The 72,089-nt window shown below is 33.7% G+C and overlaps 2 protein-coding genes and 2 long non-coding RNA genes across 4 annotated transcripts; 1 reads left to right on the top strand and 3 right to left on the bottom strand.

Moving 5' to 3' along the window:
* Positions 1-4,001: 4,001 nt before the first annotated feature.
* LOC144998642 (transcription factor bHLH139-like) lies at positions 4,002-5,168 on the top strand. Its single transcript, XM_078958375.1, has 4 exons — positions 4,002-4,337; positions 4,430-4,633; positions 4,726-4,857; positions 4,974-5,168. Exons 1-4 carry the CDS (start codon positions 4,002-4,004, stop codon positions 5,073-5,075), a joined length of 774 nt encoding a protein of 257 aa, XP_078814501.1. The 3' UTR covers positions 5,076-5,168.
* A 15,347-nt stretch (positions 5,169-20,515) lies between these two features.
* LOC144998715 (uncharacterized) lies at positions 20,516-22,018 on the bottom strand. Its single transcript, XR_013660410.1, has 3 exons — positions 20,943-22,018; positions 20,715-20,854; positions 20,516-20,620 (listed from the first exon to the last, which is right to left on the bottom strand). It is a non-coding gene; the product is annotated as an uncharacterized LOC144998715 (long non-coding RNA).
* Positions 22,019-22,192: 174 nt separating this feature from the next.
* LOC145044935 (uncharacterized) lies at positions 22,193-23,559 on the bottom strand. Its single transcript, XR_013681721.1, has 3 exons — positions 23,163-23,559; positions 22,772-22,848; positions 22,193-22,554 (listed from the first exon to the last, which is right to left on the bottom strand). It is a non-coding gene; the product is annotated as an uncharacterized LOC145044935 (long non-coding RNA).
* A 28,860-nt stretch (positions 23,560-52,419) lies between these two features.
* On the bottom strand, positions 52,420-54,195 carry LOC145047395 (cyclin-like protein). The gene is made up of 4 exons (XM_078995665.1): positions 54,017-54,195; positions 53,318-53,552; positions 53,168-53,216; positions 52,420-53,069 (listed from the first exon to the last, which is right to left on the bottom strand). Exons 1-4 carry the CDS (start codon positions 54,082-54,084, stop codon positions 52,612-52,614), a joined length of 810 nt encoding a protein of 269 aa, XP_078851791.1. The 5' UTR covers positions 54,085-54,195; the 3' UTR covers positions 52,420-52,611.
* Positions 54,196-72,089: the final 17,894 nt, after the last annotated feature.

Here is a 72,089-nt window from a genome sequence, read left to right on the forward strand (position 1 = left end):
GAGGCCCTGTGACAGGCGAGGCCTAAGTAAAACAGATCTGTATCCGAGCTGGGCTCGAAGCCAGGCGGGGCCGTTTTGGGTCGAGCACTACTATGTCAAATGTTAGAAAATTCATAACTTCCTCATACGAAGTCAGATTTGGGCGTTCATTTTATGGACGCTCTCAGTTTTACATATTCTACGACTTTTGTTTAGATTACTAAGGCTAAAAAGTCATTTATCGTAAATTCACTATTTACTTCTCCTGGTGTTGTGATTCGACGGACCATAATTTCTTCGTTATAACTCGGATTTCAACGTTCTTTATATGTACGGAACCCTTGAAACGTATTTTACAACTTAGTTAAGATTATTTATTCTAAATAATATTTTGTCAAAACGTCGTTTTCGACCCCTATTATCTCTAAATTGACTAGCACGGATCTACGGGCATTACAGCGGTCCTTGGTGGTCCTCGACGGTCATAGGCGGGAAATATTGAAAAAAATAAAAAAATTTCAAATATTACACCAAAATTTAAAATTTTTAAATTCTTAGGCTTTCAAATTTAATAATATGATACTAAAAATTTTAAAATTTCAAAAATTTAAAATTTAAAATTTCCAAATACGTAAGTTTTTAGGAAATATTAATTTTTTAAATAATTTTATTAATAATTTAGGGTCTCAGATTAATCGTCGATTAATCCCCGCTGAGTCTAATTAATCGCTTTTTTTAATGTACTAAAAGTAATGATAAAATGTTTTTTTTAATGTGCTAAGGATGTACAGTGTAATTTCTTTAAACCATAAGAATGCATCTTGTTAAATTTTTAAAAGTTTGACTGAAAGTGAGAATTTGACCAAACCACATGGACCAAACATGTAATTTACTCTATAATAATATAATAAGGGTCAAAACTAAAGTTTTTAATAATAAACAAGAAAAAATTGCAAAAATGGTCCATGCGGTATGCATTTTTTTGGGGTTTTTAGTCCAAACCGTGACTTTTTTGGATTCATGGTCGTTTTGAACTAATTTCCTTGCGTTTTTTGTCCATTTGAATAGTGAAATGAATGTAATGCCCTTATGATATATTTTTCTTTGTTTTTTCTATTTAATTTAATGTTCTATTAATTAAAAATATGGGGCCTTCTCTCTCTCTCTCTCTCTCTCTCTCTCTCTCTCTCTCTCTCTCTCTCGATCAATCGTCTTCTTCCTCAAGATAACCCCCACACACACTAAATGATATCTTCGTCCACCACTGTCGTTCTTTTCTGTTCGACTCCCACCCCCTTAGATTACTTCCCTTTTTTAATATCATTTCAGCACTAAAACCCTCTAAAATACAAGGAATTTACTGGGTTTTTTTGGGACCTGTATGTTCGGTCCAAAGGCCGACCCTTCTGAAGAACACTTGCAGGTTTTAGGGTTCTAAATTATTCGTCTAAATTTCCTAAAGAAAGTTAAGGAAAACAGCAAAGGAGATTCAAACAAGTTTTGTTTTCTTCATGGCCGGTAGTAACGAAATCAACGCAAATGAAGCCAAGGTATTTTTTCTAATCTGTTTTCTCTACCCTCATTCTTTTCTTTGTTATTTTCCTCCCAAAATAGTTAATTTCCATTTCATGTGTTCAAGTGGTAATTTATAGTCATGATTCACCTCATGAGTGTGTGTGTGTGTGTCTTTTAAGAAAGTAAACGAGAATCAAGGGAGTATCCCTGTTTTTACCTAGATGTTCTTATTGGAAAAAAACACATCCGTCTCCCTTCTTATAATTGAAGTGTCAGGTCTGATCGCGGTGAAAAATGAATTGAAAAACTAAGCAATTTGGTTTAAAGAGAGATGAACAAGACTTCTTTAATCAAAGGTATGTGTTCTTATTTGCAGAAAAAAAACAAAAAAACAAAGTGCAAATAGGGGAGTATTACTTGATTGTGATAATAAAGGTTGATTCTTGTATACCTTTAAGGTTTTATCAGATGAAGTTTTTCCACATCCACAAAGGTTCAAGATTTTCAATAATCTATAATACCCACCAGCATATGCAAGCACAGTTTCAGTAAATGAAGAACATCCACTAATGTTGACCAGAAATCTTCGTATAGATTGCTTCTTCCATGACTAATGTGATCTAAAATTTGAAATTGGGTTTATAAACTTCAAATTCTTGCATTAATGGGTAATACCATGTACCAATTTAAGTGTGCGTGTGATTTTCTGAGGAAGAAGATGAAGATGATCGATCAGGTGAAGAAGAAGAAGAAGAAGAAGAGAGAGAGAGAGAGAGAGAGAGAGAGAGAGAGAGAGAGAGAGAGAGAAAAAAGAGAAGAGAGAGGGAGCTTTTTTTATTTTTTATTATTAAAATAAATAAATTAGTATTAGATTTAAAAAGAAATGAAAGAAAAATGAAAAATAAATATCACAAGGGCATTACATTTCACTATTTATATGGACCAAAAATGCAACGAAACTAACTCAAAAGGAGTACCATCCAAAAAAATCGTGGTTTGAACTAAAACCCCAAAAAAATACATACCACAGGGTCCATTTTTGCAATTTTATCAATAAACAATGAAGACAAACTATTAGATACAAAGTGAAAGACAAAAGTTGTAAACTAGAAAGGTTGGTTACGTGTCATTTTCAAAAGTAACTATTTTTACAAAAAAAAAAAAAAAAAAAAAAAAAAAAAAAAGTCTTAGAGTAACAATTTCGACATGCTAGAGAGTATAGAAAGTTGTAACTTCTTTTAAAATATAAATCGTATAGGATCTCCTATTTTAGGTTAGTCTATATCCTGTTCCCTGTAAGATAAGGTTTTAGTGTGTATATATTTGAGTAAGTTACACGAATGGTTTCTATGGTTTCGGGTAATTTGTGTGTTTGCTCCATAACTTATTTTTTTAACTCGGAAAGTATTTACTGCTTGTTTTTGTTATGCGTTTACTCCCTAATGTTCATTTTTGTTACGCATTTGGTCTCTATCTTACCTAAAAATACTATTTTTTAAATATGAAAAATTGATAAGATAGGTAAGGTAAGGTGAAGGGTGGAGTGGGGTTAGAGGTGTGTTTATTTAAATAAACTGAAAAATGAAAGGCAAAATAGTTTTTTAAGATAAGACAGGGACTAAACGTGTAACAAAAACAAACAGTAAGGACCTTCCAAGTTAAAAAAATAAGTTAGAGATCAAACATGCAAAATATCCTAAACCATAGGGACCATTCATGTAATTTACTCTTATATATTTACACAATCAATTCTACCGTTTGTAGGTATAGTGATGTTCACCAGTTCCCCAGAAGTTTGCTTCACATCACTTTTAGTCGTTTTCACATTTTTCTTTTGGCCAAAATAGAAGAGAAGTTCAAATCTTTGATAAAGGTGGAGAGTAAAATGTTAAAAATGCAATGAATAGAATCTTAGTTTGTTGATTTAAGATTTTAATGACTGATAAATATATATATCGCATCTTACATATTCGTTACATGTTGGGAAGTTTTACAACCAAAACTATTTTGTTTGTTCACAACTGCTTTTGCATGTGGTCAACTTCTAATCCAGTTTCTGCAGGGAAAATGAAAACTAAAGTTCAGGGATCTATGCACAAGTTTGAATCTTTCTACTCAATTGAACATTGGACCACAATTTGATCGTTTTTTTAGTAATTATACTCACGCATATTCCCTTCTGAGTGCCCTTTCGCCACCAATGATCATGTTTTCGGATTTAAAACTTCTGAAAGGTTACATTAAGCCCAAACATAGTCTGCACAGCTGTACCAACCCCTGAGACAGGCTTTCAATAATAGTTTAAAAAATTATCGAATCTCATATTTTAAATACCTCTATTCTAATTTATTACAAATAATATAGTTTAACAAACAAACCAATCACTGCCTGTCTCCCTACCTATAAATATCTCTTTTCATACTGCTTTTTTTCCAACCACTGTTCAAAATAGCTCTTAAGATTCAACTTCATCAGCATCTTACACCATCTATCCAGTTTCAGCAAGGATGGAATCTGTGATCTCCCTGTTAGGAGATTGGAACTCCTTCAATGGAGTAAATGTCAATGAGGAGGCATATTTTATGGCAGAGTTGCTTGACAATTTTCCGCTTCCATATGATCCACAAAACGCTTCTTCTCCATTATGGCCACACGTGAGCCTTGATGGGGTTGATGAAACTTGGGTTTATTTGTCAGATGACACAAATAGCAGCCGACACTTTCCTTCACAAAACCATAATTCTTCCGATGGAAGTAGGGATCTATTTCCCACTCTAAGTGGTCCCACTAAAGATAATGAATTGTCTGCAAGTTCTATGAAACGTTCTAGTAGCATGGTTGATGTAAGTTAAACTTGCTGCATGCGTATTTGGGTTTAGTGATTAATCTCGAATGTGAAATGCTAAACTTTTTATAATTGTTTGATCATGTGTAGGTCTATGAGAATAAGGATAAGATTAAGTGTAGGAAGAGCAAGAAGCCTGTTTCTACAAGTAACGAAGATGTAGACATTTCTGGGCAATTTATGAAAATATATAGAGCTGATGAAGATCCAAAAGAGGCTGAAATTCTGAGCTCAAATGGCAAGAGAAAAGCAAGTAGGGGGTCAGCAACTGATCCACAAAGTGTCTATGCACGGGTAAATAATCTAAATTCATAAAATAAATAAATTTACTATTTTTTTAGTGACTTTAAAAGTAATTAACATAATTTCTCTGCGTGTTTTTGCAGAAAAGAAGAGAAAGAATTAACGAACGTTTAAGAATATTACAAAATCTTGTTCCTAATGGTACAAAGGTTGATATAAGCACAATGCTTGAAGAGGCTGTTGAGTACGTGAAGTTTTTGCAGCTTCAAATCAAGGTGATAAACAAAAGTCAATTATACTAAAAAGAATTTTACGTAATATATGTATCATGTATATATTTGAAAACATGGGTTAATTTTTGATATTGTTTACGTATGGGTGATATTTGCAGCTCTTGAGCTCCGATGATATGTGGATGTATGCTCCGATTGCATACAATGGAATGGACATTGGGCTTCATTCAACAACCATCCCATCATCGTCAACAAGATAATGCAAAGTTGGGCTATCCATATTGTCACATTTTTGTTGAATAAAAGGCAATCGATAACAAAATTCAAAGTTTATAAAGAGTACACATTTATGCAAGTATTCCATGGTCTCATGATTTTTATGTTTTCCAAGTTTCAATTGCTTATGCGAAGGACATGCGGTGATTCTTTTGGACAACTAGATAACAAAATTCAAAGATATTATTTAATTAATGGATAGCTGGATGAATTAAGTAATAGATGTGCTCATGATAAGTAATAGATGTGCTCATAATAGCGACATTGAGATGCCTCGTACTCAACTCAACCAAGCCGTTTAAAATTAAACAAACCATTCCTATCGATTTTATGATCAGTTAGGTGTTGTTTTTCTATCTTTTTTTTTTTCTTTTTTTTGGTAAAACCTCTTCTAGGCCTCTTTTGTCCGCGGATAAATACTTTTTGCTTGAAGACTTTTTGTAGTTTACAAGATGGCAGACGTAAAAAACGTATGTGCATCTATTCTTACATGACTTGGACAATCACTTTTAAGGTCCAACAGATAATTCTAACCTTGTAAGTTTCTTCAACTGCACGCCTCCGAATTTATTTTCACGTTCATGCTTCTGCTACTCTCACGGCCATTCCCTTCACCAGGCATCCCCTTCATCAACCTCCACGTCGACGCTGCCTCATCGCCACCAGCTCCTCCTCATGTAACGCTCTTTCCTCTCTCCATTCTCAATATATATATATATATATATATATATATATATATATATATATATATATATATATATATATATATATATATATATATATATATATATATATATATATATATATATATATATATATATATATATATATATATCTGCATCTTTTATCTATCTTCCCTCTCAAATCTATCATCTATTATTGTCTCTCTATTATCACCACTGGAATATGGTCCCTAACATGAGATTGACATACTTAACAATTCAAGGTCTTGTATTTGTGTGTTTGGTTAATTAGTCATGATATTAGACTATAACATTTGATTAGAAATAAAAATTAACCACAAAATTAGGTCATGAAACTTCTGATTCTTGTGTTTGTATGTTTCTATGTTAAATCTTACTTCAATTGATTCTCAAGTTCTTGCGTTTATGTTGATGTTTATGCTTTTTTGCAATGTCTGATTATTGCTTTGGTTAAATTTGATCAGTTTATTCTTGAGCGTATCATACTTTTGTCATATACATCATTATACAAAAAAAAGTTACAGGATTGTAAAAAACAATTATAAACTTTTTTCATAAATTAAATTTGAGCATTATAAAACTACAATTAATGAAAAAAAATTATGTTTAATATAATAATTTTTTAAAACTTTAATTTTTATGTGTAAACTTTAAAAAATAAACAATTTGATTCTTCAACATTACAAATGTTCTATATCTTCGAAAACAAATAGCATCTTAGTGTCTTTGGCTTACTTTTGATTTCAGATCTATATATAATTATAAATGAAACATTTTTCTTTCATCGTATTCATTTGAAACTCTCATTATTTTTCTTTTCATCATATTCATTTGAACTCCCATTATTTTTCAATTTCTTTTTAATAGTGATTATAAATATAAAGTTAAATAAATATCAAATCTGAAGTGGAATTATGTATAAACTAAATTTTAATATTAAAAATATTTTACTTCTACTTATAAGGTTATATTTTTTAACTTTTAACCTATTATATTTAATTTATTAGTTTTAATATATTTTGGATGTAAACAATTATTGTTTTAAAGCTACAACTTTTGAATAATTTATATAAAATACTTAAATTATTAATTTAAATATAACATTATAGGGTCAACTTAAATATAAAACTTAGTTTAACTTAAAATAAAGATAGCAATGATAAAATAAATATTCTATTTTTTAATAAACGGAAAACTATAAAATTATCTTTTAAAATTATCAATTTAAAAAAATATATATTTTTTCTTTTATTTTTATCAATCAATCATTAAAGATATTGAATATATATATATATATATATATATATATATATATATATATATATATATATATATATATATATATATTATTTGGAATATTTATAATCATATATAAATTTTATAAAAATCAATGTTTTTTTGTATAATTTAATTCATACGATTTCAATCATAAATGAATAAAAATAAGCAATTAATTATAAATGAAAGACTATACGAGATTGAATTCAAACATGTATATTAGTACAATAATATTTGTATATGTTTAAATAACTTCAAAATATTATACGTATATATGCATTTGTAATATGAATGAATAAAACACATAACTCACTTCTATATTATAGTTACACCAATAATTTACTTTTATAATCATGATAAAGACGTAGCCCAAATAGGAATTGGATTCATTTCCAACTAGCATCTGAGTACTCCACAACTAGAGAGATGTTATATTGAAAACGCAATAAGGTTGAGAACGTATAAATGATTATTGATCAATTGTTAGTTAATTAAGGGCATATATAATAGGAAAGTTACAATATAATTTAATATGAGTAAGTTATATATAATTAATGGATTTAAATGTAATTTCCAATTTCCAAACCGTAGATAGCAATTATAAAATAAAGATTTTATTTTTTAATTAATAAAAAATTATAAAATTATCTTTTAAAATTATAAATTAAAAAAAACATTTTTTCTTTTATTTTTCTCAATCAATCATTAAAGATATTGAAAAAATATATATTTTATTGGGAATATTTGTAATCATATATATTTTTTTTTATAAAAATCAATATTTTTTTTGTATCATTTGATTCGTACAATTTCATTCATAAATGAATAAAAATAAACAATTAATTATAAATGAAAGACCATACCACGAGTGAATTCAAACATTTATATTAGTAAAATATTCGTAAATGATTAATTCACTTCAAAATCGAAACCTTGTATATATGTATAACTACATTTTCATGCATTTGTAATCATGAATGAATAAAACAATCCAAAGATAAAATATATATTATTTTTGTAATCATCAATGAATAAAGAACATTGTATAGATAAAAGAAATCAACTACATTTGTAATCGTAAATGAAATATATAACTCAATATACAAAAAAAAAATAAAAAATAATAATAAAAGAATTAATCATTAACTTTTTTTGTTGCACATATTTGTGTATCCATATCTCACCATGCATCGAATACACACAAATTGCACGTCATTAGTGGATACAATGTAAAACTAAAAATACCAAGTAAAAAGAATATAAACAACTAATATGGCTTAATCATCAATGAATAACTAATAAAATAGAAAATAAGTAAGTAATATGACAAAATCATCCATGAATAACTAACAAGTAAGATGGTTTAATCATCAATAAATAACTATTAGAACAGAAAACAAACAAGTAATACGGATTTAACAATCAATGAATAATTAACAAGTAATAATCATCAAATACATTTGTTATTATAAATAATAAAGCTAAAAAAAACTACTAAATAAATAAATTAAAAGCAAATTAAATTACTATATGCTTTTGTTTTAAATCACTATATTCTTTTGTGTAAACAATCCGCATCTCTGAAAGGTTATATATAAAAAAACAGAATTATGTTATAAAATATGATCAAATAACAAGATAGATTATAGAGTAAAGAAAGATATGAGAGTAAATAGAACTTTTATTCCAATATTTGTGATGAAATCATCAAACTTTACAATACATAATATTCACTATTTATACTAGACAAAGAAGATGAAAAATAATGTATGATATGAATCCCCATTATAGTGGTACATAACTGCACTCATAAAACTCATAATAATGTTTGCTATAATGTTCACTAATTATGGCAAGTAATGGGGGAATATGGAGAATCCAATAGTCATTCACTAAATAATAATTCATAACACTCCCCCTTGAATGAGGATTGTATCATGCCTCGTTAAAACTTTAATCGGTAAAACCTCATGGGAAAAACCCTTTATTCAGGAAAAAGAGTGCATGATTAATAATAGATATTGGAAACAATTGTCTCGTTAAAAACCTTGCTAAGAAAACCCAGTGGGAAAAACATAGCTAAGGAAAAGAGTACAATATGTTTCCAACTCCCCCTAATTAGCACATCACTTGATTTTCTTGAAGCACCACATAGCAATGTTTCGTACCATCTTTTCAAATTTTGATGTAGGAAGTGCTTTAGTAAACCAATCAGGAAAGTTGTTACAGGATTGAATTTTCTAGATGTTGATGTCACACTCTTTTTGAAGATCATGAGTGAAAAAAAACTTTGGTGATATATGCTTGGTTTTGTCTCCTTTGATAAATCATTCCCTGAATAGAGCTATACAAGTTATTATCTTCATATAGTATGGTTGGAACATCACCGTTAGAGGTTAGACCATAAATCTTGCAAATGTATTGAGTTAAATTTCTTAACCAAATACATTCATGACTTACCTTATCAATTGTTATAATCTCTGCATGGTTAGAAAAAGTAGCAACTAAAGTTTGTTTAACAAAATGACAAGAAATTATATTACCTCCACAAGTGAATAAATAACCTGTTTGGGATCGAGCTTTATGTGGATCAGATAAATATCCAGCATCTCGAAGATATCAAAGAATGTGTTTGACTCTATTCCAGTATCTTCTTGTTGGACAAGAACTATATCTTGCTAATAAGTTTACGACAAAAGATTTATCAGGTCTTGTATTAATAGTAAGATATATTAGTGCACCAATAGCACTAAGATATAGTTCTTCGGGAACAAGAAGATTTTCATGTTTTTTATGATGCTGAAATTGGTCCTTTTTGGCATCTAAGTGCCTTACCACCTTCGGGTTACTCATAGATGTGAGTTATTCATATAAAACCTTTTTAGCACATTTTCTAGATATTAATGTACAAAAACTCCATTTTTGTGTTCTTAATTTGAAGACCCACATAGAATTTCATCTTACCAAGATCATTCATTTCAAAATTTTCTTTCAAACAAGAAGTGACATTTTCCATTTCTCTATGAGTTTCAATTATGTTCAAATCATCTACAATAACATCAATTATGATAAATTTTTATCTGGATCTTTTTATGAATACACATGGGCTTAGTGGATCATTTTTATAGCACTTTTTCAAAAGAAATGTACTAAAACAATTAAAGCACATACTACCAGATTGCTTCTATCTATACAAAGATTTATTTAATTTTACCAAATATACTTCACGAGAATTAGAAGCTTGTGCTTCTAGCACCTTAAACCCTTTTGGAATTTTCATATAAATATCATTTTCATGTGAACCATATAAATAGGCGGTAAATACATCTATTAGACAGATCTCCAGTTTTGCATATGTTGTTAAACTTATAAAATAATTAAATGTAATTGCATCAACTACCGGAGAATATGTTTCTTCATAGTCAATTTCGGGCCTTTAGGTAAAACCTTGTGCAACAAGTATTGTTTTATATCTCACAACTTCATTTTTCTTGTTTCTTTTGCGCACAAATACTCATTCGTGTCCCACTGTTCTTACTCTGTTTGGTGTACGAACTACATGTCCAATAACTTTTCGTTGAGTAAGAGAATTAAGCTCTTTATTTATTTCATCTTTCCATTTCGATCAATATTTTTTATTCTAACATTCCTCAATGGATTTAGGTTCACAATCCTTATTTTCTTCATAATCTCGCGCGCAACATGATATAAAAAAAATATATATCATCGACATTTATCTTATTTCAGTTTCATCTTATTCCTGTCATGACATAATTTATTGAGATCATATCATTTTCATTTTTTTCAGGTACCTTATATTCTTTTGTTATGTCATTGGGCTCTTCTAGAGATTTATTAATCTTTTCAAGAGATTTTGTTTTCTCTTTTTGACCATCAATTATATTTGCTCCCTTTCCTTTTCGAGAGTTTTTATCTTTGGAACCAGTTTGTCTTTCACGCTTCTGGCGTGCCTAAGATTCATTTGTAGTTGTATTTTTTCCTTCTGAGATCTCAATTCTAATTGGAGTATCTATAGCCGGTACTTGAGACCGTGTTACTCTCATAGGGCCAGTAAATGTTTTTGGCAATTGCTTTGCTACATTTTGTAAAGGAATTATCTTTTTTATTTATTTCAAGTTCACATCGACTTGAACGATGATCTAAAACTAAATGATAATTCCTTTCAAGAGATTTTATTTTCCAGCTTCTTTATTTCTTCCCCTAATGTTGGAAAATATGATTCATCAAAATAATAATAATCAAATATAACTATAAATAAATCTCAAGTTGATGATTTTAAATATTTTACTATAAATGGAGATTCATATCCAACATAAATTTTCATTCTTCTTTGAGGTAGAGAAATGGGTACATAAATTACACATCTAAACGTCCTTAGATGGAAATATTTGGTTCCTGGCCGCAAACCATTTGAATAGGGGATAACTAATGATAATTGGCTGGCCTGATGCGTATAAGTGATGTTGCATGTAAAATTGTATGCCCCATGTCAATGTAGGAAGTTTAGAATGCATTAGTAATGGTGTTGCAATTAATTAAAGGTGTTTGATTAACAAGTCAACTAAACCATTTTGTGTATGAACATATGCAACATGATGTTCAATAGTTATCCTAATCGACATGCAATAATCATTAAAAGCTTATGATGTAAATTCTCCAACGTTGTCAAGTCAAATTTTCATAATTGGGTAATCGGGAAAAAATGCCCTTAAGATGATTATTTATGCAAGTAATCTTGAAAAAACCAAATTACAACTAGACAACAAGCACACATGTGACCATCTAGTTGACTCATCAATTAAAACCATAAAATTTCTAAATGGTCCACATGATGGTTGAATTGGTCCACATATATCCCTTTTAAATCTTTCTTAAAACTATAACTTTCATACCCAACTTTGTTCAATGATGTATGGGAAATTAATTTTCCTTAAGAGCATGCAACACAAGAAATTCATTAGCTTGAAAAATCTTCTGGTTTTTCAAGGAATGATCACTTGAAGTTTCGATTATTTTGTGCATCATAATTTATCTAGGATGGCCCAACCGATCATGTCAAACTTTGAAGGTATTATCATACCTTTTTTTATTTTCAATAGCATGTATCTTGTAATATTTGTATAGTACAATCCGGAGGACAATATAGATAATTTCATTAGTTGTTTCAATATGATATCCATTAGACCGAATATCCTTAAAACTTAATAAATTTCTTGGTGATTTTAATGAAAATAATGCATCACCAATTGTAATTATTTTTCATTGTTGTAATATTATATTCTCTCTTCTGGAGCCTTCAATCATTTTTGCATTACATGTTATTATATTAACATTTGCTTCTGTAATTGATAAGTAAGCAAAATACTTTTCACTTTAAAAAATGTTATGTGTTATTGCATTGTCTGTAAGAAATATATCTTCCTTATTTCTTTTGCGAATATCCATATTTCTTTTCAATAAATAAATAAAATACAAGAAACATTCGATTTAGAGAAATAAAGTTATATTTTATTAATTTGGAAAGATTGTGACGACATTATTTCTCATGAAACGAATATGACATAAAAACATAATAAATGTCATAAAACAAAGCTACACATTTATTCTGATCAATCACCATCCATATCACTGTTTGTCGCTTCCGGGTACACAAGAAAATCGACAACATCTAAATGTGTCATTTCTGGTTGATCTTCATGAATATCACTTTGAATAAATTTTGTTTCGATATTTTTCTTTATATTTTAGAGAATCTTGATAAAGATCAACAAAATGCTTTGGTAAGCGGCATGTACAAGACCAATGACCGGTCATTCCACATTAGTAACAAACATTTTCAACTCTTTTTTTTTTTTTTTGTCTTGATCACTTTTATCATTAGAATGTGGATTTTTGTTATTTTCCAATTTTTTTGGTGGTTACTTGTAATGTTGTTATTTTTATGATAATTATGATAACCTCTACGACCTCGGTTAGACCCATGACTATTATGATTATATGATGTTGCATTCACTTCAAGGAATGCACTAGAACCGATCGAGATTGATTGGTGATTTATCATCAATAACTCATTGTTTTGTTTAGGCACAAAAAGACACGAGATTGATTCATATTTATTTTAAACGTTTCTCATTATATTGTTACTGCAGGAGCATGTTAGTAGTATGAAAACTAGAAAAAAAATTCTCTAGCATGGTTTTCCATAACGAAAATAGAAATCAAAATAAAGACTTGTATATTAAGGAATTATTAGTTAAGAAATTCCATAAAATAAGTTGTAAGCATCGTATATATAAAATTATAAAAAATACATACCTGAAAATCACAAGAATAAGAAGGAGTTAGAGATCTATGGAACAAATTAAATGAATAATTAACAAGTAATACGATTGACAAATTAACGATACTAAGTAGTTTTTATCATTTATAATTACTTGAAAAGCTTCTAGTCCTAAATAAATAAATAAATAAAATAATATTCACTTTAGTATGAATTAAATTCATTATGTGTCAAAATAAATAAATAAAATAATAACGACATTATTTAAAAAAAAAAAAAAAAAAAAAAAAAAAAAAAGTGATCAGCAAACAAAGTAGATGTTAATGTTATTCACTTTACTAATAGAAGTCAATTTTGGGTTGATCACATCACTATCTTGGATACATGCTTAAGAGATTAATCATTTAAACCCGATTCAATTTATCAGATGATCCTCGGCCAAGAAAGGTACTTGTCGGAGCTTCATCCAATACCCACAATTTTCCGCTATGTTGCTTGTTGTGACAGGAGATCTTGGAGAACCTGTTGACAGTTTCTAACCTAGTCAACCGTGGCATGAACGAGTCCTAGAAATCCCAAGTGGACAATGATTGTGAAAAGACGGGTTTCTTATAATGCAATGTAGTGGAGACGATGGTTATGTTTTAGGCTATCCGGAGTAGTATTTGCTCCACGCGTGGAATGTTGAGGTGGACACCCTGGAGACACGTGAACACCGCCCCTAAGGTGGATAGGTTGGGTGTGACGTGGGTGGTAAGACGGAAGAAAACGTACAATATGATTTGCTAGCCTTTGTATTCTACCGTTGCTCAATTTCGATCATTTCAAGCATTTAAAAAAAATTAGTTCATTATTTCGTTAATTTCTCTTTATACATACATTCATTTTACACATAATTTTCAAACTAAAAACACACTCTTTCAAAACAAACACACATATTCAACAAAAAAACACTTTTTTCTCATATTTTTTATGAATTCAAATCAAAATACCCAACTCATTCCAAACACTCCAAATGATCTATTAGTAAATATTAGTTACATGCAATTGATAACATTTTCAATCCAAACAACATCCTCTATTCACCAACCGTTCATACCACCCACACGACTACCAACTCATACGACTACGAACAACAACCACCACCAGAATTCAATCAACCTCAATTTCAAGCCCTTCAACAACAATATTCTCCGCAATTTCAACCACACTTCTTAACGTCAACAATTGCACGCACAACCTTCACAACCATCTCAAGTTCCATTATCTCAATCTCAACCTATAAACCTCAACAATGACGACAATGAATGGGTTAAAGACACACAACTAAGTCATAGAAGGCAAAAAAATCAAAAGATCCAAGGAAAAATAAAACTACGCAATGGACCGAAGAGGGGTGGAAGCTTTAGCTAAAGTTTGGATATTCATATCACAAGACGGGGATGTCGGCAACGTGCAAATGAGTCAAAGTTTTTGAAATCGTGTTTTACACCACTTCCACTCTTTATTAGGAAGGCAAACAAACCGGACATATGACTTGGTCAATGCAAAATGGTGTGACCTTCGAGTGGCTTGCACCACATTTAACGGCATATTTGACAATCTTAAAAATATGCATAGAAGTGGTAGCAACGATTTCAACATTTTATCAACCGCATCATAACAATACAAAATCACCAACAATGGTAAATCATTCGCCAACCGAAAAAGCATTGGAAGTTTATCGTAATAGTCCAAAATAGGTCCTTTATCTGGATACAATGCATTCGGGATCTACCACCGGCTCCAACAAAAGGGCAAGAACTTCCGAGTCTGACATTGGTGTTAGCCTCGACTTCAATGATGAGTTCGACGCCACCGAGGGGGAGGGTCAACCAGACGTCCAACTTCATCGACCACCGGGAAGGGACAAAACGAGAATGGGGGGTGTCTTCAAGCGCAAAATTAACCAACGAGGACTTACTAACGGACCAAATACACAAAACTCTAAGTTTTTTGGAAAAAAAAATTGAATCAACGGAGAAAGCTCGTCGGAGAAAAATAGTCGGTTGGTGAGTCACCCAAAAAAAACATCGAGAAAGGTCAAGCATATATGTTTTATGAAATGAACAGCGGTTTCACCGATTTTCAAATTTTAAACATGGTGCCGCAACCGATCTTGAGCTGGAAAATTTAAGGGCGTTATTTAAAATTCAACAAGAAGTTTTCGAAAAATATCGCAACTAGATTCTATGTTTTTTATGTTTTTTTAGTAATTTATGTTTAATTTTCTATACTTTTTTAGTAATTTATGTTTAATTTTCTATGTTTTTTTAATAATTTAGGTTTAATTTTCAATGTTTTTTTTTAGTAATTTAGCTTTAACTTTCTATTTTTGTAGCTTTAGTTTTCTATGTTTTTTAATTAGTGTAAAGTGGTTTCAATTAATGTATAATATTTTATGTTTTAAATTATGTTTTTATTTAATTGAAGCATAAAAAAAATAAAAAGAAAAAAAGAAAATGTCAAGTGGAGTTGGTGGTGGAGCTAACGTAGCGCTGAGTTGGCAGCGCTTTTCCGATGGTTTAGGTGTGACCACTCCACACAGCCTTAGGCTGTGGGGAGTGGTCACAGTCAAACCACCAGTCACCTCAACGCCACGTAGGTATTTTATCATTTTACAACCAACCCATCAGGTTGTGGAAATGATGTTCACCGGTAGGTTGGTAGTGAAGATGAAAAAAGAAGAGAGAGGAGAGGAAATGTGAGTGGAGAATTAAACAACCAATGAGAATATCCGTCTTCTTCTGTCTTCACAAACACTAGAGCCCACTTCACAACCAAACCACCGGTCTTACGGGGAGGTGTTCACCGGTGGATTGGTGTGACACATGTGTGCCACATAAAAAATTCACGTGTGGGTATAAACCTACTGCGGATAGCCTTATGGTGGTGTTCGGTTGCGTCAATAATGGTAATAATGGTTGTGCTAATGTTTGCTGTTAGTAGAGGAAGATAGAGGCAATCTAGGGCTATGATGGCTGATTATGTAGAGTTGTGGAGGAGATAATGTGATTCCAACGTTTCTTGATTCCAAAAGTATTAGATTCAAGTTAATTAAATTAATTACATGGTTATCATTCTATATTTAATCACCTAATATTAAGCAAACCAATTAAAGTAAAATCCCTTTTACACAAATGGTACATTGATTTAAGCCGTAGATACGAATATTTGGAGTCTTGAGAAAATTGGTACCATTGCCTATCATGTTAGTTTGATTTGGTACGCGGTATTGTTTTTGCATCAATTTCGATACTCGGGATTTTTGGGTCGGTGTCGTTTGTGTCTCATGCTCATAGTTTTAAATTGATAGGGTATTATCAAAATGTAAATAAGTTGGAAAAAATATATATACTTGGAATATTCATTTTGTGTAAAAAAAAAAACAGAATGGAAAATAAAATAAAACGGAAGATAAATCGCTATTAGCACTAATTTTATAATTTTCAATTTTTAATGTTAACATTATTATAATCCTACCAACTATTTGGTCACTAAAATTTTGTGTACTTTAAATCACTGAACTTTCATTTGACCTGTAATGAATGGGAAAATACGCAATTTGACCTGGTTGCTGGCACCTAAGCCATGCAGCTTTTTATTTATTTTTTTAATAATTAAAATTTTAAAAATGGTCAATATGGCTTTTCTTTACGTTGGACCACTTTTAGGGCTTGTTTCTCGCCATTTGAAGATCATTAACCTGGTTTCCTTTTAGAAACAATTCCTCCCCCATTATTGTTGTTAAGATTAACTCAAGAAGGATCGATAAAATCCGAGAATTCAGGCCGCTGCCGCCGTCATGACTCCGCCTTAGCTTTTTGCCACTTAATTATAACCGCTCAATTCCGGTGATCAAACTAAGGTCGGTTCATTGGTTTCTAAACATGGTTAAGTCAGGTCACATGTTTCTCTTGGCATAATCGGATTTCTCTTGGTTAGGGACTTTAGGATCTGATGATTTGGTCATGAATGTTATTGTAAACGTATGAAAACTTGTCAAATCCTTTCACTTTCTTGGACCAAACCCATTTTGAAATAGTTTTCGGAAACTCATTTGCGATCACAAGCAGTTAAATCTTCACCATCTTTGTAGACGAAGCACCATTCATCAGAATAATCTTCCTGTTTATAAGCTTTACTTTGGTTATTTTTTCATGTCTTCAACGTAATGCGTGTTCTGGTCTCTTCTTCGAAGAAACCATGCCTGTTATCTTTAGACAAAACTGCACAAATGGTTCGTGTGGTTTACTCGAAATTGCCACTTTGGTCCAAAAAAGTTTGGACTAGCACCGCAGGTCCAAAGTTTTCATTTTGTTAAAGTTTTCATTTTGTTGCGTCTTGGTCCAAAGCACTTTAAAAATTCTTCAAATGACGGATTTACCCCTCTCTTTTTGTTTTTTTCCTTTTCTTTTTCCTTTACTATTTTTTTTATTATTTAATTACATAGGGTCTCTCTCTCTCTCTCTCTCTCTCTCTCTCTCTCTCTCTCTCTCTCTCTCTCTCTCTCTCTCTCTCTCTCTCTCTCTCTCTCTCTCTCTCTCTCTCTCTCTCTCTCTCTCTCTCTCTCTCTCTCTGTGTGTGTGTGTGTGTATATGTGTGTGTGTACCAAGCTTCCATGAATTAATACCACTGCAAACACAAACAATACGATGCTTACAACCTCAAAAATCCATAATTTCAAATCTTTATAACCAAAAGAAGTCCTATAAAACAAATAAAAATTGGTACTTAAAGAACACCATTCATTTGCTTCTCTCTCCTCTTGCTAGTGCTACAATTTGAAGCATTATCATGTCCATTGAAACTGTCTAGTCCATCACCAAATCAATTTGTAGCTTCTGGGTTCGAATGAAAGAAAGATTATGATGGAGAAAAAGATGTTTTCATTGATAACACTTGGAATGAATCAGAGCAAGGTTTGTTGTGGATCTTCACAGCAACGAGGGTTTTTACAGTGGATCTTCATAGCAACGACGGTGAGGGATTTCTGATTGACGGTGAGAGAAATGGATCTGAAGCGGAGGCGAAGCCCTAATTGGATCTTCATAGCAGCGACGACGGAGCCCCAATCGAAGCTAGGGTTCGTTGTGGCTCCGACGACCTCGATCTTTATATCTAACCTTCTTCGATTTTTCTAGGACTACCGTTACCATATCGACTAGTTAATCCGATGAAGGCTCTGAAAAGTGACATCTTTCTCTTCAACGATGATGCCTTCGACAACGCCTTTGACGACGAAGGATACCTTATCTGCCGATGATGGAAGATGAAACCCAAAAATTAAGAAGATGAAACCTAAAATTGGGTTGGAGAAGATGAAACCAGAAATTGATTCTCCCCAAAAAATGATTCACAATAAATATTTTGAACACAAAAATCGATTTTGGAAGACGATAGTCACTGGAGAAAGATAGAGGAAGGTTATTAATGGGTTTGGGTTGTAGGGAGGAAGAACAACGGGAAGGGGAGTATGTTTTTATTGTATATGTTCTTGAGAGAGAGAGAGAGAGAGAGAGAGAGAGAGAGAGAGAGAGAGAGAGAGAGAGACCTTATGTAGTTAAATAATAAAAAAATAGTAAAGGAAAAAAGAAAAGAAAAAAACAAATAAAGAGGGGCAAATCCGTCATTTGAAGAATTTTTAAAATGCTTTGGACCAAAGACGCAATAAAATGAAAACTTTTGACCTGTGGTGCTAGTCCAAATTTTTTTGGACCAAAGTGGCAATTTTGAGCAAACCACAAGGACCATTTGGAGAAAGTGGCAGTTTTGTCTTATCTTTATCCCTAAAATCGCAAATCGAATGTAAAAAGAAGATTACCATAACAAACTTTTGGAGAAAATGCACGTGAATCAAACTGAAAATTGAGTGATTGATTCATAAGATGATGATAAAACAAAATACTAGTCAAAGTAACCATGAGAGAGCGAGAGAGTAAAAATAATTTGTAAATTACAAAAATAACAGAAAAATCCAAGTCGATGGCATGTCCGGTGGTATACATAGGAGTTCCGTGTGTGCCATGTAAGCATCACATGGATCATTTCAATGGACTAAACTGTAAAGTGGGCATCATCCACTACTAGAAACATGGGTTTTAGAGATGGAAGAATCCGTCGCTATTCCGTCGCTAAATGTTGTTTGCAATGGATCAGAGACGGATTCATTCCATAGGTAATTTAAACGTGGCTAATTACTCAGCAAGGGTTTTAGCGACGGAGTGGTTTTTCCTTGCGACAAATGTAGCGACAGAATATATGTCGCAAAATGTCACTCAATACATTTACTCAGGGCATTAGCGACAAAATTTGTTAAAGTCATTCCGTCGTTCTGTCGCAAATTTCCGTAATCAGTTTTTTTATCCGTAGCTAATCCCTTGCAAAATTCATATGCTAATTTTTTTTCCCTCGCTAATCCCTTTCAAATTTGAGATGTGATTTTTTTTTCTTTCCATAGTTAACCCCTCGCAAATATATAATATCAGATTTTTTTTTTTTTTTTTTTTTGTGAATGTAAAACAAAATTTCCAAAAAACATCAAATACTTATACAATACCAAACCAAACATTAGCATTTAAATACCAAACATATCAAATAATTATACAAACCAAACACTAACATTAAAAACTAAAAACATCCATCAAAGTTTAACATTGATTAATATTTGTTTTCAAAGTATAATCTACCATAATTCTCAATTTAATCTCATATTTTTTGCATTTCCGCATAGATCTTTTCCATTGCTTGATATCTTCCATCCGAAAGAAGGATCAGAATGGAACTGGATTTTGATTCCCGTTTAGTCCCATGGAATTAGACGGACCAAATGCCACTTACTTTTTCTTTTAATGGAAGGAGACTTGCTAGTGTTAGGGTCTTTGTTGGAAGCAAAACTTTTATGCTGAAACCAAATGCATTACTAGAATGGAATTGAAATCCGATTCCGACCAACAAGTAAACGTGTTTGCAGATTCAATATATGCAACCATACCTGCAAACACAAACCTCCCAACTCCCCATTTCAATACAGACATCTTACTACTTTCCACTTCTTTTGGTGGGTCCCCCTTAAACCTGTCCCCCCCCCCCCCCCCCAATTGATTTTAGCCGTTAGATCACCCGCCTACTCTCTCAGCCACCCGATTGCAAAATTCACAAACAGATGCTCACACAAAGTCAAAATCGTTGGCCCGATTCTCCATTCCTACAAAAAAAATCAGATGACATATGTAATGAGGGCATTTATGTCTTTTCCATGGGGAAGAGGCCTGTCCCACCCTTTTAGAGTGTAGACTTACGTTTTGTCCACGAAGGTGATGTAAGGGATGTGAGAAAGAAGAGTCTCCTTTCAACAATGCCATACTGATGAGGAAGCCCTTCACGTGATCCATAATTTCATCTATCTAACACTGTTTGGTGGTAGATTCCTTAGAACAGCCTACAAAATACAAAACAACATTTTTAATTGGAATTAAATTAACATCACATATGATATGATATATATGATGATATAAAATTACTGATACCTGCTCATCAATGACTCTGACTCTGAGATATTCGTGCTTATACAATGTATCCAACATAGCTTGCAAATATCCTTCGATATATAATTATCAAATTCCAAGCATATTATATTCAGAATTCAGATAAAACATAGATTTAAATAATTAAATAAATCAGGTACCTCATCAATACCAGGATTACAATCAAGCTTAATTTTTCTATCTGGGCCACCTTCTGTAAAAGCACTCCCCAATATGGAAGGCTCCATTGCCTGTTTCAATACTCCTTGTTGAAACCCACCAAACTACATACATCAACATAACATAAAATATGGTCAACCTTTTACCTTAGTTTCAACTTTCAAGATAAAAAGACTAAATTTTACAAATTTAAACCCTTTGTCTTTGTCCTGTATATGGTCCAAATACAAACTTTATCCACATGTTTTTTTCGTTTTCGATTTGGTCCCTACCCCTCATGCAATCTAGACCCATGTAAAATAACTATTTTGCCCCTCTTTTAATAGTTTTTTATCATTTACTCCTCCAAAAAAGGAAACAAAATCACAAGAACATCTACAACATACAAAAACAGTTGCCTTCATATGAAGAGCAAAATGGTCATTTTACAAAAACATTGATTTTGGGCGGCATGATGGGGGTAGGGACCAAATCCAAAACAAAACAAAATCACGGATCAAAAAACAAGACATTAAATACCCCTGTAAAGTAGGGTGATTATATAATAATGATGTTATATGACCATAAACATTATACTGCCCTTCTGAAGACAGAAGTCCCATCTGCAAGAATAAAAAAATTGACATTTTAAAGTGCTTAAAGAAATTACAATTAAAATAAAAAGTAAACTTTATACTTACTATGATCTTGAAGAACCAACAAACATAAGAATCTAGAAAATAATCTCTGGGGTTCTTTGCATCACATTAACAGATGCTAAAGCAGGATGGCTACCCCTTTAGAACGTAAAAAAATAATAATAATAATAAAAACACACCTTTAACATGGAAGGGTAATATTGGAAAATGAACATGATTTACCAACCTTATGATTATCTTCTTGATATCTTCCTTGTTTAAATGGCCTGAACTCTGAAGCAATAAACATACTTTTAAGCATGTAATTTAGATTAATGTTTACATTGTGACAACCAAATATTGTCCCATATGATGGTTCGTATATGTCAGTTCTAGGATCCATGATTAGGCTAAAGAGAGGATGTAATCGATTAATTACAATTATGATTCGGAGAAACTAAATTTACTTTCATTAAGAGAAAGATATGTGTACCTTGATGTGGGAATCATAGTTTGAAGTGTCATAAAGCGTGGAAATAAAGACCTGAATTAGGCATAATGATGCAGTTTGTAAGAAGTAACAAACCAAAGACACAACATCTTTTAGAAAACTAGTTTGGGTAAGACTAAGACGAAATCCATAAGAAATTACCAAACATGCATAAACTATGAATCTTTGGAATATCAATATATAGCTTAATCTAACAAAGTTGCTTAAAATACATAACCAATTTGATACTTGTCCTTGAATGCATTTCCTCCGACCCATTGTCCACCGCATGAGTTCTTGACTCCACAATTATACTTATAATTGGATCCTGAACCAAGGAACAAGATTTCTACTGGTCACATTATTCAAATATTGAGATACTTAAATGATAACTGCTCTCTATGGACGATCAGATGTTAACTCTTTAAATATCACACAACATGAACAAAGCTTTAACTCAATAGCTATATCCTGGACCTAAAAGTCAAACATGAATCCTACAAAGAAGATAGGAATAAAGAATACAAGAGTATTAAAAAAAATACCGATAATCGATCCAAATATTCTGGAAATCGTGATTGATGTCGTTTTGAAATTGAGCCCTTTGTCAAAGGCATACACCCTGTACCAAATTTGTATCAGTTTAAATCTAGGAAAGAACTCATACGCTAATTTATGTAATCCATAAGATTACGATCATCAGGAAGTATAATTAATATATGAAATATCTCATTGACCAAAGGTAAAACATCATAAAAAAACATCTAGATACCAAGGGTTTAAACTGTAATGACAAAAACCAAATGTATATAAACAACCAGAAAACCCTAGGAAACCAAAATTAAGAACTTAAGGAAGGTAGAGCTTAGAAAAAGAGTTATGATTTGAGCTAAAAATGTAATATAAGTAAGAGAGTTACATGGATATGGAACTTACATGCTACTAGAAAACATAATTGGAAGTCGATGAAGACTAATTTAGATTTGCTCTATAAGAGAGGATGAACTGACGGATCAAATGGCGTTGCAAGGAAACGGAGAGTCAAAAAGCTAGACCGGCGGACCGAGATGAATGCCAACGAGGATGTGATTTATGAGGTTTTCCAATACTCTTCAATCATACTTCATGGATGGGCGATGCAGGTGGCGGTGGCCGAAGTGATTTTCAGGCGGAGGAGGGATTTGAATCGACAGAGGTTCGATTAGGGTTTTGGGAGGAAATGGTTTATAGCATTGGGAAGAAATTAGAGAATGAAAATAAAATGGGGCATCAAAAAAAGGGGAATGAAAATAAAATGAGGGAGCGGAAAAAGAAGGAAAGGCGGGGAATAAAAAAAAAAAAAGAGACGTCAATTTTTTTGCAAGCGATTGGCGGGGCCAAGGGGAAAAAGACATGTGATTTTAGTAATCAGTCGCAGTTAAATCGCTAAAGGGTTTTGATTTGCGACAGATTAGCGAGGGAATATTTTTTTGTCGATAAATTCTTACCAATCCCTCGTTGATACAAATATTTGTGCTTTCTGTTACTAGTCCCTCACTAAACTGTCACTAATTAGCTATGAATAGAATCCGTCGCTGATTTCGTAGTTGAAGGTCAGATTTCTAGTAGTGATCTCACCTAGAGAACCGGATGACCTTTAATTTTCGAGGATATTCCTTAATATAAATCACAATTTGAAAGTTTAAGGGGAGACACACACACACAAAAAAAAAAAAAAAAAAAAAAAAAAAAAAAAAAAGACTTAGTGACCATTTAAAATCAAAAACAAAAGTTAGTTAAGAGTAATATGACATTAACTCTAGTGTTTTATTCTAAAAATAAAGTAAAATTGGAGATGATGTAAGCCAAAAATTAAGTCATATCATCTGCAAATCTGAATTACTTGGAATTTTTATTGATGGATTTTGATGGTGGCCTGAATTCTTTGGTAAAACCTATTCAAGCCTTTCGTGTGTGCTTGCGCGCATGAAAGACTACAAACACTTATTTGAGCACGTAACATCATTTGATTAAAGCACATGCGTAACATCATTTATTATTATTATTATAGAAGGGCGTTAGCATCATTTGATGCCTCATTGGTGACGTATTTAATTTTATATTAAATAATTACAATTGTAAAATGAAAGTGGACTAAAATTATGTATTAAGAATACATCACAAGGATAAGGGATAAAGGTTGTCATCTTAGTCTAAAAATAAAGATCGTGATTTGTTTGAAGTTTTGAAATGTCAAAAACGACAGTTTACTCGCCATTTTCCCAACACCCAAAATTACAATAATAACCCTTCCGCCCTTTGAAAAAATTGGTTGAATACCATTACCTCTTCCACGATCTACCTTACCCACCCCAGTTACTCCATATTATCCTAAAAACGAACACGAGTTGATATCTTGTTTTGTCCAAAAACAACATCCTACCCACAAAGTCAACATACGACAAAGTGTAACAAACCTATGTGCCACCCTCTCCATATATATACCATCATCATAAGTTCCTAAATCATAACCCTCCAAAAACATTCATCAAATTTACATCCACAAATATCAACAAAAACAATGGAAGGATTGATACCACTTCTGATGCATGCCGTGAAGAAGCACAGTCTTCACAACAGCTATCGAGTCCTCTCCCTCTCCACTGGTTCCACTGGTTCATCCCACCGCATGACAAGGTTGGAGTTTCAGCCACCCACGGCGGAGTACATGACTCATAGATCAGGGTTTGGTGCTGGTTCCCAATCAATGAGCTTCAATAAAGGTTCCACCAGTTCAATCCCAAATACATATCATGCTTCAAAGCTCAAGAGTAACTAAAGCAGAAGCAAGCATTTTGAATGAACATTATTCCAAGAAAAAAAAAAACTATTTTGTTAATTTTTTTATATATACAGTATGCTTGTTGTCTGACCCTACATGAGGTTCAAAAGAGGTGGATCATAAACAAATTGGTTATTGTAAATTGTAATTAGCGTATGTGTTTAATCGAACCGAACTACTCATAATCAATAGACTCTCGTTTAAATTCTCAACTCAAGATTGTATTAATAAATGAGTCTGAGCCTAGCTCCGGCTTATTAGTTATCGGATGTCAAGCCCAAGCTTCAATCATTGAGCTAATTAGTTTTTATTTTACATACTAAAATAATTATAAAAAGATATTAATCATATTATAAAATATTATATTTCCAACTAAATAGATCTTAGTTTTTGCTTCTGTACGTTTCACATTTGTTACCCACTTTCTATCTATCTATGTACGTAACACACATAAACGCATACACTTAGAGCTCTAGTTGACGTTTTTCCGGTGAACTATATGTAATCATCATCCACTACTAGAAAACAAACAAATTAATTACAACTAGCTACTACAAAATGGGCAAATTTCGACGGCCAGTCTGTCCGAAATTGCCTTTTTCCAGATGAATTTGTAGGTTGTGTTCGTTGACAAAAGTATTTTTTCGTCACTAATAATTTTTGTGATTTTTGTGGTGGATTTCCAATGGATCAGTTTTGTGATAAATATTGCGACAACTTACCAATAGATTTATTTGGTGAAAAATTACTTACAAGCTGTTTTATACCAGAAAGACTGCTGTTTAAGTTACAGGTTTATGACATTTCATTGCTAATCTATAGCGGTAAAATGACAGTTAAAAAATCATTAAAATCCAGATTTTTTCTATATAAACACTACAAGAAATATACCCTTTACCGGCGACACTATTACCAGCGACAAGGGGTTTTAGCGGCGACTCTAGATATTGTCACCGCTAAATCCCTTTGTCGCCGGTAAAAATGTGCCGGTAAAGGGTTGGCACCCGGATCCGCACTTTCCCCCTCTGTTACATATGAGTCGTTCGATGAGATATCTAATCCAACGGGTGGGGTGTCTTATTGTATCTAACCTAATACCGGCGACATATTTGTCGCCGCTAAAGAGTTAAAATAGTCGCCGCTAATAGTTGACGAAAAAACACGCGGTACTCTTCCCTCCAGTTTGTCGCCGCTATTGCTAAAAGTCGCCGGTAAATGTCTACCTGTCGCCGCTAAAGGTGTCGCGGCTATTGCCTCTCGCAGGAAAAAAAAAAAAAAAAAAAAAAAACGCACGACGAACCCTCATTTCTCCATTTCCTTTCTGTTTGTTGCGCTTCTTTCCTTCCCCAATTCCAGCTTCATCCGATTTTCAGCCTCTATTTGCTTATTCCAAGCAAATTTCTTCCCACATTGTGTCCTATTAAGAAGTTTTGGGACCAATTTCTAACTCCATTTCTTCAACAAAGGTAAGTTGATTTTGTAATTTCCTTTTCAATTTGTATGTTAATTTCGAGTTTTAGCTTCATCTAGTGATTGAATGGTAATAAATTGTCCATATATTTGTTTTTGGTGGTGTTGTTTTGGATTAGGTGTGGTTAAAACTTTTGGGACAAATTTCTAACTCCAATTCTTCAACAAAGGTAAGTTCATCTGCTAATTTCACTTTTAATTTGAATATATGTGAATTTGTTGCCAATGTATGTGTATTTGATGTATATGTGGTAAATGAGTATTTGGTAAAAATCATATGTATTTGTTATAAGTAGGATGTTATTATATGTATATGAATGTATGTATGTTTGTTGTAAATGTGGTATATGATTGTGAAACTTTTGTATTTGGTATAAATAGGATATTATTATCTATATGTGAAATTATGTGTATTTGGTTTAAGTAGGATGTTATTTTGTGTGTATATGTATGTATTTGTATTTCGTGTATATGTGGTATATGTATGTAAAAGTATGTGAATTTCATCCTCTTATGTATTATGTAAAAGTATGTGGTTTTGGTATAAGTAGGATGCTATAATTGAAATATATATATATATATATATATATATATATATATATATATATATATTGTTATAATTTGAAAAAAAAAACAAAAAAAAATATATAATTGTTTAAAAACTTATATACAAAAACTAGAAAGTTTCTAGTTTTTACCCAAGCTAACTCCAAATTAATTAACCAATAAGTTATATAGTTAACTTATAATCTTCAAATTAATTTATAAGGTTATATTTCTATAACCAATAATAATCGGTTACCATAAAAATAGGTTAAAGGATGCTATAATTGAAAGAAAAAAAATGATGTTATAATTGGAAAAAAACACAAAAAAAAAATTATAAAATTGTTTAAAAACTTATATATATTTTAATCTCGACGGTAAAAAAGAACAACACAACAACATAATATGTATGTAAAAGTATGTGAATTTCATGTTCTTATATATTATGTAAAATTATGTGGTTTTCTTATAAGTAGGATGCTATAATTGAAAAGAAAATAAAAATTAATTATTGTTATAATTGGAAAAAAACAAATATATATATATATATATATATATATATATATATATATATATATATATATATATATATATAATTGTTTAAAAACTTATATACAAAAACTAGCAAAGTAATTTAATTAAAATTATAAAATTATTTAAAAACTTATATATATTTTAATCTCGACGATAAAAAAGAACAACACAACAACATAATGTCTATTATAAAACTGTTTAAAAACTTACAAGTAATTTTAATTAAAATTAATTAAAAAATGCATAAATAAAAAATTTTAATTTATTTTTTTTATTTTTTTATTATTTAATTTTTGTATTATTTTAGATGTAAAAAAAATGTGGATTGGAAAAAAAAAAAAACAATGTTAATTCTGTATACTAAATTTTAAACCCAAAATTATGTTTCAGCAACATCATGTCTATTGATAAAAGCTGGATTACTAATCAATATCGAAACCATCCCGAGTTCCAAGCAGGACTCAAAGCTTTTATCAAGAAGTCCAAATCGCACCTTGATAGTAATGGTAAAATCAGATATGCGTGTGAAAAATGTGATAACCGTTACTTCAAGTACCCAACTGCATTTGAACGTCATATATTTATAAATGGTTTCCGTAAGGCGTAAAAAAATTGGATCTATCATGGTGAATCTTTTATTCCTCCAGTTGTCTTGCCAAGTAACGAAATGGCCGATTTAATCGACGATGTGATGTGGGAGTCGAGAGAAAATGATACCAACCTTGATGAAGGAACCTCGAATACAAGGGGTAGCGGTGTGGATGATGATTTTGCACAGTTGTTGGAAGAAAGGGAAACTCAATTATATACCGGTTGCATCTTTTCTTCCCTTGAGTTTCTTGCAAAGTTAATGCATATCAAGGTGAACAACAAATGGACTGATAGTTCGTTTGATCAACTCCTTGAGCTCTTGCAATTAGCATTTCCCAAAGGCAACAAGGTTCCCCTTTCACATTATCTAGCCAAAAAGAAACTAAAGTCTATTAGCCTGGGGTATGACTCGATACATGTGTGCAAAAACGATTGTTGTCTCTTTTGGAAAGAACATGATTCATTGCAAGTTTGTCCCATTTGTAAAGAGAGTCGATGGATTGATAAAAACACCAAGGGTAAGAAAGTACCTCATAATTTGTTACGGTACTTTCCTGTGACCCCTAGACTACGACGTTTATATTGTTTGAGTCACACTGCCAAAAATATGATTTGGCATAGTACCAGACGTTCAGAATATGGTGTGATGATTCATCCTGTTGATGGGGAACATTGGCAAGATTTTGATAAAAAAAAAATACCCCGACTTCTCGAGTGAACCTCGTAACGTACGCCTAGGTCTTTCAGTTGATGGTTTCAATCCATTTGGAAACATGTGTAATCCACATAGCACATGGCCGGACATACTCACCACATACAATCTTCCACCTTGGATTTGTATGAAAGAGTCATCATTTATGTTGACTTTGTTGATTCCAGGCCCGAAAACTCCATGTAAGGATATGGATGTTTTCCTTAGACCGTTGGTGGAAGAGCTTAAACATTTGTGGAACTCAGGCGTACGTATTAAAGATGCAACGACAAACACATTCTTCACGATGAGAGCTAGGTTGTTGTGGATAATAAACGATTGGTCAACTCATAGTAGTCTATCAGGTTGGAGTGGGCAAGGGTATAGAGCATGTGCTACTTGAAATGAAGACACTCCTTCGTACCGTGCAACAAACAAAGTCGTATATATCGGTCATCATCGTTTCCTAGATGCTAATGATCCGTTAAGAAAGAGGTTGGACTTTAACAGGATGGAAGAGACAGGACCCGCTCCGAGACACTTTAGTAATGATGACATACAAGAGCAACTAGGTCGTCTACTAACTCGTAAACCGGGTAAACATCCTAAGCATGGAGGCGGGGAGCCAAAGCGGCAAAATTACGAGTTGAACTAGTCGAAACGAAGCATTTTCTTCGAACTCGAGTATTGGTCTTCTCTACAGTTGAAACACAACATAGATGTCATGCATGTCCAGAAAAATGTGCATGAGAGTTTGTTAGGTACTCTCCTAATGAACGATAAAAGAAAAGACACATCAAATGCACAAGAGGACTTGAGAATTCTAAACATTCGGAGAAATGAATGGTTGCAAAAAAAATGGTGACAAGTTTCATAGACCCCACGCAAGATACTCTTTCACGAAATCTAGTCGACAACTCTTTTGTCAATTTATAAAAGAGGTTAAACTACCGGATGGGTTTGGTTCTAACATCAGTAAGAAAGTGAACGATACTAATACTAACATTATTGGGTTGAAATCGCATGACCACCACATTCTTTTGCAACGTTTGATACCGATTTGTAACGACGAAAATTTTAAACCAATTTTTTTTTTCATTTTTACAAACATCAAAACATCGAGTAATAATTTAAGTTCCAATGTAAACAATATTGTCATGACCGATTACATAACAAAGATCACAAAATAGTTTTCCCCGAGTGTGTGTACGATCACGCCGGCGCCTTCCCACGGTCCTCGCTAGTACCTGAAACACATAACACAACAACTGTAAGCATAAATGCTTAGTGAGTTCCCCAAAATACAACCTACGCACATACGCCCTTCCAGGCCTTGACCTTCTGGTCCATGTGTCTCAGGGGACTTCCGTCCCGTCTGGGCAAACCTTCCGGTCCTACCCACGACAACCTTACGGTCCATTTTACAACGCCTTTCTACATAATGCCTTCCGGCCCATATCAAGCATATCATACATGGCACATATAACGATTAACTTATCACACAGAATGCATATATCTCGTATCATATTCGACCTTCCGGTCACACAGTTAAACCCTTCCGGGTACAGTATAGTGAGAAGACTCACCTCGTATATCTCGATAACTCGTGAACCCTGGAAATCACTCGTGCTCGAACCCCCGAGCTATAATCCTCCTATAACATCATATATCTATAATTAATACTTGTACCACTAAGGTTGACCATCCCTATCAAGTCAACACTGGTCAACTTTGGTCAACAGTCATTGGTCAATTTGACCGGACTCGGCAAGTGCACTAGAGCGACTCGGCGACTCTACGCGTTTTCACCAACTCGCAAGGATTTTCCCTTTGACACGTCAAGTAATCCCCTGACTCGACAAGTTCCACCTGGTCATGAATCACGGGGCCACCGCGACTCAACTCGCCGAGTCGCAAGGACAACTCGGCGAGTCCCAACTCGACTCGGTCCACCTGTCAATACCTCTCTAACTCTCTGTGACTCACTTAGTCACCCACAACTCGGTAGGACTACTCACTGGGTGGTTTTAAGGACAATCTTCAAGCTACTCGTCGAGTCTGTTCTTCAGACTCGGCGAGTCCATGCCATGCATCAACTAAAACTTGCTTCTGCGGTAAGATCCGTTCCATAAACACATAGATCTGGCCTTCCCAAGCTCATTTATCACGTAAAGTCTCAGTCTTGGCCGCCATGCAACACTTACAAGGCTCTTTTTGGGGAAATAACCTCTAATATGGCAACCCTATTCTCCAACTCAAAAGAATGGACATAAAGCATATCATTTGGGGCCTTATGGACCTGCTAAGGTCCAGATCTAGGTTCCATATCTCCATGGGACCTTTCATACTTCAAATACAAGTCAAATAAGGCAAGAAGAAACCCTAGATTTGACATATCAACCAAAACACGAAGATTAGCTCTGAAAGTTACCTCAAGAAGCTTCCCTTAATGAAATAGAAGCAGATCCAAGCTCCCCAACTCTTCTAGCTTGATCTTCTCCTTCCTTTCTTGCAATAACACACAAATTGGTGAACAAATAGCCTCTTATCTCACTCACAAGAACTCTCAGCTGCTTTGGTGCACCCAAGGCTCAAGGTGGCCGCAATGAAGGGCCATAAGGTCCTTTAAATAGGGCTTAGGACCGGAAAATTAGGGTTTCATTAAACAGCACGGACTCGCCGAGTCCATCCCTTGGACTCGCCGAGTCCAGACGCGAACCTTCATCCAAAACCGCGACCCGACTCGGCGAGTTCGACCTCCAACTCGCCGAGTCCCCTCACAAAATACCAAAAATATGAAATTAAAGATACCTGGAGATCTGGGCAGTTACACGATTGGAGTAAGAGGGTTGTTAGACAAAGATACTTATACACCTATTGTATACCTTTGTACGTTTTTCAAGCAACTTTGTTCGAGAACATTGAAGGTGGAGGATATGAGAAAAGCAAAAGTAGACATTATTGCAATCTTGTGCAAGTTAGAATTGATTTATCCTCCAACATTTTTTGACATTATGGTTCATTTACTTTTGCATTTAACTGATGAAGCAATTGTTGGAGGCCCGGTTTGTATGAGATGGATGTTTCCCTTCGAGAGGTATATGAAAAAAACTAAAAAACTATGTAAGAAACAAGGCGAGGCTAGAAGGTTCTATAGCTGAGGGTTATGTTGTTGAAGAAGCTTTATCATTTTGTTCGATGTACCTTCGAGATGTAAAGAATCGTCCGGAAAGAAATGTAGATGTTGTCATTGAAAAAACAAAGTTTTGGATGTTTGAGTCTAAATGTCGACCGACCAGCACAACTCAAATCAAAACTCTTAATTTAATGGAAATGCATAACATGGAATGGTTTGTATTGAATAGCAGTATATCAAGTAATTAATCTTATCTCTAACTTTCATTCTTAATTTTTTATTTTATCTTTTTAAATCTATATCTTTTGATCATCAACATAGGAAATTCAAATCTGAGCATCCCCAAAGTTATGAAAAGAGAGAATTTCGTAATTGGTTTCGTGAAAAGGTAATATAAATTAATAAACAAATTTGTTTTATTGATCTAACGAATACATAATACATATTAATTTATAATTGTTAGGTTCATCAAATGAAAATAGAAAAATCTCCAGAATTCCACAAAGAGTTGTCGGTTCTTGCAATGGGCCCGCAAATGAATGCCTATTCTTACACCGCATGCATAGTCAATGGTGTTAGGTTTATGGTACTTAGTCGTGACACACAACGTACAACACAAAACTCTGGGGTTTTAGCGGTGGGTGAGAAAGGCGAGAAATATTATGGCCAGTTAGAAGAGATTATAGAGTTAAGGTATACACATGATTATTCAACTGTAATATTTTGTTGCTATTGGTTTGATACTCGAACAGGAGTTATTTCTAGTGATAGTTTCACCAGTATCGACACACGACGCGAAGCATACAAAGATGATCAACTCATATATGCGTCACAAGCCAAACAAGTGTTCTACATCAGAGAGCCAAACAATAACCATCGGTGTGTTTTCGAGCATGTTAATCATCTAATTATTTGGGATCTACCATCGAATGATGACCTTCTTCAAAATGTTGACAATGTCTCACACGAAAATGTAGACGATGTCGATGTACTTCAAAATATCTCTTCATCCGATGCTCCACTTTTTATCGATTTCAGCATGTACTTTCAAAACATTCCTAGAGTCATTGTTGATGTAGATAGTGCATCTGAAGTTCCTCCGCCAATTGGTAGATTCAATAATGTTTCTGATTGTGAGACTGATTATGAAAACACGGATTCTGATTATGATACCGAAGAAGACACTAAAGGATATGAGGAAGATTCTGATTAGAATATCTCTTATGTAATGTGTATTTGTAATATGTGTTTGTAATATGAACTTTATTTGGATTTCTAGTTTAAATAGAAATGTTTATTCCTATCTAAATGTTTATTTTTATGTAATGTGTATCGATAATAAAAATTGTATTTGTATATCTTATAATTTTTCAGGAAATGATGAGAGTGTGGCTTTTGTTTATGTTTACCATGGCTGCTGTCATGGGTCGTGGACATGGGTGAGACGAAGCTGAGGACCCACCTTTCCCAAGTGGTAGAGGTCCTGGCCAGCACGAGCAGGATGGTAAGTCTTATCATGAGTTTTTATTTACTATTTTCGTTCAATTATCATAAATTAAATATCGTTTCTAATAATTTTTAATTACATTTGGAGTTGAGGAACGTGCCCAAAGGAAAGTTCAAGGAAAAGCAAAAAATATAAAGCTTGAAAAAGCAATCTTACAGAACCAGGGGAAACCAATTGGCATGCAATATGATAGGGATATCACATTTAATCCCGTAGGAGAGGCGGGAGACATGTTTTCTCGAGAAGTTGGAAAAACAATGTGGCAGATGGTCCCTTTTGACAAATGGAGTTGGAAAAGAGTTTCCCTTGATATAAAGGACACTGTATTACAACATTTAGCGGTGATTATTTATTTAAATATATTTTATAGGTTTAACTATAACTGTTTTTTACTTGGTTAACTTTTTTTTTTAAGACAAAGTTTGATCTCAATCAAATGTACCAGGATGCATAAGTTAATCTATTGACAAAGAGTTTTCAAGCAGCCTTGTTAAAAGGTTATCGAGAGCGTAAAGTCGACGCAAAAGAATATTTCAAGATGGTCGGAGGGTATGAAGATATCCCGACAGCATTGGCCAATCCTCCGGATGGTATGCTTGTTGATAACTGGGGGAAGACAGTTGAGTATTTTCAAACTAACGAACACATAATTTCTTCAGAAAGGAACAAAAAATCCGTGAAAAGCAAACAAATGTGAATCGTGGGGGTTCGAGCTCGTATAGCAATACTTGTTATAAGAAGGTACCGTACGATACATGTAATTATTTATTTAAAATATAATCTAATTTTTAAAGTTAAACAGAACCTTAAGAGAGTATAAACATTTCGCAAAGCTCATATCGATAAGAATGGTGTATTTGTTACTGCTGAATCGGAACAACAATATGTAAGTATTTAATTATAATTTTATCATATATTTAAATGTTTATTTATACTTAATTGTTACTCACTTTTTGGAGTTACATAATCAGTTAGTTAAAGAGCTGTTAGAACAAACTTAAGGTGAAAGTGAGTTAATGCCCGCTCAAGGAAGAGCTACGTTCGAGAAGGTGTTAGGAGAGCGACATGGCTACATTAGAGGCATTGGCCGCAAACCTTCTGGTCTCCCGACGATTCCACAGCCTTCGAAACATCACAACCATCACAGGCAAAATAGCAATCTACTTTAGCATCGTAAAATGCATGTTGATTTGGTAGTTTTGGTTTTGTGGTGATTATTTGCTAAAAAGTTTGGTAATTTGGTTTTTGTCCCAAGTGCAAAATATAGCAATGTACTTTGGTTTTCTATCTTAGTTTAAAAATAGCAATCTACTTTAGCATCGTAAAATGCATGTTGATTTGGTAGTTTTGGTTTTGTGGTGGTTATTTGCTAAAAAGTTTGGTAATATGGTTTTTGTCCCAAGTGCAAAATATAGCAATGTACTTTGGTTTTCTATCTTTGATTAAAAATAGCAATCGACTTTAGCATCGTAAAATGCATGTTGATTTGGTAGTTTTGGTTTTGTGGTGATTATTTGCTAAAAAGTTTGGTAATGTGGTTTTTGTCCAAAGTGCAAAATATAGCAATGTACTTTGGTTTTCTATCTTTGTTTAAAAATAGCAATCTACTTTAGCATCGTAAAATGCATGTTGATTTGGTAGTTTTGGTTTTGTGGTGATTATTTGCTAAAAAGTTTGGTAATTTGGTTTTTGTCCCAAGTGCAAGAAATAGCAATGTACTTTGGTTTTCTATCTTCATTTAAAAATAACAATGTATTTTGATATTTTTTGTTTACGTTTGACGATCTAACTTATAAGTTTATATAGATTGTTATTAATTATGTAATTGGAAAGTCTTCGTACAATGCTCGCCAACCCAGCATGTAAGGATGAGCTTTATTCGTTTTTTCAATCCCAAAATAATCAAGGAAACGATGGGAACGACGATGATGGTATGTAAGGATGGGTTTTATTTGCATATGTTGTCACGTTTTGCTACTTTGTAGATTGTAAAAATTTTGCTTTTTGCTACTAGGATATTATGACTTTTGATATTTAATTGTATTTGGATGTTTGTTTGTAATTTGCATTGACACTATTATGTTTGATATTTAATAGGATGTTTGTTTTGTAATTAGCGTTGACACTATTGGTTTTGATATTTAATCGAATATTGTTATTACCGGCGATACTTTTAACTGCGATATTATCACCGGCAACCAAAATCATTAATTAAAAAAAATACAAAATTGAAAAAAAATTACCGGCGACAGATGTCATTGTCGGCGACTAGCTTATTAGCGGCGACAATACTCATTAGCGGCGACATAGTCAATAGCGGCGACTTTTATCATTAGCGACGACAAACTGATCAATAGCGACGAGACAGTAGCGGCGACTCAGTACCGGCGACGCGTCACCGCTATTAGTATTACCGGCGACTTTTGTAACTTTTACCGACGACTTTTGTCGCCGGTAATGACCTTTTTCCTTGTAGTGGAAATAAAGAAAAATCAAACACAATATTCCATAAACATAGATATTTTCTAATAAAACAAACATAAAACTACAATGACTAGGGTGGATTACTTTTTGAGGAATCGTTTTAAAAGTTCATTCATTTGTTTATGAAGTAGGACTTGCGGTTCTTGCGATTCTTGTGTTGCCTTTCCTTCCCTTTCTATATCGACTTGTATCTCTTCGTATTCCATTTCAATACGGGTAGACCTCACAATGAGGCGTGTTTGGAGCGAATCGACCTTGATCCAAACCCGTTTAACAAATTTCAAAATCCAATCCAAACTTGTTCCGTAACCCGTAGGGTTTTGAATTATCAAACTCATACCCTTATCCCCCGAATCAACAGTTATCCAACCCCACTCGTAACCCGTAGATTTTTTGAATAATCAAGCAAAAATGTTTATTTAGAAAACGTGTTACATACTCGATGACTTTCGATTGGAACTAAATTCACTATTGTAGTAACTTCCGATTGATCTTTGAATGTCAAATGCTGTGATAGAGAAGCAATTGCAAATTTTCTTCCGGTTGATAATTACTTTATTGATTTATAAATGAAATTAGTGATTGCTTGATTAAATATTAATGAAATGATATCATGATTCTTGTTAATAATAGACCATCTAAAAGTTGATTCCTCAAGTCCTATATAAAAAAAGTTCGGTCTTTGGTTTTTTTCTCTTTGGACATTCGATTAAAGTTAAAATTAAACTTTATACATGATAAAATATAAATGTATAATTCTAAAATTTATACGGGGCATATTATGAATTGATCAAATTGGTGATGATACATACCCGACCCTCTTAATAAATGGGTTAACGGGTACGGATCGTTAACATGTAAACGAATTGAAAACTATGCTCCAAACCCATATAATTCTTAAGGGTTTGGACCGGATCAGGATCAAAACTCACTCCATTATCAGGCCTAAATACGGGCTTGCAAATTTTCTCGTTCATTAACCTCCCTTTCCATACAACCTTAAATGTCTCGGACCGGTCCAAGCTAATTCGAGGCCCGGGAAAAATGTAAATAATGAGCCCCTAATTGCATACAATATTACAATGATGTATGTGGAGACTAGTACAAGAGCCTCTATTATTAAAATGAAATTATATATATTACTAAAAATTTTACTATGTTTAAAGGGTGTGAGTTAAATATTAAAACCAATATAATTGCTAAGTTGTGCAAAAAGAAAAACTAATGAAAAACCAAAACCAAAAACCGAACAACCAAACCATTTTTTTTTATTTTGTCTAGAGTGACTGTTGTTTTAGGTTCGTCGTGATCTTTGTTTATATAAAAATCCAAAAATCATAACTGAACCCGAATATCCCAATGACGTTCTTTCATACATAAATGTAATTGATTAAGAATATTATAAATTAAAATAAATGGTATGTCTTATAGTGTTCATTGACAACTACGGTAATAATGATGTGTTTATGTTGTATATTAAACTAATATATCACTTTGATTTAAATTTAAAAAATGTTAAATTGAAACCTATTAGTATTGTATATATTTTATAAATAAGATTTGTTTAAAAAAATAAAAATAAAAATAAAAATAAAAATTAAAACACTTGATATTTTGAAACCAGATAGACAGGTCTATTGTTTGAAAGGAATAGTTGATATAACAAAATATTAAATAGAATAGTAGTAGTATTTGATATATTTTTTTAAATTATATTTGTTTCAAAAAATTGATATCTTGTGACTTAATGGCAGGTTAGTTCACATTGTTTGAATGGAAGAGCCATATATGGGCCACATGGCTCATCTTTAAAAGAAAATCGTTGAAGACTTCGTTAATTTAAAAACGATAAAAATGGGAATCAAATTTACAGAAGAATCAAACGCCTCTTAACCAACTCGTACAAAGACACGTTTAATGATATGTTTATAAAAGTTGTATATAAATACATTAAACATATGTCACAAAAATTATTCTGAGGGTAAATTACATCAATAGTCTCTCGTGCACATGCCAGAAAGCATATCTAATCTCTATTTTCAAAAATTAACTCACACCGTTCATCATTTGTTTAAAACTTGCATACTTCATCTCTATTAACATGAAATGACTATTTTGCCCTTAATAATTTTTTTTTCATTTTCTTTTATTTATTTAACAGATTTATGCATACTTCATCCCTATTGACATGAAATTACTATTTTGCCCTTAATAATTTTTTTTTCATCTTCTTTTATTTATTTAACAAATTTAAATTAAAAACAAATATCCCCAACCCCCCTTCCATTTCCGCATTTCTCCTGTAACAAGATTCTCCACAGATTAGTAGATTACCCCCCACCATCACTCCTTAAACGGCTTCCTACCACCATCGTCCATCAACCACCTCTCGTCACCAACAACCTTTGGTCATCCCTTATATCATTCCATCTCTCTCTCTCTCTCTCTCTCTCTCTCTCTCCCCCACCCCCCACCCCCACAAAAAAAATCTCAAAATCAAAGCACAAATCTAAAACCCGAAACCTTAAAATCAAACCATATCAAATCGAAAAATCTAAACCTCAAATTTGAAAACACACTTGAAAAAATCAAGTGTCAGTGATGCATAAATGGAGCAGATCTATGAGCGAATGTAAGACATAGTGGGCTAGGGAAATCACAAGTCATTGAAGAAGAAGATCAAGAACCCACAATGTCATCATCTCCAATGACTTGAAGCTTGGGGATGTTAAGCATTCAGTGATGGTGGTTGAGCCTAGGTTACTGAGGATGGGGAATCAAATGATTTTGAATCTCAAACATAGTTTGCTCTTGGAATTATCTTCGAAACCATCTGCCAAGAACAAGAAAGAAACTTGCAACAAAAATCAAGAAAAAATCGGAATCCTTTCTTTCATCTTCGGCGACATTTCCAGGCTTAGAAAGAAGAAGGAGATTTGATAATGCGGTGCTCTGGTGAGGTCTCCATCTCAAACGACCAGTGGTCTGGTGATCTATTCGTAGTGATGATGCAGATGCTTACAATTGGTCTAAAAGAAAAATAAGGAGAAGATACAGTTAGTTATATTTTAGGTTGGGTACATGGGAATAGGTGGGGCTCTTATTTTTCTATTTTTTTAATTAATTAATTAATTAATTAATTAATTAATTAATTAATAATAATAATAATAATATATAATAATAATATTAATATTATTATTCTTATTATTATTATTATTATTATTATTATTATTATTATTATTATTATTAACAACAAGATTAATTTAATTGGGAAATAAATACTTAAAGGGCATAACGGTCATTTTAGATTTGGTATGGACTAAAAGCGCAACAAAAATGCATATTAGGGATGGAGCATTTAAATTTAAAACAGAAGAGGGACTGTCAGAGTTAATTTTTGAAAAAAGTGACTAAATATGTTTTCTGGCATGTGTACGATGGACTATTAGTGTAATTTACCCTATTTTGGGGCATCAAAAACCTTGGTAAGGCCCAGGACGGTCGCCCAACTTGCCCACTCTATTGGGCCGTGTATGTACCTTGTACCTCAAACGTTCTAATAGATACCACAAAAATGTTAGATTCTTTAAAACGAGTCATTCACAATTTGATCATCACAAATTCTTTTTGTATGTTTATTTTATGGCACTTGTTTACTATTTAAAAATATATCCAAGGTTAATAAATTTTACTCTCTCTCTCTCTCTCTCTCTCTCTTAGTCTCTGTGTGTGTGTGCGTGTGTATGTGTATATATATATATATATATATATATATATATATATATATATATATATATATATATATATATATATGAATGTTCATTTGAAAATGCAAATAATTTGTGACAACGTGAAAACAAGGAAAACCTTTGAGATTGTGTCACCTTAACTTTATATTTTGGACAAGAATCCATCCAAATTTTGAACTACATGATGATAATCGATGATACGTGAAAAATTATTCATATTAGCAAATGATGTTTTTTGACTTTTTTATTATGAAAACTTGAATTTAAAAGTAGTTAAGGATATGACAAAAAAAAAAGTTGTTAAAACCACTTTTAAATTTATATTACCGTAACACTCTCTCATGTAAACTTATTATCTTTATTTATTGCTAATAAATTTAATTTCTAAAGTACATATGTTTGATTTTTGTAAGATAAAATTTGTTTCGCATTTCGTAAATTATTTATGTTTTCGTATTAACCTACTTGTTTTGTGTGTGTCTATATATATATATATATATATATATATATATATATATATATATATATATATATATATATATATATATATATATAAGGCTGGTCCAATGATTTTAAATGCCCGGAGCGATACTTTAAATTAATGCCCTTTATATAAAAAATGTATATAGAAAAAGTAAAATAAATTTTATAGCCAAATTAACTCAAGTTTTTACAAGCAATAACATACATAGATTCATCTAAAACTATGTATTCATTTATTTTTTTTAAAGCAAAAAACATCTCTTAATTTATGATAACCAATAATATATATAAATTGACTTTTGATACTCAAAATTGTAATTCGTTTAATCTTTCTTGAGTTAGCTATCTGTAACCACAAAATAAACAAAAACAACAATCAGTATAAGAACTAACATTTCATATTTTCATAAACTAAAATAACCAACATTTTATATAGAAAAATCTCATTATTTTGGGAAATTTTTGTTAAAGTCCTAAATGTGGTTTTCTTAACAAAAAAAATCTCATTATTTTGTAAAACTCACATAATCTGTCATTTTCTATTTAATTTTTTTTATAAAGACTTTTACGTTAATTTGAGCAAAATGGTTTATAATCGAGATTTTTCTATTCAAATAAAAGAAATTAGGATTTTTTTTTAAAAAAAATCCAAAATAATGAGATTTTTCTGCATAAATCCCTAAAACATGATTTCTTTTGTGAATCAGGGTCGGCTAATGATGACACTAAAAACAAGACATCTCCTACCTATTGGGACACTACTAAATGATGAAAACAACCAGAAATTATACATAATCGGTATCTATGTTGAACAAATGTCGATATCTTTTTAGGAGTACTACAACATTTGGTTTCATAACTACAACATTGATATATAATTTTTGTATATCTATATTGTGTAATCAAAGCTTTTTTGTGGATATACAAAATCGGCGTTGCGGGGTGATTATTGGTAACTAAAAGGTATCCCCCCACCCCCCACATGTGAACTGTAACTATTTATGTTTGTTTTATAAATATATTGTGTCAAAGTTTAAAACAACTCATGCTTGCCTCGAGTATATAACATTGAGTTTGAATGTTTGAAACCTGACACCTCCACTTCTTTTTATAGTTCTTTTAGCTTGTCATTAAACATGTCTATCTTTGATCTAGATCCAAGGTTCCTCCACCTAACCCTCCTAATCTCTTGACCCGTCTACCTTTGACTCGGATCCAAGGTCACTCCAACCGATAGAAAAGTTGTATGGATGAATTGACAAACAAGCTTTCATGTGGTACAATCAACTCATGTTCGAATCATATCTTTGTATGTTATATAACTTTATCACTCTGTTATATATAATAATTATTTATAGCCATATAAGTAAACCATATTTCATAAAATAGCTATTGAATTGGAAATTTCTTCAAATTGAACTCCAATTATCCACTACAAAATCATTATTTATTATCAAACTAGATATGAGACTCGTATATTATATGGATTGATAAAAAAAAAAAAATTAAATATAAAAGTATAAACATTAATCATTTTAAAATGTAATTTTGAAATAAATGCAACCGAAGAAAAAAAAATTTAATCTATATTAACAAAAATCATTATTTGTTACCAAATGATACATTTTTGTATTTTTAAATCTTTTCAATTTGATATTTTATTTTCATCCCACCTACTCCGGAACTTCTTTATTCGCAGAAAAAAAAATAATAATAAACAAAACAAAAATATTGTTTTTTGAGAAAAACTATGATTTTGTTAATAATATAGTAATTTCGTAGCGTATTAGAACAATTTTGTAATATATAAAAATAAGTTTTTTATTTTCTAGTGGGGCCACACAAAAATATGAGCAAACATTAATTTCATTAAACATTAAAAAATAAAATGAAGTTATCAGTATGCCCACCCACGTCAAAGTGTCGAAACTCAAAACTGTCAAAGGATATCAAAATCTAGGCGCATCTAGCCCACGGGAATTTGTCTGATTATGTTTGACATTTGAATTTTAAAGTGTCAAAAATAAAAGCCACTTGATTTTGGCTTGTTTGTTTAAAACAAATTATAAAAAAATAAAATATGTCTTATCTCCTGATTCTCCCCCAACCTGTGGACCATTACTTAAGAAATTACTAGAAGACCCTTCCACGTATTGATAATTGTGGTTGACACTTGCACACTACCAACCTCTTTTACATTCCACCCTACCCCAATTGTACCATATCAATCTATCATATTAAAAACATGTCTTAAAAATCAAACGGAAATTTTTATGTGAAAAGGGTGTTCAAGAAAATAAAAAGATAAAACTTTATTTCTTTATGTTTTTTTTAATTAACAATGTTATTTAAAAATTTCTTCTTCATAGTGAATTTTTTTTTTGGACAGATGATAAAATATATTTTAAAGTTTGATACAGAACCAGGGCAATGTACATTCAATGCCTCAAACTTACATGGGAGTGTACGTTTTTTTTTGGTAGGAATAACCATATTCCCAAATTTTGAAAACCAACAAATAAATAATTATTGCTTAAACTTTTTTTTTTTTTAATCATCAAAAGAGAGATATATAAATAAGAGGAAAGTAAACCCCACCCAAGAAGCTAATGGGAAACAGAGTACTTATTGCTTAAACTATTATGTAATTAACACAAATCACAAAATGATTTGCTTAATAAACCAAAAATCAAATAAAAACAAAATGTACTTAATTTGAAGCTCTAGTTGAAGGATTTCAAGTTCGAAGGTCAGGACAACCGTTACAGGATATTCATTAAAACATTCGGCCTATCGGTTGGAATTAAGCCACAAAACACTTTCTTCTATTAAAAATTATAAAACTAAAATATTGAATGACAAACTAATTTAGAGCAACAAGAACCCATACAATCCTATTTTGTTTATTAATCAAATAATATATATATATATATATATATATATATATATATATATATATATATATATATATATATATATATATATATATATATATATATATATATATAGAGTCAAGATCAAATAAGTAAGAAATTTTTTGTAGGAAGGTAAGAAGTTTTTTTTCTATATATTTTTTTCGCGAATAAACAAAATGAATCATTAGATGATTCATTTTTAAGATGATTCACGAGAAAAAATTCTCAAAAAAAACATCTCGATGATTCATTTATACAATGATTTTGTTGTTATTCACTAAAATTGTCATAAAAATCAATTTTTTCTTAATTTACTTAAAAATGAATCATAAAGATGTTTTTTTGGGAATTTTTTCTTGTGAATCATCTTACAAATGAATCATCTAGTGATTCATTTATTTTGTTCGTCAAAAAAATATGTAGAAAAAAAACTTCTTACCTTCCTACAAAAAAAAATTTCTTACCGGATATATATATATATATATATATATATATATATATATATATATATATATATATATATATAGAGAGAGAGAGAGAGAGAGAGAAGTAAGTTCACGTGAAAACACAGATTACTTGTGAAAATGAAAACAACCAATCAGAATAAGCCATCTGTAATTATTTACTGATAATAATTTATAAATAAATTATTAATTGTAATTACGCCATCATGTACTTATTGGTAATTTTACATTTTTTCCATTCACACACGATTTCATATTCTCCGCATTCTCTCTCTTTAACCTTTACTCCTATTCCCCCGATCAAACTTCCGATTATCATCATCATCACTGATTCATTACCACCAAACCTAATCACCGCCTCTGCCGCTCCTAACACCAGCAACAAGATCGGTGACTACCACCTGCTGCCACCATCAATACCAAACACCACCGCCATCACAACTCCATAAACGTTGTTGTTTCTCCTTCGGCCTAAAACCATCGATAGTTGAGGTCTGCTCCGTCAATAAAACACCAACATTCGGGGTCTACTCCACCTTTTCTACCTAGTCAAAACTCCATAGACGCATCATTGCATGGTTGGGAATTTTTTTATCTCAACATCTGGTGGAGATGTCAATTTTGATTTTTAGGTTTTGCAATTTCGTGTTTATGTGTGCAATTTGCAAGAATTATGGGATGAAGTTGTGTTTTTCTCGGTTAATGTTTATGTTTATACTACCATTAATACTAGCGTTGATCATTTGCTCAATCCACCACTGTTACCACCACCATCTACTACCACTCACCGCTTCAATTCTTCATCAATCCAACATTTCAACTTCCTATATACACCATCTACAACTACTCATTGCTCCTCCAGCGTCGATGCCATGCGAATATACCTTGGTAAGTTGCAACGATGCCTTTTCTCATATGTTACTTCTTCTTTTTTCTATCTGATTTCATTTTTGTTTACTTCTTTTTCTCTTTGTTTTCATCTTCACATCATCTCCACCAGGTAAATTCATTTTCTTTGAATTCATTCACTATTAATCCATTTTGTTGGTTGTTTGAAACCCTAACTTTGTTGGGTTTGTGTTTTTTACGGTTTAAAATAGAGTCTTTGTTTGGCTAAGTTTCTGGCATCCCAACGATGAGGTTTTATAGCATGTATTGGGATTTTGGCAGGTTGCGTTATCTATTAAAGAAGTAAAAAGCCTAACATCAGAGCTTGCTAATTTGGAGGAAAGAGAAGCTCTTCTCAGAGCCCGGTAAGAGTACCGATACATTCTCTGCGTATTCTCAATATGATGTTTCTATAAATCTTTTGTAATCTTTTCCTCTTAAATGTGTAGGTTTTATAGTAGGGAGTCAAACCCAAACTGAGTTAGTGAGCGGATCCTGATTAATCATGTGGCTTGAATCAGTGTGTAACAACCCGAAATTTGTTCGTCGCCAAAACTCGTTCTACCCGGAAAGTCGCCGTTATCGGATTCGTTCCGTTTTCTCTTTGGAGTTAATCGTATAAACTTATATGTTTATTTTATTCTAATGAGTGTCTAAATCACTCAGGAACTTATGTTATTAGCCCAAAAACATTTATTTCATGAGTTTTTATAATGTTCCCGTCGGGTGACGGAAACTCAATCGGGTGCGACCAAAAGCTGCGTTTAGTGTCGGTATCGGGTAGAATTCCACCGCGTGCAAATTTTAGGAACTATATAAACGTGTTTCAGCCTTCATTTGAAGCTTTTCCTTCTCTCACTACTCTCTCTCTAACCTCTCTCCAAAAATCCAAAGATTAAGGGTCCAAAACTCAATTTTAAGGCTTCAAATCCTTAAGGTACCTTCCTAGCTTCAATCTATAGCATGTTTAGCTTCCAAATTAGACACTTAATCATGAAATGGGACACAATGTATGAGTTTACGGCCCAGGAAGATGCCTAGGCCGTAAACACCAAAAATGATGGGTTTTGAGCCCTCAAACCCCTCCTTGACTAGTTTGGACTTTAGATATGGCTATGGTACTTCAAGATATGGAATCTAAACATGTAAAACTTGAATTTTGTGATGTTTGAAGGACTTTACGGCCAAGGATCATTCTTGGGCCGTAAACTCATATAATTAGGGTTTTCATGCCCTTAAACCCTTCCAAATCACTTCTATGGCCTAGATATGAATTATAGGACCTTGATTCTAGCATTTGGACACTTGAAACATGAATTTTGGGGGATTTAGATGAGTTCACGGCCAAGGAGAGTGCTTGGGCCGTAAACTCCCCAAAACTTGGCATAAATCCAATTCTAAGGTGTTAGAAAGCCATCCAACACCACTAAAAGCCTTGGAATAAATCAAGGGACCAACCAAAAATACTTTAAGGGCCTAAAACACATCATTCATGGGATTTCTAAGGGTTTACGGCCAAGACTTGTTCTTGGGCCGTAAACTCCAAAATTCTTGGTGTTAGAATGCAAACTAAACACCCCTAAGGCCCTTAGATGAATTTTAGAAGTCCTTTCATGCAAGTTTTAGACCTTGAAACTCCTTGAAGCACCCTATAGAAGATTTTACGGCCATGAGGGGGGTCTCATGGGCCGTAAACTCCATAAACACCCCAAAATTCCCTTGCAAACTCATGATAGGCCTTGGATAAATTCTACCAATCATATGTGATTTGTTCTAGCACCATTTAACATCATTTTCTTGGGTAAATAGGGGTTTACGGCCTTGGAGCCATGCTAGGCCGTAAACTCCCATAAAGGGGGTCTATTTGATGTTTTTTAATCATTCCAAGTCCTTAAACCAAGTTTAGAAATTATCCCCTAAGTGTTGGAAGTCCAAATTGCACCATAAACCACCCATCATGAGTTTACGGCCGTAAACTCATGGGGATGGGTGTTTTGTCCATAAACTCCCTAAAGGGGGGGTGTTCCTTTGATGCCCCAACTCATTTCCCAAGTCCCTTGTATCATTCATGTCCCTAAACGCCACCCGGGTCCTTCCAAACACTTGTATCGGAGTGTTATCGCGACTTGAAGCATTTGTCCCTATCCAACAATCAATCTAAGTCCTAATTAGATACAAATGTGTATCTTTACATGATAATTAGGAACCTCGTGTGTTTACAAGTTCCGGATCAACTCTTAGCATCCAAACCGTCTCGTATCTCGTCCGGTGAGTTCATACCCCTACGGCTTTTTCACTGTTTTCAAGGTTTTCAGGGGGGGAATACAAGAAAACTATAATTGTTTTCCAATCACAACATTGATGTGTTTCAAACAATATCTGACAAACCTATAAACTCTTTTACTCCTTATGTATTATGCTGAGCATAAGGAATGACTATTCGATTTCAACTAAATGGATTTTAGTTAAGGAAACAATCAAACTAATCAAATTATTATGGGAATAATTTGGGGGTCTTTACTATTCTTTCTATCGTATACTGATGTCTATATCAAGTTATTAGATAAACTATGTCTGATTCAGTTTATCTCCGTATCATTTTAATGTATTGTCAGATAATTTCATGTATGTATCTATACTTTACTGTACTATGTTTCATAATCTTCTGTATATCGATATCTTACAAGAACCCTGTGAATAGTTTAGTACTAGTTTGTGAGATAGTCACTACCCTTTATGGATGATCAGTAAATCCTCCCCGGAAGTGTAACCAGAGTCTCCTAGAGGGAGAGCGCGGAATTTGTGAATAGATCTATTCGGGACTGACAATCCCACACCTTAACTGCTAGCTACAGTTAGGCGGGCACGCCTAGGGTGACAAATTTCTGGATATCGTTCGACGTCTGACAAACGTCAAGGAGGTCACGTTGTCGTATTAGTATGGTTACCCGACTCACAATATGTATTAATACCAGCTTATTCACAGTTTTGGTTCAGAAACTATATCTCGTTCGGGATAGTGATCCCATGGTTTTGCATTTATATTTTATATCTCTTTCGGGATTGTGATCCCATGGTATTGTTTCTAGATCTCTTTCGGGATAGTAATCCCATGGTATTATCAAACTATTTTATATCTATGTCCTATACGGGAGAGTGATCCCATGGTTTATATCTAAATCTCTTTTGGGATAGTGATCCCATGGTATTAACCAAACTATTTTGTATCTAGTTCGGGATAGTGATCCCATGGTTTTATGCTTATAACTTGTACGGGATGTCTTTCCCCATGGTCTTTAACTATATCTTATACGGGATAGTGATCCCATGGTTTTGTATCTAAAACTTATACGGGATAGTGATCCCATGGTTTTCTAAATCTATATCTTATACGGGATAATGATCCCAAGGTTTTGTATCTATAACTTATACGGGATAGTGATCCCATGGTTTTCTAAATCTATATCTTATACGGGATAATGATCCCAAGGTTTTGTATCTATATCTTATACGGGATAGTGATCCCATGGTTTTCCAAATCTGTATCTTATTCGGGATAGTGATCCTATGGCTTCAATCTATATTTACATATATACATCAACTTATCTCGTGTTTAGTCCGGGATGATAGTCCCATGATCTTAAACCTATGCTTTCAGATGTGTCAAACTATCTTATATGTCTTTCGGGATAGTGATCCCAAGATTTTCATTATATAGTTTTGGGTGTTAAACTATACTTTGTGTTATACAACCGATCTTATAATTAGGAAAATATGGGATTTTCCTGGGGTAAAATACAATACATAACCGAATTGGTAACAAATGATAACTTAACCAATTTCACATAAGAAAATATGGGATTTTCTTGGATAACAACTTTTTCGGAAACTAAAGGAAACCGATACATTTTCATAAACCAAAACCGCTTATGAACTCACCAGCTTTATGCTGATTTTCCAACCGCTTGTATTCTCAGGTCCAAGTTAGACAGGTACCCAGTGATCTCTTTTGATGAAGACGGAGTGCGTGGAAGACTCGTCTCAATTTTTGTTTATATGATGCATATGTATGTAATGTTTGTTTACTGTGATTACTATGTACATTGGATTTGATACACAACTTGGAGTCAACCCCGGAGATGTTTCCGCCTTTGGTTTTCGGGGTGTGACACAGTACATAAAGAGAAGACGAGGGGAAAGAAATTTCAAGATTCTTTTTAGACATTATTCAAGAATCACGCCAATCCTTTATCATGCACCTACATGTTGCCTATAATGATAGTCTAATGGGAGTCTTCTCTTTAGACCTTCTATGATTCGCTTACTATATAATCTTTTGTATTGAATGAAATACTTACTGAGCTTTTGAGGATTGGGGCTGAAAAGTGTGGAATGTGTTTGCCTTTTAACACTTCATCATCTTGCCTTCCCTGTAAATCATTGTTCAAAATTATTTATTTATTTATTTATTTTATAAAATTTGACCTGTTAATGAAGTCATACATACATATTCATGATATCATGTTTTCTAGGTGGACACAAATGTTGGGAGGATAGCAGTGATATCATATTCAACCACTACCAGAGTCCCTATAACTGCATCTAGTTTAGATGTATCCGATGTTGGTTTCCATTCAGAAATATCTTTGCAAGCCAGATCTCAGAGATATTGATATTTATAGTTTAAGGTAAATCTCATTGATATTTGGATTTTAAGGTAATTCTCTTCATTCAGCAATATCCCCAAGTCCCAAACTCACAATAATTTTCTAGTGGGTCATCGTGGTTAGAAGAAGGGGTAAACATTTTTCAAATATGGTTGATCAAATGATTTTAAAAAGGTCATTAGCAGTAAGATGTTTCTTATCAATCAAATTGACCTTTTTACCCTTCTACATCTTGATATGCAACTAGTGCTTGCAGTAATTGTTAGCGGGTGTCCTTAAATTTAAAATTGTTTTTATTATGCACACAAAGGGTATAAAGATTTGTAAGTGTTTTTATTTTACCAAAAAAAGTATTTTTTTTTCCTATTATAATTCTATTTCATGATTCCGTAGTATTTAATTTTTTTTGTGAACAATCTTTTTAAAATGATAAGTTGTTTTTTTACTGTCCGGAATACATATAGTACATATTTTAACAGCATATAACATGTATAATTATTTATAATTTATATGCAGTCTATTTAAAGATATATCTTTATTAAACTAAAACAAACTAAAATAACATTTTTTTCCTTTATCAATTTAATTTTATTCAAATTTCTATTTATACATAGCAATCAACATGTTCGTAGTACTTCATAACTAATAATTCTGGTGATATAATGTTTGACATTCAGACTCAAAGAATGGAATTATTAGCCAAAATTGGATGAATGTCTACTGTTTATCAACATAAAGATTTTTATTTTGGTCTTAGAGGGAAACTGTTGTTAATTAAGTGTTTTTACTATTGGATTTAATGTTTCTTGAAATCCAAAATGTAGTTTTATTTATGACAAATATATGATCCAAAAAAGGATATGAAGTACCGATTCGTATCAAATTCACTTGCTTGATTCTTCTGCATAAAAGCTTCTGGAGATTTTAATTTTCAAGTACAAGTAATTTTTTTATATTCTATTTTGAAACAAAAACATTTTGAAATGAATATTATTATTATTTGTTTATTTGGATTTTAGTGGTTGATATTGATCTCTAATTTTATGATGTTGTAGTGGGATGATTGATCAAGGCAACATGAATTTTGTCAAATTGTAGAGAGAAGTTAGAACTCCATAATTACGACTGAATATATTGAATTCAAGGAAAGAAGAATTAAAGTCCTTGAAATAAACATTAATAGGATAAATGAAAAATGGTAGGTATTCATTTTACTGCCTATTTAATGTATATTTTTATCAGTTTTCTTTGGCTTTATCATCACAACAGTGTCTTTTTTATGGTTGTATCTGCCAATCTTGAACCCAAAAGTTATAATCAAGCTGCACAATTTGAAGAATGGTGAGAAGCTATGAGTTCTAAGTAAAATGACATGGATAAGAATAAGATTTGGTCTATTGTACCTTTACTTTTGGGCAAAAATTTTGCTCACAAAATGTATAGGTATTGAATTTCAATCGTCAAAAGTTGAGATTTTTTTTAGAACGACAGCAAGTTGAGAATTTTAGTTATGGTGTTGTAAACATTTGGATTTTTATATCAACTAGTAATAGTGTGACTGTACATTTTATTTGTTTTTTTTACATAGTGATCAAACATTCAGACAATATGTTCTCATTGCATTCTATTTGTTTACCAAGTTTGTGTCGATATTATTAATATTAAAATTCAAACCACAATTTGATCATTTATAAGACTCTACACACCAATTTCATACTTTCTATCTTAATATTTCTTGTACATCTCCTAATAAATATGAATTAGTTAATGACATGTGATCCTTAATATGGAGATTAATTATGGTTATTACATTGACTGAATATCAATATCTTATAAAAACGAAACCGAGTGATATTATGAAAGCTGAATGATGTTATGAAAGAGGGATGAATGGGGTGATAATATTAAATAATAGTCTAGTTATAACTATTTAATTATTTACTGGCTTTTGGTTCTCCTTTATATCTTCACTAAGCTTTGTCCCGATAATTGTACAATTTAACAAAAAAAAAAAAGATATTGGCGGTTATCTTGTGAGTAGATGGTTTCAAATTAGAACGGTTTGTTTTTAAACAAATCCGTTTATGGAAGTTTAGTTATGTAAATTACTTATATAACCTTTTATCATAATTATAATATTTTATAGTTAAATTATATTAAGAATGATGTGTTAATTTATTATTGGTTCTTTGCATTTTCACAAATTACATGTATTTTTGCATGAGCCTTCCCTATATATATATATATATATATATATATATATATATATATATATATATATATATATATATATATATATATATATATATATATATATATATATATATAAACTACAACTTAAATTTAAAAAAAAAATGTTTTCACAATAAACGAGTTAAACGATATGATTTAGATACGAAAATAGAGCCGTAGCCGCCATTCTTACAGTATTCCAAAGTCAATAACTTGTTCTGTTCAAAAACAAACATCCTATCCTATCCAATATGGCAATATCCACAATATATGCAAAGTCAAACATCTAAATCTAAAAAGTCAAACCTATGTTCCACCCCCTTTCCATATATATATATACCCCTCCGAAAACACTCATCAAATTCACATCCACAAAATATCAAACATTAACTTACCATCGATATACACCATCAAAAATTTAGCAAAAAAAATGGAAGGATTGATACCATTTCTGATGCATGCAGTGAAGAAACACAGCCTTCACAACAGCTACCGCTCCCTCTCCACCGGCTCCACCTGCCGCCGCCACCTCCTGGATGGCGCTGTGGTGGAAGGCTCCTCCCACCGCCGGACTAGGTCAGAGTTTCAGCCACCCACGGCTGAGTACTTGCAGCAGATATCATCAGGTTCTGATTATGTGTCCCGATCAATGAGTTTCAAGAAAGATATTTCCACGTCCTATTCAACTCCAAACACATTTCATGCTTCCAAGGTCAAGAACAATTAAGGAGATCGATGCTACCATTTTGATGAAAATACAATTCCAGGAAAAGGATTCTTTAATTGTTTGTAATCAGTAATTCTGTATAATTAATATGGTTTGATTCTAGTATTAAATACAAAAGATGTACATCGATCATAAAATAAACGGTTTTTGGTCAAGGTGTAATTCGTTTGTTTACTAATATAGAAAGTCAACGACATTAGGTGGTAACTTTTTTACAAACTCACCCCATTTTATTTGTCTCAAAACATTACATTTTATCCAAAACAACAGCATTAGTGACTTCAAATCTTTAATCAAAAACCACTTGAGATATTATTCTTAAATGCATACTCACGTGAAAAACAATAACAAAACAGAGAATGACATCCTAAACCAACCTTGACCCATTCTAGGATCATCACTTGACATTTGAGAAAAACTATAATGTCCCATGAAATCATATGAACAAAAACAAAAGAAACAAAAAAAAAAAAAACATGGCTATGAAGCAAGAAGAGCTTCAACTTTTGCAATCTGATCCTCTTCATTCTTTGAATTCGGACTCTTATTCGCTTCATCATAAAGATCATGCTTCCACTTCTCACCACCACCACCACCACCACCACCCTGCCCTTGCCTTCCACCACCTAACCTATCCCCCCTTCCCCTGTACCCACCACCACCACCGTATCTATCTCTTGATTGAAACTTCATCCTCTGTGGGTCCCTCTCCCCTGACAACCGCCTGTCAGGCCGCTCAACCACCGGCTTTCCTCCATCTTCCTTCCTTTCACTTCCTTCTAATGGCTTTGAAACTTGTGTTGCTGGTTTATCATGAGTTACAGCATCCAGGGGTATTTTTGTCTCACGAAAAGATGGTCTTTTCTTCTTTATATCTGAACCATTGTTTGAGCTTCTGTTACTCTCACGATCCTTTGAATCTTTCCACAACCCACGCTCTAAACACAGAGATTTAGAGAAATATATGTATACATGATTTGGAATTTTGGGTGACTCATGAAATCAAGAAAAGGTAAATAATTACGAAAAAACCAACCTGTTGTATGGGTATCCCTGTGTCTGAAGCTACGACCACGCTCATCATGCTGTTATAAGACACGCCCATTAGTGAAACCTAGTTTTTCACAGGGATAATACAGTAAAAAGACACAACAATGAACAATGTGAGATTGAAGGATTCAAAAACCTGAAAGTGAGATCGGGATCGAGATGGTTCGATATTTTCAGAAGAATTCTTTGTTCCTTCATGGTATCCGTTACTTTTCTTGTCAGATTCTTTGATCAAGGATACGTTTTGTAGCTTTGGATCAGGTACTACAGTGTGTTTTTTATCTCGATTAATATGTTCTGAAGAATCCAGATTATGGTTAATGGCTGGTTTCTCTGTTGCTGTTCTTCCATCCCTCCTAACTCGTTTAGGGCTGCATCAAACAGCAGCAAAATCACCAATTTACAAAAGGAAAACAAGATGGATTGTTGATGTTGACCTCAAGCATTTAACTGTACATGAAGTGATCCAAGAAAAACATTGTTGACTTAAATTTTGCAATTAGAGGTTCATGATCAATGTATCCAAATATCACCTAACCCCAGACCAACAAATTAATCATCGGAATAACATTGCGATTCGCCACAAAATTAAAATTGATTCGTCTTCTTCAGAACCCAAAACCATTAGGAACACGTCTCATAGCCTAAGAGGCAATAATTGGTTACAATAATCAAATCAACACAGAATCGGATTCATGAAAGGTTAGATTTGATTCGCATCTAATCATTCGATGCTGTGGCATACAGTAAAGAGATCAATCGAAGCATCTAGTTCTTGTACTTATAGACACTGATAACGAAACTACAAGAGATACAACTACTATGATATAAGTACCTAGGTTCTCGATCGAACCGAGAACGATGGTGTCTGGAATCGGAATCACGACCCTCGCGATGAGACATTGCTATTGGTAGGGCTTGTAACTTGTTGGCTTCAGGTCATCCACTAGGGTTCGGATATACGATCTTCTCAATTTAGCAATAATAAATCCTCCATAGTCCAGTGAAAGCTAAACAGTAATATAACACTATTGATTTATTTTCTAATTTAGTAATTTATTTTTCAAGATGACACGGTATTTTAATTTCAGTCTCATTATAAGTTTATAACAGCATATTTTATTAAATTTATTCATTATAATATGTGTTTTCAACATTGCTTGTTTTTATAATAAATCATTATACACGTCACACACACGCAATATATATATATATATATATATATAATCATGTTATTATTATTATTATTATTATTATTATTATTATTATTATTATTATTATTATTATTGGGAAAATGACTTATTAAGGTAACTAGCTATTTCGATTGTCCATATATATATACTAGGTGTGAGACTCATGTATTATATGGGTTTAATTAAAAAAATTAAATATAAAATTTTAACAATTTGAAAAGTTTGAATTATAAGAAAAATATGAAAAATTTGAATTATTAAAATTAATGAGATTTAATGTATTGAATACATTACATATATAACTTTTTCTAATAAATACTTTACATATATATATTACATTACACATTAAATGTGGAATTTTAATTTAATAAATGAAAAATACAATAAAATGACAAGTGGAAAATAGAAAATTTAAAAATTCTAGAAAATATCATGTGTCCAAATGAATGAGAAGAGAACATGTGGCAAAAAAACCTTCATTTATTATAGGATATATATATATATATATATATATATATATATATATATATATATATATATATATATATATATATATATATATATATATGTAATGTTCTTTTTTTTCCACATTAATGAAACCAATTTGTTTGTATGCTCACATTTAGGTAATATGATCGTCTATCACCTGTTTTTGCTTATGTGGCATCCACCTGGCATATGATTTGAGTAGGTTGCACCTACGTGGCATGGTGCATATATTGTCGTCATTCGATTACACTATAAGAGCTGTGTCATACGATTACACCCCTAATTTTAAACCCTAGATCAATCGACGATGGCTTCTTCTTCCTCTTCTTATTCTTCAAAACGACAAGATGAATTTCAAGCTGATCATCCATGTGATTGCGGCTTACCATCTCGCATGAATATTTCAAGAACTCCTGACAACCCTGGAAGAAAATTTAGAGTTTGTCAAAACTCGATGGTAAATCAATTTTGTTGAATATGTTGCAACTTTCTTCTTCTTCATCCTTCAATTTAACATTTTTTTATTTTTGTTCAAGAATGGAAAAAGTCCAAGCTGTGAACAATGGCAATGGTTGGATAAGGATGAAGGGAGGACAGATGGAAGAAGTTCTTACAGGAGGAAACCAAAAGAAAGTTGCAATCTAACCTTGAAATTTTGCACTTTGGAGAATGAAATCAGCATATGTAGGATGAAGATCGAACAAGAAAACAACACCAATTTGGGTAATAGACAAGAATTGGACAAAGTGAAGTGGAAGTTGTTTACTCACAAACTGGCACTGATTTTGTTATTTGTATTGCATGTGAAAATGTTGATTTGATGTATTAGGGTTGAATGATGTAGTTCATGATGTATAATGGTTGAATGATGTAGTTCATGAATGAAACTTGATTGGTATTAGGATGATGTGGTCTACATGTTCTTGTGTATGCTTATGTATGTAATTAAAGCAACAAACTTGTGTTATATGTTTTTGCTTCTGATGTAATGAATGGAACTTTTGTATTAGAATGAAATATAATTAAACACCGGAATGGTATATAATTAAACACTGGAATGGTATATAATGAAACATGGGAATGTAATATAAGCAAACATTGGAATGCAATATAAGCAAACATTAGATTCCCGAGAAACATTGTTTACAAAAGATGTGCCATAAGTTAGTTTTAACACAGTTACACATGCAATACTGCCAAAAGGTACACACAAGATTCCAAAACTTACACATATGGCTAGACAAAAGTCCAAAAGCTACACATATAACTAGATAAAAGATTCCCAGTCAATGATGCCAATTTCTATTCTAATTCCATTGGATTTTCACCACTACTCCCCTGTTTCCCTTCCCACTTCTTTCTTATCTGAATTTTCATGATTCTTTCTGAAGGTTTCCTTCTTCTCTTTCTCTGTAGAACTTGAAATGCTGGTACTTTTTGCATATGCTCCTCTTCCACTGGATCTTGAACTACATATTGTTCTTGGTCATCCTGTCCAAATAGATCTTGAAGTGCAGCAAGTTATTCACCTTCTTGACCTTCACCCTGTCCTTGAACTTCAACTGTAGTCTGGTCTTCACCTTCTTGAACTTCAACTTCAACCAATGCTTCAACCCGTTCTTCAACCCCTCCAACTCCACCTTGACCATGTCCTTGAACTTCAGCTTCAACCTCAGGTTGGTCTGCATCTTCATATATATGATTATCCTCTTCAAAATCAACTTCATAAGACTCCACCTCACTATCAGGCTCCATTTGAACTTCATGGTCACATCAACTTCTTGAGCCAATTTAACATTCACTTTACCTGTTATGAAATAATTTAAATGTTAGCATAAGAAACTGTTATATTGTAATCAAAATGTAAAGGATAACACATACCTTCTTTTTTAGATTTTTTTTACTTTGGTTTTTTATTTGACTTTGGTTGTGGATTTGATGATTTCCCAATTGGTTTTTGAGAGCATTTGGTTTTACGATGCCCTGTTTCCCTACATATGTTGCATCTCATGATCATACCCCTTTTTGAGATTGTATGCTTATTGCCCTTTAGTTCCCTCTCAATTTGATCCATTTTCCTTTTTGTTGATGGTCTTCCTGGCATCCTTCTCGTTTTAGGAGGCAATGGCTTGATGTAATCAAAATCAGGCCATATATCACTGCCATTGAGTGGCTTAATGGTGTACATATATGCATTCCAAAACGTTGTTGTGGTCAACCATGGTGATACATAGTCCTCTGGATCCCTATTGAGGTTTGAAATGGCAGCATATGCATGCACACAAGGGTAACCAGTTAATTGCCAAGCTCTACCTGCACATGTCTTCTTACCATGGTCTACAGCATATGCATCATATCCAAGCCTCGCTTCAAATTCTTGAAAACCAAATGGTACAACTCTCCAAAATCTGTCCACACACACACACAACCCTGTTGAAGGTAGCCCCTAACTCTCGCTGCTGAACATAGAGCTGGTCCTCGTTGTAGCCTCTCGCCCTGGACCACCAGCTCTCCCCTACTTGGGGTCTTGATCCGCACCAACTGTTGTGCGCAGTCAATCACTGCCCCGTTGGGGATTAGCTAATCCATACCAATAATAACCTTGTTCCCCCGCAATGGTACGGGAACCAGATCTACATGTAACGCTCCTCGAACAGCCTCAAAACATAATCTCGGTAGACCTCTGATGTTCGCACTAACCGGTCGTCCGCAATCTCGACCTCCAAAGGGAAATCCAGCATGCTTGAAGACTCAGGAAACTTCTTGCTAAGCGCAAGAGAGACAAACGATCGGGTAGCACCCGAATCAAACAATACATGAACTAGGATACCGTTCACATGGAACGATCCTAAACAAAACACACACATAACATATCAAAATTACAGCAACATAACATAAAAAGCATAAGGAAGAATTCATACTTGTCACCACATCGGGTGCAGCGCGGGCCTCGTCGGCTCTCAACTGAAATGCTCGGCTCCACACCACTGGAGCCTCAACCTTGGCCTTCTGGACATTCGTCACCCGTGCCGACGCTGGGGTCGGCGCATCCGCTAGCGTTGTTGTTGTCGCTACTGTTAATCTAGGGCAGTTGGCCTTTTTATGGCCCCTCTGATTACAATGAAAGCAAATCAGGTCTGATATCTGAACCGTGGGAGCACAGGCAGTACAATCCATGCCAAAATTTCCCATCTGGCCGCACTTATAGCAGCCGAAACCCAACCCAGTGCGGCAAACTCCCTCGTGTGACCGACCGCACTATCTACAGCGGTCCCGCCCCTGCTGACCCTTCGACCTCGCATCAAATCCCTTGGGTTTCTTCCCCGAAACCCCCTACAACCTGTGCAGTCTCTGACTTCCTCTTCCTGAGGTGCTCTAAATCAATCTCTCCTCTCCTGCGCTCTGGCAATCATGGACTCTAGGGTCAGGTAGGCCGAATAGTTGGCATTCTCCCGAATGTCGGCTCTCAACATATCATGATAGCAGGTCTTCTACATCTCCTTATCCCCCGCATACTGGGGGTACCAATAAAGCCCTCTCCCAGAACTTAGTGGTGATTTCCGCCACGGTCTCCGTAGTCTGTCTCATAACCAAAAACTCTTTGGCCAGCTGTTGAAGCTCCACAGCTGGCGCAAACTCAGCCCAGAACCGGGTCATGAAATCTGACCAAGTCATAGCCTCGACGGTTGGGGCTCCCAACGAATCACCAACTAACTCCACCAATCTCTGGCTCGATCCCTCAAACATCCTGCAGCAAAACGGACTTTTGACCCTTCCGGAAAGAAGCTCATCAACTACGCAGACTCAATGTCTGCGATCCATATCCTGGCAGCAATGGGGTCCTTCACCCCATGAAAATCCAGCGCACCACTCCCTCGGAAGTCCTTGAAGGATATTGTACGCATACCCGTCTGGCTAGATGCCAGATCACTCCTGAATGCCCGGAGGCGATCCTCCATCAGCTCAACGATCCCCTCCTTGATCGACCCAAAAATGACCAAGGTCGCATCAAGGATACCTCTCGTGATCTCACGCGATGAACTCGCGTAGCCCGTCATCAACTTGCCCGGATCCTGCACCCGAGCCTGACCCTGATCCTTATCCTAAGCCTGATCCTCCTGCTCCATTTCGTGTGATCGCCATACTGAAAATAAACACATAAACGTCAGGATCATACATACCCTCGAGAGGTCTCGCGCACTCTCCAAGTTTCCTAGCTCCATCTCGGCCCTACTTGACTCGAGTACGGATCCTCTGCTTCCAGTAATACGGGCCCATAATACCTTCCACATCTATCCGTACTCCCCTCAAGGGTTGCTTCGACTTCACCAAGTCCCTCTATCGATACCATTTCCTACTAATCCCATCCTAGGCTTTCCTAGGGCACTCTCTAACCTACTCTTCGTCATCAGTTGCACTATGAGTCCCTACTTCTCTTCCCTAACTAGCTTGCGAATACGGTTACATATCCACTCACTAGTTAGTTAAAGTTAGCAAGGACCCCTTAAGCACAAAGCAAGCAACATTCGTGCATCGAGTAACCACATCAGACATAACTTAATTAGGCTATCCTACCGCTGACTAAACAGTCCTAGCATACAGCTCATAAAACAGGCATTCAAGGCATCCACTAGATCCTTAGCCCTACTCTAGCATGCAGTTCTCGAAATCATGAATCATACACATAACATAACAAGTATGGGTATCTTGGGGAAACTTACTTGAGCTCGTCCGGTCACACGCATCACACACCTTGTCCTTTCTCAAAATTCATTAACTCAAAATTTTAGAACTATTTTACTTGAAAAATCTTTTAGTCCCTCGATTTGAGTCCAGACGCCCCTGAGGGTGTGTCCGAATCCCTCAAACCATGGCTTTGATACCAACTTGTAACGTCCCAAAAATCAAGGCCAAAATTTTCATTTTTAATTAAGTAGTTTATAAAATAACTTATCAAGAAATTGCTAAAATTATGTCAATACATAAAACCATAGTGTCATGTCTCAAAACCATAACATCAAAAGTAATGAAAAATCAGAGTTTAATCCCAGAAACCCAAAGTGGAAACCATGTGTGTGTGTGATGCGCTGCTAAACCGCCAGCTCTTTCCCCTTCGACGAAGAGGTACCTGAAACCAAAACCAAAAACTGTAAGCACAAAGCTTAGTGAGTTCCCCCATCATACTGCATACCATATAATATTGTCGGTAACTTTCAATAGGTAATTGCCATTGGTATCTTTCAATCGGTAACTATCATCGGTATCTTTCAACCGGTAACCGCCATCGGTATCTTCCAACCGGTAACTGCCATCGATATCTTTCAACCGGTAACTACCATCAGTAGCTTTCAACTGGTAACTGGGGACTATTTGTTGGGTTTTGAGCAATCTAACACTTCCTAAGTGTGCATGCAACCCTAATAAACCTTGGATCTATGTTTGTCTAAATACATGCAAAATAATAATTTTCCAAGGTTCATAACCTATCTAACACGGCATGGGGTACTTTTAAACATAAAAGAGTTAGAAGAGATTACATACCTTTTTGATGAGTTTGATTCTTAAGGAGTTTGAGGGCCAAGTACCAATAGTGTGAATGCCTCAAATGGAATCACAAATCACCACAAACTCTTGGAAAACTTTGAGAGAGTGTATACACACTACAATTTTTGGCCACACACAAACACACACACTAGTCACACTAGTTTCACTAGTGGCTATTTCATGCAAAATAAGCATGCTTATATAGTGTACATGATTAGGGTGAAACCCTAATAACCCATGACCTTTCCTTTTCCAAGGATCCATGGGTTAAAAGCTCCATGGACTTCCATACAAGCCTAGCCCATTAACAAATGAGTGTTAGCCCACACCATATAAAACCAATAGCCCACAATCTAATTAGTCTTCCTTTTAATCTCTAAATTAATTCATAATTAATTTAAGACTAAGACTAATTAAATAACATGACTTCATATTAATATATTATAACTTATAATATATTAATAATCATATGTGTATAACTCTCATAAAATTATCCATAAAGAGTTTGGATGAAATGCAACCCAAATGGACCATGTCGGGTCGGGTCAAGTATATACCAAATAAGTTATGGACTTAGATACCTTATCCAACAGACTCCCACTTGGATAAGTCTAATAATTGTATTTGCGTATGTTACTTCAGGAACCAACCAGCAATCGTAGCTCTCGAAAACTCTGTTGAACTATGAAGCGCCATTTTAGATAAGTGATCATATAATCCTCTATTCTCATGATATCAGCCGGACAAATACATGGAACAACGTCGTACTTATTGTCTAGCAGTTTGTTTCCCGATTTTCGATTTGTTTGACAAAGAACTTAATCGAACACATCAATTTAGTTATGACCGGCCGGTACATAGGTCACAACAAAATTATCGAGGGGCCCAGATATCGCTTTTATTTCTAGAAGGAACAGATAAACTTCGACTCATATGCTTGTTCTCCTACTTGTTGAATTGTACACAAACACACGTTTTATAACATCAAGTTACTGATGTGTTTACGTGCAATCAATGCACAACCAACTCATAGGTAACAACTCATATCTCTAGGTTTGAGGATTTATATGATATTACCGTCTCACGATCACTCGAGATAAATTCCATGAAGTGATACAAGTGAGCGTGGGTTTATTCCAATACTCATAACTTATGAGCACTCATGAATGTTGTAGCAACCATTGCTATGACTAAACCCATTTAGCCATCTACAAACCCGATTCATGACAGTCTTGATTCATACCTACTTCCAACATATGAACGACTGTGGAGTGTTTAAATAACTTAGTCATTCGAAAAGAATAACCTAGCTATTTTTGGAAGTCAAAACATGCAAAGTGAAACACAATAATAATCGTATCCAATATGGTTTCAGAACCTTTTTGAATATAAATAGAACCACCTTTTATTTATCACCATATTGATTACACATTATTCATTGTATAATGTTTCAAACAATCAACTTAAGACTTGAATAAAAACAACAGTCGTCCCATGCTCCTAGCATGTACACTTTGTTTTTCTAAACAATAGTTATGCCATACTCCAAGTATGCACACTATGTTTGTCTATGATCCTTACACTGTGATGTAGATCAATTGAACATGATTCCAATGATACTCATTTCACAATCCCAAATTCTTATTGTAAATGTGAGAATCCCCGATTCCTATCATTTACCAAAAATCTGTTAGATTTTAAACTTTTATGCAATGTTCCTCTTGTAATGATTATTCACAAAGTCACCAAAACTTTGTCACCAGTCATTACAGAGTATTCCAAAGAAGGTCGACTTCTATGGAACGGAAGTCTCATATTCAAAGTACATTGCTTTGAACATCCTTCTTGCATTAAGGTTTTCTAATCTTACATAGATTGAATAACTTCCACCTATGGAGACATTTCCATAGTCCCATTTTGACTATCACTTCTAAACAAGTGTTACCTCTTTTCAGAAAATGTCAATATGGTCCTGCTAAAATTAACACTATACTTCTAAATATCCTTAAGCAACCAATCTTTGGCAAACCTCAGATTGTCCTCGATAATTGTGTAATCACTTTAGTCATATCCAGTTCTAGACTTTTCCCTTCTCAATGCCTTAAGAATTTGGAAAATTTAGAAAAGATGAATATTATAGCACATGCAATCGATCCTATATCCAAAGCATATGGGACACGATTCATGATGTGTCACATAAAGACATGATACTAGACCATTCTTTTGCTACAATATTTTTTTATTTGCCATGTTTTCAAAATTTAACTATGAAGAGGGATGCCGTAGTCATAATTGAATTTTGAGAACGCAATATATATATATATATATAGAATTTCCTTAAGTCGAACCATTCAGACATAAAATTCATATATATGTCCTTGACTAAAGATAATTAAAATCTCAATCTAAGCTTCTAGAATTGAAATGAAGTATAATTTCCTCTCCCTTAATTATAGCAAAACAAATTTTCAACCCCTGCAACTTCACGAATTGAAACTTTTGTTTTTCTATAATTAACATTGCTAGCTTGAAATACTAATCATAATTATCATGCTCCCACTAACATGATGATTATTAGCATAACACTTATGCTCCCACTAGCTCTGACATATTTCCAGAAATCTGCTGGACTTCTGAAATTTAGATTCATACACCCTTTCTTAGATAGCTCACATGTGTGTCTAAACAATTTTCAGAACTATGAAAAGGGATGTCATAATCATAGTCTCAATTGCTTAGGCATTTGCCATTTCTCACAAGTCCATGTTAGTGTGCCGGTTAACCACACGCGCTCCACTAACGACTTTTGAAAATGCAAATAACACAATTGATATCTACGTAAAATCTACTTAGTGAAAGCGTTTCCTCACCATCATTTTCATGAATCGGAGAGAAACCTTATGACACTTAGATTTTATAGTGTATGAGTTCCTATCCATGTGAATTTGTTAAAACCATAATCACAAGATAAGGTTAGTGACAAATTCATCCTTACATTGATTAAACTTGTTCAATCTTAGTTTCTTGTCACCTTGGTAGCACAAGGCCCACCAATGCTTCCAAGTTGAACTCTGATAACTCACATGCAAATTCAACTTATTTGAAGTAGGTACAGAAATAAGAATTATGTCAACACGATAGGTTGCAAACCTTTAGTCGTGTGCTAGTGATAAATTACAGGTTTTACTCTTGATCAAATCTTGAAACTCTTTCAGGATCTTTAAGGCTCCCACTGTCCCCTTGACATATAAGTTTACCCAGTCAAGAACCATTCCTTGACAAAAAAAATATTCAAGGGATAGTGCGGATTCTTATCAAGACTAACCCTTCACACAATTGGTCTTAGTTGGTCTTTGTCTCATCCAAGACATCACAACTTACCAATCTCAAATGTACAAGATTAGAAAACATTTTACTCTTACATTTGACTAATGTTAATAAACCTTCCTTTATGTCACTCAAGGTTACAATCTTGGAGTATGACTCTAAGAATTGTTTTGAAATGAAGTCTGACTCATCTTCTTGATTTTAACCAATCCAGAAATTCATGACCTCTCTTCTTAGCCATAACAATGCACTAAGACGTCCGTAGAGTATGAATTTGTGACATGGTTTCATAATCATTAAGATGATCATGAAATATGATACTAAAGTACTCTCCCATCCTTTCAGATTTGAGAAACTTTTATCTTTCTGCCTAATTTGATTCTTCTCATTTGTTTTGTCATACATTGTAACCTTTCCAATGTTATAGAATTATACTTAACCTCATAAGTATAATCATATTTACTAATCTTTAGTAAATCACGACAAATCAATCTTTGTGGTGGACCTTGACCAACGCACACCCAATGTACCTAATTCCTTAGTCCTTCAATTGACTCACATATACATGTGATCAAAGAATTAGTCTTAATTTTCAAAGATGAAAATTCTCATTCATCATACAATACAACTTGTATGATTCCAAGTTTCTGTCCAATTGAAACTTGGGTGATGAAAAACTTTCTTCATTTGGTAAATTCAGACACTACCACAAATGAAAGAATCAAATCCACTTTCCAATATTTGCTATTACTAGAAACATATAAGCAACAATTTTCCATAGATGCCATTGTAGGATATTTTTAAAATAAATAAAATTAAAACCCTTTTTTTTCTTTTATTTTAAAACTTTGAGGAAAAACTTATCCTTACAATCCACATGAAAACCTTGTTGTTATCTATTCATAAGCAATATATTATAACTCTTAAGCAACAACTCAAAATTCTGATTACCGAACCGTGCGATCGAAACCCACCTTCGCAATCAGAATCAACATATACTTACTTTAAGCTTCCTATCTTTTCTTTGATTCTTAAAACATCAGCATCTGACCCATTCACATTATGTAATAAGAATCTCCAAATAGGAACTTAATAGAGTTAGTCAGTGGACTTTAACTGAAGTAGAGTCAAACCTTTTTTGACTTGATCAATCTTATGATCTTTCAGGTAAATATGGCAGCTTCGCAATCAGTGTCCCTTCCTTTGGCAACAAAACACATGGACCCTTTGGTAATGGCACATGAGACTATCTCAGACTTAGCCTTTCTCTTTACCATTTGGTCAACCGAGTTGACTACGGTCGATCCCTTTCCATTGGGAAGAGAAATCCTTTTCTAGATATCCAATGCTACCATTGTCAATGTCCATTTAAGACTTGGGAGGTTGTTCTTTTAATCAAATTTGCTTTACTGGTGCTCCAAATCATTGTTGATTCCATAACACCAAGCAAATAGATAACATCATTAAGGGTCATGTCATAGTCTGTCTCATAGTAGTCCCAAAGAGACTCACTATGTTACTAAGAAAGTGATTAAACATCCAACTTTCACGAGACTTTGACACCCAACTCTCCCGGCTTGTCAATATATGACTTTATCTCCAAGATATGAGCACACATAGACTATGCTTGCCAATAGGGATTGAGTGACTTTAAACTTTTCAAGAACTTGTGGGTGAGGGAGAATAATTGGAGGAGGTGGAGGAAGTGAAGCATGATGTTGAAGGACACCATCTTCAAGAGATTTGGGAAGATCATAGTTGTCTGAACCAGACATCTATAATGGGAGAAAATCAAGTTAGTTGATTCAAAGTCCTTAATATAACACCCAATATGAAATATTAAGTCTAGGACCCAACACAATATTTTATAACTTGGAGGAGGGATGCCGTAATCCAAGCTATAAAACATTTGAAGGTAGGCGAATGACGATTCACCAATATCCACCATGAAAAACGAAATGATTTTATTAGGTTTTAATTGGATTTGAAATTCCTAGATCTTTTGAGATTCATTGAACTTTTCAATGGCATGTTTCAATCTCGAGTGTGCCCTCTCAAATTTTGTGACTGGGATGCCGAGGATCACAAAACAAGGTGTGAATAACCATACCAATTCACTTGGTACCCTTCATATTATCACCCAATCAATGTGCCGGTTACCCACACACGCTCCATTAATCTATGATAAACATTAAGTCACCCTTCGTGATCCTTACTAGTCCAAGTTAGTGTGCCGGTTACCCACACACGCTCCACCAACGACTTGGTAAGGTACAAAGTGTGAATTCTATGGGCTAGCACCAAATTCACATTTTTCCTAAAGTAACTAAGATTGGGAATTAAATAAAAAAAATATTTAGTTACTTTATAATATCCATTATACTTTTAATGAGAATTTAAAGTCATTGTCCTACCCGTTCGGCTAACGACCCTCCACCGATCAAGCAAGCGGTGGGTGAGAGTGGACACCCATTAAGTTGCCATTTTATAGGCAACAACCTTATACCCACCTTATAGACCGGCTTCGTGAATGAGGCATACTAACGGTAAAACAACTTGTTCTTATACATATATATATATATATATATATATATATATATATATATATATATATATATAATTAACCATTAATGTTATAAATAGTATAAGTGTTGAATTTTAAATTTTAAAATTCTAAGTGTTGGAATTAAAGTTTATTAAAGTGTGTGAAACTTTTCCAAATTCCAAAACTTGAGGGCAAGTTTTGTAACTCTTCAAAACTTTTCATTTCATAACTTATGAATTAAAGGTTCATAAAAATGAAGACTCTTCATTTTCATGTAACTTATGTGTTTTAAGTGTGTGTTAAAGAAAAGTGACCTTTGGAAATCCATAACTTGAGGACAAATTATGGACTCCATTAAAACACATAAATGATCAAGAATTAATTTTAAACAATTCAACAAATAATTCCTATCATTTTCTAAATTCATAAGAACATGAACATGATCATCAAAATTTCAAGAATTATATGAACACATAAAATCATGGAATTTTGATATATGCTATTGTAAATGGATTAGAACAACCATTACACCAACTAAAACAAGTTTTAAAACACCAAAACAGTTTAGGGTAATGTTTCTAGTCCATTTCCAGCAGCAAAAGTCGAAATTCTGCATTCTAATCATTTTACTCGCCGAGTACACGAACCTACTCGGCGAGTAGGATGAATTTTGCCTTGGACTCGGCGAGTCCCCCCATGGACTCAGCGAGTCCATCATGCAGATAGCAAAATTTTGACTTTTTTTTTTCACTATTTTGCATCAAGTATCAAACAAGCAAGCCTAGGCTCCGATACCACTGTTGGGTTTAAAGCAATGTAACACTACCTAAGTGTGCATGCAACCCTAATAAACCTTGGATCTATGTTTGTCTAAATACATGCAAAATAATAATTTTCCAAGGTTCATAACCTATCTAACATGGCATGGGGTACTTTTAAACATAAAAGAGTTAGAAGAGATTACATACCTTTTTGATGAGTTTGATTCTTAAGGAGTTTGAGGGCCAAGCACCAATAGTGTGAATGCCTCAAATGGAATCACAAATCACCACAAACTCTTGGAAAACTTTGAGAGAGTGTATACACACTACAATTTTCGGCCACACACAAACACACACACTAGTCACACTAGTTTCACTAGTGGTTATTTCATGCAACATAAGCATGCTTATATAGTGTACATGATTAGGGTGAAACCCTAATAACCCATGACCTTTCCTTTTCCAAGGATCCATGGGTTAAAAGCTCCATGGATCATTCATGGACTTCCATACAAGCCTAGCCCATTAACAAATGAGTGTTAGCCCACACCATATAAAACCAATAGCCCACAATCTAATTAGTCTTCCTTTTAATCTCTAAATTAATTCATAATTAATTTAAGACTAAGACTAATTAAATAACATGACTTCATATTAATATATTATAACTTATAATATATTAATAATCATATGTGCATAACTCTCATAAAATTATCCATAAAGAGTTTGGATGAAATGCAACCCAAATGGACCATGCCGAGTCGGGTCAAGTATATACCAAATAAGTTATGGACTTAGACACCTTATCCAACACTATTCACCCCTACCACTAGCATATAGTAGCAAGATATAAACATATAGTCAGACATATTGGGGTACTGACCTACCCCTTGGTCCTAACGACCTATGCCAAGGAAAGACTATTCCCAGTCACTACCACTGACACAAATATCATATCACGCAGCCATATCTCATGACCAGTTCACATAACCAAACCAAGATAATTATCACAAAGACAATTATCTACTAAGTACCCCTGTTGGTGTGTATTGTGGCCTTAGACCTACCCCTACTGGAAGGTAACTCACCTCGATATCGTGTAGTGTCTGACCCATCATCTGTGCGAAGATTGACTTTCCTCGACTCCTCAATCCCTACACGACAATCCTCAAGTCATCAAACAGAACATATGACTCTAACTAGGGTCAATACCATAACCAGTCAAAGTCAACACCTAGTTGACCTGAATCGCTGAGTTGGTCTACCAACTCATCAAGTCCATGCTCCACTAACCTGATCCAACCCCGACTCCACTCGCCGAGTCTAGCAAGAACTCGTCGAGTTCTTCCTTCAACTCGGTGATTTCATCTCCCTCATAAAAACGTATCCAGTCTATGACTCGCCGAGTTGTATGAATAATTCGTCAAGTCCATCTTCAACAGTTTGAAGATTGCCTTGGACTTGTTGAGTCTGTTCATACAATCGCCGAGTCCCATGATTCCCAGGTCCCTTTACGTGTCTAAGCATCTACGGGACTTTCTTCCCAAACAACCGGTCCATCCACATAAAGGATTTGGTGATCAATACACACCGACTCGACGGGTTCCAAGAACAACTCGTCGAGTCCCTTCTTGACCCTTACTATACATCCGATTTAAATGGGTCTTAACACATGAAAACCATATATCTGGCCTCCTAATGTCCATTTTATATGTAAAGTTCCAAACTTGGTGCACATGCATGGGGTTTTTGGATCGAAAATCCATAAAAGGTGCTCTACAATGTGCATGGGGCTCTCATGGCCATAAAGTTGGAACCTTTATACAATGAGACCCCTCTAATAACTCAGATCTGAAAGTAGAACCCCAAGAATCACTTCACAAATCTGAAAATGGCTTGGGAAACCCTAAATGCACCCAAAATCTAAGCCCTAAAGATGAACAACCAAATGGAAGACCAAAACAGGGGGTATTTACCTTGTTTGAGCTGGAGATGGAATAAGATCTCTAGATCTACAAGCCCCAACTAGAATTCCCAAGCTTCTTCCTTCCTTTAAAGCTTCACAAACCACCCAAAAGCACCACAATGGCCTTAAATCACACAAAAGCGGTTAGGGTTTCGATAAACAGCTTCTTGGGAGAAATAGGGGTGAGGGAGGTTGAGATAAGTCATTTAAATAGGGTGCAAACCCTCATATTTAGGGTTTCCCTCAAACAGCACCTACTCGCAGAGTCAGTCTCCCGACTCATCGAGCAGGTCACTTAAAATGCCCGCGAATCGCGATCCTACTCGACGAGTTGGGCCACCAACTCATCGAGTCCCAAAGAAAATATAGAAATGCTTCAATTAAATGTGTACTAGGAATCAAGTGTTAAAAATCTCCCCCACTTATTCTAGACTTCGTCCACGAAGTCTGCTGCTTGATCCTGAAAAAGCTCGGGGTAATTCTCCCTCATCTCGTCCTCCGGATCCCAGGTACATTCCGAGCCCTTGCGGTCTTGCCACTGCACCTTTACCAGTTCCACCCTCTTGTTACTCTGATCCCTTGACTTCCGTTCAAGGATTACCACTGGCCGCTCAATGTAGTTCAGGCTTTCATCAATCTGAATATCCTCTAAAGGCACCACTATTGAACTATCCACCAAACATTTTCGTAACTGGGATACGTGAAAGGTGCTATGAATCCGACTGAGTTCGGCTGGTAGATCTAGCCTTTATGCCACCTTGCCCACCCGGGCTATAACCCTGAAGGGTCCAATATACCTGGGGCCCAACTTGCCTCGCTTCCTGAATCGAATGATGCCCTTCCATGGCAACACCTTCAGGGGTACCATATCCCCTTCTATGCTCTGTTGCAGGCACCCTTTCCTTGACAACCTCAAGTAATCCTTGTTACCATTATAAACAAAACATAATCTTCATATAAATTAAGTATTAAATAAAGAGAATAGATAAAATCATTACTTTGTGTTGGTCTGATATTAATGTCAATCCATGCCATTTCCCATTGTTGAATTAGTGTCTAAGCCCGTAACTATATTTGGTAAGTATTTGACCCGGTTGTGCATGGTCCTTTTGGGTTGCCTTCACCAAAGCAACTAGATAGTATGATTTATGAAGAAAGAGGTTAATTATGGTTTATTAATATATTATATGAATAATATATTAAAAGAGAAATCATATAGTTTAATTAATATTAGACAAGAATTAATTAATAAATTAATTTTGTGGCTAAAAGAGATTAATTAAACTTAGGGGACTAATATTGTAACTATAAGATAATTTCATTATGGTCTATGGATTCCTAAAGGGAAGGGCATTGGACGAAATTTATGGGAAGCCCATAGGATTTTCATCCAAGGGCCTTCTAGAAAGGTTCCATGGGTTACCTTAAGGCCTAAGCAGAGAATTGGGGTTTCTCCTGAAACCCTAGCAGCCCACACACTAGACCCTTATGGCTCCCAAAAACGTGGCTAATGATTCATTTGCAGACCTTGGACATTTTTGGTGCGCTCTTCTCCTCTCATAAGTCATTCTCTTGCTTGTGGTGTTTGTAAGCCATTAGAGGAGTGACATTTATGACTATAAGCTCCAAAGACAAGAAGATCCAAGCCATTGTTGAAGAGGTAATCATCTAGATATGTTTTCATATGTCAATTTCGAAATTAGTATGCTAGATCTAGGGTTTATAAGTCTTGGATGAATTACATGTACAATAGAGAAACCTAGATACAAGCTTTAGGGTTTACATGATCACATAGGATGTTCTTTTGTCTTGAACCCATCACTAGTATCAGAGCCTTGATTGGTTTCTATTGTATTGATGCCTTGTATGTTTATCTTGAAGAAAATCGTTTTTCTGCCATCTGCCCGACCTGACCCAGTGAGTCAGTGGATGAACTCGACGAGTCAGCCTGACTCGGTGAGTCCAAGGGTCAGATAGAGGATATTTTGGGATTTTTGCTGTTTTGGCTGAGGGATAGTTACCGAAAACGTTTTTCATTAATAAAATCCAAAATTTATCAATATTTGGTGATTATCCTTACCAAAATAGAAGATAATTGTCAAAATTAAGATAATTACTTGTTTTATAAGATATATATTAATTATTTGTAATTTTTGTTTGAATTGTCTTGTAAGAAATTGAATTAGGTCAAATTTAGATAATTACCAATTATTTGAATAATTTAATTATTTGTAATTTGATCTATTTAGTTTTGAAAATTTTTAAAACTTGCCCTCAAGTTTAGGAATTTAAATTTGGATTAAAAGTTTAATTTTTTGAAATATTTAAATTCTAAACCCTAGTTGTTTGACCACCTAGTATTTTAAAAGTGTAAAATACACTCTTATACTATATATATAATTAAAAGTCTAATATTATATATGTACAAATTAAATGCTAGTCTTACTGTTAGTAGGCCTCATTCACGAAACCGATCTTCAAGAGGGGTATAAGGTTATGGCCTATACAATGGCCATTTAATGGGTGTCGACTCTCACCCACCGCTTCCTTTATTGGCGCAGGGTTGTTATCCGAACGGGTAGGATAGGGCAAACCCTTTCCATTAAAAGTATAATGAATTATAAAGTAACTAAATTTTTTTTACAAAATTCCCAATCTTAGTTACTTTAGGCAAAAGTGAATTTGATGCAATTCCATGAAATTACACTTTGTACCCTTGCTAAGACATTAGTGGAGCGTGTGTGGTTAACCGACACACTAAATGGGCTCTATGAAAATGTGGCAAAGGGTGACTCGATGCTTGTCATAGATCGATTGAGCGTGTGTAGCTAACCGGCACGTCGATTATGTGATTGTAACATTGGAGGCATCGTGTATATTTGCATGGTTATTCACACCTTTTTTTGTGATCCTCGGCATCCCAGTCACAAAATGAGGGGCATATCGAGATTTAAACATGTCATTGAAAAGTTTAACGAATCTCAAAAGATCTAGGAGTTTTTCAATATATTTAAAACCTAATATTTTTTTCGTTTTTCATGGTGGAAAATTAGTGAATCGTCATTCACTTACCTTTAAATATT

This window comes from Lactuca saligna, chromosome 5, assembly GCF_052625555.1.
Source record: "Lactuca saligna cultivar CGN05327 chromosome 5, ASM5262555v1, whole genome shotgun sequence".
Taxonomy (NCBI): domain Eukaryota; kingdom Viridiplantae; phylum Streptophyta; class Magnoliopsida; order Asterales; family Asteraceae; genus Lactuca; species Lactuca saligna.

Coding starts and splice junctions, on each gene's coding strand:
- LOC144998642 (XM_078958375.1), top strand. CDS start 4,002: ATGGAATCTGTGATCTCCCTGTTAGGAGATTGGAACTCCTTCAATGGA. Junction 4,338..4,429: donor GTTCTAGTAGCATGGTTGAT/GTAAGTTAAACT, acceptor GATCATGTGTAG/GTCTATGAGAATAAGGATAA. Junction 4,634..4,725: donor CACAAAGTGTCTATGCACGG/GTAAATAATCTA, acceptor GTGTTTTTGCAG/AAAAGAAGAGAAAGAATTAA.
- LOC145047395 (XM_078995665.1), bottom strand. CDS start 54,084: ATGTCTCATCGCGAGGGTCGTGATTCCGATTCCAGACACCATCGTTCT. Junction 53,553..54,016: donor CGGTTCGATCGAGAACCTAG/GTACTTATATCA, acceptor TGTTTGATGCAG/CCCTAAACGAGTTAGGAGGG. Junction 53,070..53,167: donor CAGGGATACCCATACAACAG/GTTGGTTTTTTC, acceptor CTCTGTGTTTAG/AGCGTGGGTTGTGGAAAGAT.